Here is a 72,089-nt window from a genome sequence, read left to right as displayed (position 1 = left end):
CTTTGTTAGTTCAGAACAAATATCCATATAAAGTCTGAATAGGTATTTGAACTTTGTTAGCTGTATACTGAGAATAAATAATTTGAAACTGAAGATTAAACTACAGAAAATTTCCTTGGCACACTTGCACTTAAATGAGGCTTTATAAATTACACAAAGCATAACTACATTTTTAATAGGTAAAAGGCACATTAATCATTCAAGTTCTAGAGCATCCTTAGAAGAGTCACATTACTATGCGTCAATGTAAGGACTATTTATAGGCACACTGATTGTTTTAATTTCAGAGTGAACATAAATTCTACCAATTTAGCCAAGTATTTAATAATTTAGACAATCACACACCAATGAAAAGTAATATGTTTTTATTTCCTTGACAAACAGGCTGACCTTTAAAATGAGAAGCAATCTCTCTTTTATAGCCACTGGATGAGGAGATTTTAGTGTTTGATTCTGTCTCAAGCATTTTAATTTAATTCTTTTTCCTGCATTCTTGAAGAACCCTGCCGTGTTCCTGCTACCCTACATTTGACACAGGCAACACATTCTAATTCAACTCATACATTTCTTAAAAGGATGTAGATAACGATCCTAAACTAATTATAACATGTTTAAAGTAACATATCAGCTTATAACTGTTACCACAGATCTGAACTGGGCAGCGAAGGGGACAGTTTCATTAAAGAAAGCTACGGGTGTTCTGCTGTGCCATCAAGGAATACCGAAATGTGTGCGCTTAGAAGCACACTTTGGGATTGCTGCAGAAACTTTGTTTTGGTTTGTTGTCTGCATAGTGCAAATAACTCACAGTTTATGTTTCCCAGGGGGGAGTTTAGAGGCGAGCTATCCTCAAGAACTGAAGCACAGTAATCATTAGAAAAAAAATATCCAAAATTTGCTTCCTGAATAGGATGGGTATACTGGGTTGTGATTTCTGTTCTACAAAACACATGCATGTGTGGCATACACACACAAACACACACACACACAATCACACTCACTGTACAGAACAAACTCACGCAAGTCAAGGCTTCTGGTCCAGCTGTGACCAGTACTGTGGACTCAATAGAACAAGACACTGCCTGCAGCTGATCAAGATGCCTGCAACCTGTCTGGTGATCTGCCTGGCTTTATGCATAGTATTTCCACATTGGGCTCAGCTTTTGGTATGGTTTTGAATGTGTTCCGCCCAAGGGGGAGGGGAACAAAAGAGGCTATTGTTTTCACTCTTTCTTTTTAATTTGGATGGTTACAAAACTTGCCAGTAGCCTTACTATTCATATTACCCCCAGGCCAACTAGCTGCTACCTGGATTGTTACTAGTTTTGGCCTCCTGCTGTAAGCGTGTTATAAGTACGTAAAGTTGTTAAGAGTGACTCTTCGGTTCTTTCTTGTGAAAACCTAAAACACTACAGCAGAGCAGATGTACTCCAAAGCTTTTGACCAAGTTTCTCCATAACTATTTTCCGAGCTTTGTTTATTTTTTCCAGGAAACACCTGAACATATGAATGATTAAGGGCTGGGCAGGTAGAGCCAAGTCTCACCAATCTGAGCACTGATTTTGGGTAGTCTTCACCCAGTGATATGTGTTTTAAATTAAGAACTATCCAAAACATGAGACTGGCCAACAGGAACTGATTAAAAGATGTTCCCATGTTCTTTTAGGTTGTCTACTGTAACAAAAATTCAAAGATATTGTGCATTTCAAAGCTGAAAATGAACATGCAAAGGTACAATGTCATCAAGCTCTCTACTACATTCAGTAACTGGATGTGTCTTTGAACCAGCATCCTATGTTTGAAATATCTGTAGTGAAAGGCAGTGAAATTTCTCTCAGCTATGACATCGGTGCAATCAATCTTTGCACCCCAAATTCCACCTCTGTGTTTAAAAGCAGAAGACAGCTTCTTTTGCTCTAAGACTGAAGAAAATGTTGGTGGAGACCATAAAATAAAGCCTTCTTCCCTCAATTACCCACCACAATATTTACTCTTTTTTTTCTTGCTCTGGTTATCATAATTCTGTGTGGGGTGTTTGAGATTTACAGGTCTTTGAGGATGAGCTTTCTAGCTCTATTCATTTTAACTTAAATTTGAGCTTAGCTAAGTGTGAGACTTCTACGTGGACCAAAGCTGTCATGTGCTAGTCTAGAATTCAGTTTTCTTCTATGGTAGATTCATTTAAATATACTATTTTAATCATTATTTAAATGTCTTATTTTAATTATGATTAAGACCATTAATTTTAATTGTGAGTTTCATTTATTTTTTCCCAAAGATTGTTTCAGTCTCATTCATTTTCATAAACATTAAACCAAATACACCCTTTGCAGTACACTTAGAATTTATGTTTTAGTAACCTAAAAAATACAACACAACAATTTGCTTAAAAAGGAAGAAAAAAGGAAATATGCAGAAGGTACATGCGTTGGGTCAAATTCTTGCTATATACTTCAGAAATAACTTCACTGTAATAGTATGCAGTCTACCCCCTTTGAAAGTCATCTGGTTTCTTGCCTGAAACTGGGAAGGAACCAGGTGTTGCCTATTAACAGTTTAGACATTAGTAGGAAGGAAGTTGTGAAAAGAAGATGCAGTTTTGCAGTAGGAACAAACCCAGGTATGTTATGTTGTATACTCACTTTCTGCTATAGAGAGGTAAAGAGGAAACCTTCCAGAGCCCTAGCCAGCCGAGTGCTAGGAAAGGGTTGGTGTTGACTTTTGTGCTCCTGTTAATGAATCATACTCCAGGGAAAAGACCTAAAAAAGATTCCGTTAAAGTACTGAATTTTTTGAGAGCTTCTGTGAAAACTCCCAACATACAGTTAATATATGGAAAGTATTTGTTCTCTAGTAGGTAATAATTACATCTTTAGTCATTGTTTGTGTCAAGCCTCATTAGCATGAAAATTGGAATTCATTTAAGATACAAGAAAGCTGTGCTTTTAATTTTTTTTTATTAGTTGAATAAAACTACGAGTTTTGTGGTATTCTCAGTCATTGAAATTTCCACTTATGACTTCAGAAATGTATGCTTCAGAGCATCACTGTTACAGATGCTGTGTGATTGATGAGTAGATTGCAAAAGTACAACCAAAGTATCTCAGCTTAATGTAAATGGAAACATTAGCATTTTGAAAGAAATTAACTATTGACAGTAAAAATAAGTAAGAATTTTACTTTTAAATGAAAATTCATTTCTGCAAAATGAAGATAAAATATAAAAATTGAATTTTCTTTTCTCCTTTTTTTTTTTTTAATTTTAAACAGTTCAAACTCAGCATAAATACTGCTGAATAAAATGTCTAATTCTTTTCCTATCTGTGTTCTAGGAAAAATGGTGAAGGTCTTAATTTATTTTAAAGTCAAACTCTTGTTTAAAAAAATGAAGTGCACACATCTGATTTTTCTTTTCTGATATGAATTTGATAGGCTACTTGATATGTGGTCTAAGCACAGATTGAGATGTACTCAAATTTATTTTGAAATGTTTACTTTTAGACATTTCAATTAAAAAAAAAAAAAGAAAAAAATCCTTTAAATAGAAGAGAAACCATTTTCTGGACATACCCCATTGCCCTTCTCTACCATTTGCTGGAAGCATCTGTCTGGTAGTGCGAATATTTGGTTCCTCACTAACTACTGTTTTTCATTCGGCAGCGGCAATTGCAAAATTGTCTTTCTTCCTCTGGACAGCAAGCTCAGACAGACGTATCCAACCAACATATCCAGATCAGTCATGCATTCTTCCTAGCCACCACCTCCCTTATTAGTGGAAATAAATAACTCTTTTTTTGGAAGGGGTGGAAAGGTGTATAGAAAGAGAAAGGAGGGGATGGAAAACATAGTAATCCTAGTAATGCTACCAAGAAGCAAATCTGTTGCAGCCTTTTCTATTGATGTGTTGATTGTTAACAGGCCTGAGAATGGAATGATCCCATATACAATAGGATGAAAAAATTAAAATATTAAAAAATTTAAATATCTATTATAATACTTTGAAAGAAAATGCACAAGAATAAAAGAAATACTCTGTGACAGTGGGAAATACCTCTTCTGACCTACAAGACTCTTCCCAATGTAGTGGATATTTTTAAATCTTTTCTCAGTATGTGTTGAAAACTAATTTTTCCATAGGAGGGCTATGACTTTTGAGCTGGTTTCTAAGCAATCAATATTTTTCCATTAAGGTAAGTTCAAGCTTTGTCCTAAGATTAGTTTAAAGATGAAGAATTATTACCAGCTTTTGCCTTTTTTTAAAAATAAAAACTACAAAAATAATTCCACAGTTCAGATCCATAGTTTTAGTTTACAAACTGAGGAGAATCTACTGACCTGCAATATGTTTATTTCGTGATTATATGATACATTCTGATATGCTAATGCAGAGTGAAGGGAAAAAGATTTGTTATCATAACCATATCTTATTTCAACAGACATACAAAAAAGGATGAGTGAGGAAATAATTTCATATTCTTATTCTAACTTTGTGACTGTTAGGATAAGAAAATATTATTCTTTATACCCAATAAAATTGGGTGACTAGTTCTTAATTAAAAATGTGGCATCTTGGATGCTGTAAGCAACCAGATGTTCTCAACTTGGTATTTCAGATGATGCCATCAAATATAGTCATGAGTACATATATATAATACAAACAAACATAGAAATTATGCACAAAATAAAATGAATATTAATGTGTCTTTGAGTATATATGACAGCATAATAGGATGAATGAGTAGAAATGGAAAAGAAACAAATTCATTTGAGAAATACAGTGTATACTTGTAACAAAGAATATAATTAACCTTTGGGAAATGTACCTAGAGAGCTAGAGGACTTTTCATTATATGAAATTTTAAAACTGAAATTGGTTGAAGATTAGTTGTGTTCTTAAGTACCATAAGACCATAAATTAGGGTCATGGTGCAAGAATTAATGAATGTAACTATTTTGTCTGGTTTATGCAGTAGATCAGAATACAGAGCATACTTCTGCCTGATTCTGACTAAACATTTAGGTAGCTGGTGATTGTTTCATAAGTATCTCCAATTCCAGTTTTCTGAACTCTTTTTGCAAGTGTTTTCACTTGAACTCAACTCATTCAGGTAGACTGACATAGAAATATGTCAGTACCCTGTAGCATCAAACATACCATGGTTTGAGTTTGGCTTTTTTTTAATAACATTCTTTTAATTAAGTAGATATACATTTTGATGTAAACTCAGCCTAAAGAAATCTAGCAGTCTTTCAATGCATAGCATTCTTGTCAAGGAGTTGTATTTTGTTGGTCAGAGTGTCCTTGGTCCCAAACTGAGATTTTCCTCTGGTGCTTTTTTAGTCTTAAGAACTTTTCAGGGCTTTGACTACTACATGGAGAGCACTGCCATACACAAGACTGTAAGAAGAACAGTTAGAAGACTATCATCTTCTGCTCAGTATTTTGAAAACCAAACACTGGAGTAGCTAGTGTTTTACCATTGCCTAAGATCCTCTTCCACATCATCATCTTTGATTCATTAGTGTCATGGTTTAACGCCAGCTGGCAACTAAGCACCACACAGCCACTGACTCACTCCCCTCGCAGTGGAATGGGGTAGAGAATCAGAAGAGTAAAAGTGAGAAAATTCATGGGCTGAGATAAAGAGAGTTTAAAAGGCAAAGCAAAAGCTGCACACAAGCAGAGCAAAATAAGGAATTCATTCACTGCTTCCCATCGGCAGGCAAGTGTTCAGCCATCTCCAGGAAAGCAGGGCTCCATCACGCTTAACAGTTACTTGGGAAGACAAATGCCATCACGCTGAATGTCCCCCGCTTCCTTCTTCTTGCCCCAAGTTTTATGTGCTGAGCATGACGTCCTACGGTCTCAAATATCCCTTTGGTCAGTTGGGGTCAGCTGCCCCAGCTGTGTCCTCTCCCAGCTTCTTGTGCACCCCCAGCCTCCTTGCTGGTGGGGTGGGGTGAGAAGCAGAAAAGACCTTGGCTCTGGGTAAGCACTGCTCAGCAATAACCGAAATATCCCTGAATTATCAACACTGTTTTCAGCACAAATCCAAAACATAGCCCCATACTAGCTACTGTGAAGAAAATTAACTCTATCCCAGTCAAAACCAGCACAATTAGTTTTCTCTAATATAAAGAGAAATTCCAGATGCCAACTTTAATTTTACTTTTCAAATGGTGATCAAATCAAGAACTACCAAGATCCATTTGCCTATATCAAGTGAATGGTTTGGTTAATAGCTGGTTATATAAAACCAAACATCATTAAGTAGGAAGGCAAGAATTTCAAACAGAACTACTGGAGAATACTAATTGCAAGAATGATATATTGCAGGGATCAATAGTAGCAAGGTACAAGAAGAATGATAATGGAAAATATCAATCTAGAAACATTAGATCCTCTTTAATGTTGGTGAAGAGAGGCAATTGTAATTGATGTCAGACAAGTACTTTTGGCAGTGTTTCTTTTTTTGGGGGGGGGAGGGGGCGGGTAAGGGATGAAAACCAGCATGCCTTTAACATCGTCTGCATTGAAAAGAATGCACCCAGCTTTTGCTACTGTAATAATTTACTTGTTTGTCAAGTACTCCAAATCTGTTTTCCTAGTGCGCATAAAAAAGGCACCACATTTTAGATGCCTTATTAAGCAAATTATACACACCAGGAAACAGATAAAGAATTTGTTAGATTTGTTATAAGATTGTATGTGTGAAGTTATTAGCTGAAAATGACAAGGAAATACTTTATTTACCATTTATTTTTGTCTAGAATAGCAAACTATAAGTAATACTGGATTCTTAAGACTAGTTTAGTGACTTGTGCGTTGATGCTGCTAATATGCTTGTTAGGACTCTTACAGGTCAGTAATTGCAGTGTTATCAGATAAACTGGCCTTTTCTCAATGTAGTTGGAGCTGTACTAACCCATTGTAGTTGGAATCTTCCTAGGCTTAGACTTACATGAATAGCAATCTGTTGACAAAAATAAAAAGGAAAAGGTTTTATACAACAACACACAATGAACTTTTCCTAAATATTTCTGGAGAATGGAAGAAAATGCATTTAAAGTGCTGTGACAATATACAAATGGCAATTGCGTGAATTGCGAAAAGGAAGTAATATTGCTAATGTATTCCTTTCAAGATCAGCAGTGCCAACTTTTCAGCTACTCTCCTGAAGTATGCCTCAGGTTAATATGGGCAATACTCACACTTAACCAAAAAAAAATAAAAGTAGACATTATTATTTATTAGTAATTCCTAAGTATGACGTTAAAAAGCTTTGTTCTTTTCAATGGTAAAAACCAAAATTTTTCATCATTTTTGGTTTAGAATGTGGTTTGAATATATATTCAGGCTTGCTTTTATGTTCAAGTGTATCTTTCTTTTTTTATGGATAGAAATATGCTGGGATTTACATTTTTTGTATTTATTTGCCTCAGGACCAGGCTAAAGCTAGGAAATTAAAAAAGATGAACAGAATATTTTTGTTGTCATTGAATCCCATAAATTCTTTAGCATTTGGTGCACAACCTAGAAAAAACTTCGGTTTATTACCATTCTAGTTAGCACTTTTAAAAATCTTGATTTTGCAATATATTCTAAAAAAACCCCTTCATTTAACAAATTGCTTAATAGTTGCTATGGTGGTTTCAGGAAGACAAATATTATGAACTACTGGTTCCAGGTATAAACTTCTGGAATTTGTTTAGTGTTTTTATGAGTGTTACAATTCAAGAAGCTAAGTTATGAAGAGGTGTGGCCCGAAGACTGATCATCTTTCAAAGTGTACAGAATAATAGAAATCAAACAAAGCTCTATCTGCTGCTTAATGCTGTTCCACAATCATGTGAAAGGCCATAACACTAGTTTTGGCAACTTTCCAATTTCTAAATCACAAAGCATCGATTTGTTTTTGCTTTTTTGTGCTGTGTTTTGTTTTTTAATTTCCTTTAAGTATTCCCTGATAGCCCTATATATTCAGATGAGAACATTAATATTCTATATTGTTTACGAAGGGAGCTGGTAATCGTTACTTGTGTCTATGGTTGTTGAACACTTTCTATAACTATACCCTGAAATGTGACTGAATAGCTGACCAAATCTTAGCAGTTTTTCAAAACCAGTCCCTAGCTTTTACAGGAAACTATATCATAACTCAATAATCTCATATTTATCAAGATCCTCTCAAAACCAGTTAGATTTTATTTCCCACTCCATTACTTCTGATAGTATGTTTTAGAACCCAAGCCATTCATACAACTGCTTGTAGCTTTGCCAGTCTAACCATTTGGCTGGTGTTTTACATGGTAAATGTTTCCCTCAGGCTAACTATTTTTGGAGATGTTTCAGCTAAAATAGTTCAGCTGTTTCCAGGAAGGGCTAGTGAAAAATATATTGCTTTGCCTATACATATTCATAAGAGGTAATTCTGATTACTTCTTCCTAGTTCTGGATTGGAAGCATAAAACCGTTCAGATTATCATATCCAGATTAGTAAACACTATTTTACTCAGGAATTTTTGAAGTGAAATATCAAGGAAACACCTTGATGATGCTAAAAGCCTTTCTCTCTCCTCTCTCCTCTCCTCTCCTCTCCTCTCCTCTCTTCCCTTTCCCTTTCCCTTTTCTCTAGCCAAACAGACTGTGTTGACCCCTGCTTTTAATCAAGACACAGGCTGTTTCAGAAAAATATGTCAAGCATAAGCAGCTTGTATCTAGAGTAAGAAAAAAAAGTCAATCAACACATAGATGGTGGTGTAGGGAACCAAGAGCACTGAAGAATTTGGTTGCCTTCTTTCAAGAGGATGATAATGAAAATGCTGTAGAAATTATCTAGAGCTCTTTTATTTTTCTGTTATCTTTTCTTCTTGCCTCTACATTTAACTGAAAAAACCTGTGTAAACTGTGTGTTGAATAGGAATTCCATCACACTATGTTCAGTGGCTGGAATTTGAACCAGAACCAACTCAGTCATTCTTTTTAAAGGTTTTTTTAGTGGGTTTTTTTTTGGTGGTGGTGGTTGTTTGCTTGTTTGTTTTGTTTAATTTTGTTTTGTTTTGTTTGGTTTGGTTTTAAAATCATTTGGAAGTGATAGAGTTATTGAACAGTTTTGTCAGCACTTGTTCCAGGATAAAACACGTACCCGGATAGGATCTATTTTCCAGGTATCTTCACATGTAGTTAAACACACAAACCACAACTAATAGCCTTATTTGAGGAGCAATACACAGCTAGTTCTGATTATTTATTTCTCCTGGGTGGCACATCTGTGCAAAATATTTAGATTTACCGTATTCTCACAGAAGGGAGAGTCACAAGGGCTTACTGCCTACTCACATTCAACATGTTGTCTACCAGGACCCTCAGGCCTGCTTTATGCAAAACTCCTTCCTAACCAGTTGTTCCCCAGCAGGTACTGTCACATGAGATTGTTTTGTCCCAGATCTTAGCATTTGTCTTTGCATGAATTTATGAATCTTTTGCCAACAACTTTTCCAACCTGTTAAGATGACTGTAAGCAGCAGCCTTACCCTCCAGCATATCAAAAGTTACCCAGTTTGGTATCAGCTGTGAGCTTTCAAAAGGTGTCTTCTGTCCCATCACCTAGGTTGTTATTGAAAAGGTTTAACAGCATCAGCACCCTGAGCAATGTAATGATAATTGGACATCAGCTGATTTTCCTGCTGCTGATCACAACCTTTTCAGCTAAGATGTACGGTCATCTTTCCACACACCATTCTTAGTTTTCCTGTCGAAACCACACCTCTACATTTTGATTACAAGAATACTCCTAGACAATAGGTGGAAAGCTTTGCTAACATCGACATAAATAACATCCACAGTACTTCCCTCTTCCATTGAGGCAGTTGTCTCATCAGAGAAGGCAAAGCATTTGATCAGTCCTGGGGATGTAATTTACTAGAAGGGCAGCAAAATTGATGTACATTACATATGACAAATCTAATTATACATTATGGCTTCAAAGTTTCCCTTAAATAACCAGAAAAGGAAAATATTCATGTAATATTCCTTTGTGGTGCCTATTGTAGTCTGTCATCTGGTACAGGGACATTTATTTGACTCCAAAACGTGAGTTCAAGACAGTGTAAGGAACCTGCTCCAAAAAAAGATAAAGGAATCCATACAACTAAGTTTAAAAGCACTTTACCAAAAACATTCAGATGGAACTCCTCAGATTAATTAAAAAAGCTTGATTAATTAAAATTGCTTGAAAGGAATATATAAATAACGTATTTTTATAAATTTCACAGAAATAAAATATTGTTAATCCTCCTTTTTTGGGTAAATTTTAGAATGTTAAAAAAATATATTTTTTCTTAGATAATATTTCTAATCTAAATGTTGCCTGAACAAAGTGTGAAATTGTCAGGCAGTAAGTGTCTCCTTAAACTTGCAACTGGGAATCACAGCGTGTCTTCAGTGCCAGAAGAATTTCATGACAGAGGTGTTCTTTTATTTTCTAATCACTAACACATAGTTGAATTCTCACAAATATGGCAAACTGGTACTGAATTTATCACTCTGCCTCTGATGTGGCAAGAGATATGCAATTTAAGTCATAAGTGAGATATATAAGGATAAGATTCAAGTTTGTCCTATAATTATGGTGTCATTCAGTATGAGGGCATCATGGATATCAGACTGTGTGCACACACAGTGCATTTAAGTTATTGATTCCCTGGGTGGTCTAGGAACTCCTCACCTTGTCCCTGAATAGATGACACAATGAACTGATTTGGGACAAGGGACTCACTTGGCACAAGGTAATTACCTGAAGTCCCAGCTACCATCACAGCAAAGCCTTTGACTACTCTTACAGGTGAGTAACAGGCATTGTGTGTACATTTGATGTGTTAATTAACCTCCTGGGTGGAGAATTTATCAGTCCCAGGAATTTAGTGCTTCTGCAGAGTCTTGCCTATGATAGTTTCCTTTGATTCTTCTTCTTTTGAAATCTTTCTTTTTTGCCTTTGTCTAAAAGACTTGACCTATAATACCTCAAAAATTTTAAAGGCTTCTTAAAATACCTGTAAACTTCTGTCAGTATTATCACCAGTTTATAGTAATTATAACATTACTCTACATAAACACTATTGCATTGTGATCAAGAGAATGCATTTAATTTTGGACCCATGATGTTTGATTTTATATTCCATTCTCTAGTGTGGTTTTGACTAGTATTAATTAGCATTTTCAGTGATGGCGCCAAGGCAGTGTTTGGGGCATCTTCTCACAGACTATTTCCAGAAGGTTCTGGGGACAAGACTGGACTTAGTTTGGCTATTCAGTGTCCAGCGTTATCCTAACAAACCTTGTACCCTTCATAAATGCACTATTGTTTGACTCCGGATCATGCAACACCGTTACTTCCATTCTGTGAAAAATCCTTTACTTTACTTCAGACTTTTCAAACCAAGAGGTTTTTGTCTTTGATTTAGAGTGGTGTCACTCATGACACAGTGGTGGCCCAGGGAAAATACTGTTTTAGTGTGGATGCCACTCAGCCTCAGGGACAGACAGATGGCCCAACCCCTGTTTTATTTTGTAGCAGAGGCATAGACAGCACTTGCAGCCTCTTCGTTTCTGGATGGCAAGAGTTTTGGTTACTGATAGGAAGGCTCAGAAAACCCTTAAGTTTTTCAGTGGTTTGTAGTAAAAGCCACTGCCAAGAAACTGTTATCCTCCAAATCCTGTTATGCATTTACTGTGCTAATAGACCTTTGTTCCTTATACAACAAAATTATATATGTTGCTCTTATTTCTTCTTTCTCTATGAGTTGTTGCATTATGTTACTATGAGTCAGATGTTTTGAGCTTTCAACCCGCATTCAGTCGAGAATCTCAATTTTTAGTTATTCTTCAAAAACACTGGATAAAAGAATCAGGAATCTTTTGAATGAAATGTGCTATATAAAGGTGAGATAATTCTTACGCTTTTTTAAAAAAATGTTAGAAATGATAAGAAATCATAATTTCCTGTCTGCATGTCATCATTACTAATTCACTTAGGAGACTATACCTTTGTAAAAATTATTAAGTACCAAACGGTAATGTAAAACCAATATTAAAATCAGACGTGCTAGTAGTTTGCTTTGTTATATCATGTCCTTCTGATCTTCCCTGAGTCTGTTGTTGAATGTTGTGAAAATTCAGTGTTATTTTTCTAATGTAAAAAATAATGTTTTCCTATGAAACTACCACATGAAGTTTCTTATGTTTCATAAAAGGGCCTATGTGATTATATACCTTATTTACAGAGAGATCAGTCTGAAGTATTTTTGATGACAGCTTGAATTAACTGTAGTGAAACTATTCCTCACAACAATTGTCCTCAAGACTTCTCAGAGGGGGTTTCTCAGTTTCTGACTGCGTTGCTAAGTTGGTAGAAAATGGAGAAATTTCCCTATCAATTACTGCAAGATTCTAAATGGCTTCTGAAAGCCAGTGACTTGGACAAAATTATTTGCAAACTACAATTATAATATAGTACTGTGATCAAAAATTTTTGAACTGTTGTCTTCTCTAGGGCAGGTCCTCTGAAGACAAGCAATCAAAGTTGAAAGCAGTTGTTAATGCATCTGTCCCTTTACCTAAACTATAGCTGCAGCAAATTCAGAAATAGAGATATATAATTTCCCTGTGTTCATCAATTATTTAATGAACATACAATTTTTATATCTGTAGTCATTGCCTAGCAGCTAAACATTCATTCAAGAGAGGTTTTATACATTCTGAGAACAGACTTGCAACTGCTGGTGATTCTACTGATAGCCAAGGTATTTAGAATGGAAGATGTTTATCTTGCTTAGCATCTCTCACATAGTAGTAGACTCAGTCTTCTGTATAACTCAGATAAGACTCCCATATCAAGATTTTAAAAAATGAGTAATTATTTCAGATGCCTCCATTTTTAGGCGGGCACTGGCGGTAAATCCCCCCCCCCCCCCCTTTTTTTTTTTTTTTACTTGTTTTTCAGGAACTACTGAGCAATCTTTCTCTGAAGGTCAGGCAAGAGCTTCAGAGCTTCAGATCAGAGTCTGGAAATTTGCTAGTAAATTCTCAGGATGCTTGTTAAAAAGAGTTATAACTAATTTTAGTGTTAAAAGAACAAGTCAGAGAAAGAAATCTTAAGATCCTGTAGGGAATCAACAGTTTAAGACAGAGAATAAAAAGTAAAAGAAAGTTAAAATAAAAAGTACACCTAAAGGAGAAGAAAATATAATGCAAACTAGATGTTAAATACAGACCTACCGATAGCTTGAACAAGCATATAGGTAAACTAGTGCAGGCAGAGAGTGGGATCAAAATATATTGGGGAAAATCTTTAAGAAATGAGTGATTATGATTATCTTGAATGTCAGTATTCAGATGAGAATTTAGCATGGCATATATCAATGGTGAAGGAATGGCTGGATCCCGATATTGTTCTGACTACGAGTGAATCTCTAAATGAAGAAACCAGCACTGAGACTTTTTTAATCCAGGAAGAAAAGAGGAGACAGCTTTGTTATCAAGTACAAATATATATTAGTATTCCTCATATTTTGATTAATAATATAGCGAAAATGAAGGAAAGTCAATAATTCAAAAAGGTGAGGCTTTAGTGATTTTTTTTTTTTAAATGATGAAACTATACTTTTTTTAAGTATTGCTGGAAATTTCTGTAGTTCAGTTTTGCATGAGTAGCAATTTCTTACAAAGTTTCTTGTTTTCAGAAAGTTTCCCAAATATAGCTCAACCCCAGCGCTCAAAAAATTTTAAGAGATAAAATGTCCCATCTCCACCTGTATTCTCACTAGGTCATTTGTCCTCTTTGAGGTGGGGGGAAACTAAACAACCAAGGAAGAAAACCCTGTTTAAACAAACATTTTTAGTCACACTGCATAAAGAGTTTTACCACTGCCTTTTCTATTTAGTGATTTTTTAATGTATTGTAAAGTGTTTACATAGTCCAGTCCAGCCTCTCAGGGTCTGAACCTAAGTCATGGGACATGGAGGGAAACAGAGACCTTCAAGGAGAACATAACTTACAGAAATGCTTGATCCTGGTCCAATCTTTTCCTCCTAGGCACTTTAGGAAGATGTAGATGAAAAGGGAAAAAAAATATATTTTACTACATTTGATTTCCCATCTCATAAAAATTCAACAGGAAAAAAAATACATGCAAAACTATTTCAGCAGTTGCAAAATTTAGTAATTTTCTTCTAAAGCTGGGGTCAGGGTGTCCACAGAAACTATTTTCAGCCTAAAAGAGTTGAACTGCTACACAATACAGACAGAAAAAATCTGTTATTTAAAAGAGTGACTCAGAATGCAAAACTGATGTGGGAGCCTTGAGTTTTTCTCTGAGAGAATGTCTCTCTAAGGAGTATAAAAAGCCTTGGAAGACTTATCTCCCTAAACTAAATTTAGTTTTTGATTTCTTTCCACTGGGAATGTTCTTAATATCAACAAAAGTATGAATTATTGATTAAACTTGCATGATTATCAGAATGTTCCAATACCTGTCCTCCAACCTTCAACACTCTGAGAAATAATTTACTGGAGAACATTATCCTTTGAGGCACTAGGGGTTTAGTTTAGTGCAGCAAATCATATAAACACAAACCTTATTTTAAGTATTTAACTCAACACTACTCATATATAAGGATTAACTCAATATTGAGTTGTGCATCACAGACTTCCTTGAATTAAGGAGCAAAGCATTTAGGACCTCCTAGAAAGGAGTCCTAGAACATGATAACAAAGGAATATACATACTTAAATGTTTACTTGAGAAATATATTTTTGCTGCAGTATGGAACTTGATTTGGACTGACTTGATTATCATCTTATTCAATAAATATTTGAAATTTGTTATAAATGTAAGAAGAAAGTACAATTTCACATGCTATAGCACTTATTATCCAGATGACATAGAAAAAAAAAAAACCCAACAGATATGAGGCACAACTGTTTGAAATAACGTGGATGTTTGTGATCATCACTTCTAATGCAGCTTGATAAAGTCAAGTCTGGATATTATGTATTTTAGCTGGATAATAATTTTTAAATTGGGGAAAAGTATTATCTTACGGGTATGACTTTATGATTAAATCATTCACATTATCCTGTGTAAATATCTGAAGGCAGAGAGCAGTGACAGTAACTTTATATCTACAATAGCAATTTAATTACACACAGGCCGAGAACAACTTATTAAATACCTTATGATAGGTGAAAATTTACTGAATTGAATTTTGTTGTTCACATTGCACAAAATTCACATTCAGTGCAGCTACAGCTGATACCTCATAAAATGTATTTAAAAAGGTATCACTTAGAGCAATTGAAGGATTTTACATCTTTCCTGAGATTCTACTGAAAACAGCCAGAATAAGATTAATTGTTTGTCCAAAACTTTTTTTTTTTTTTTTTTTAATATATATATATGGTATTTCAGGTATGAAAGGGAATTGAATGTACAATTTTGAGTCTGGGCAGTAGAAAGAGCAGAACTTGCAGAAGGCATTGGAAAGCAGTATCAAAGAGATAAAACACACAACTAAAACATTAAAAAACCCCAACCACACAACTCACCTAATAAAGTACAGTGTTTCTGAACAGTTCAGACTTCAAATGTTTCAATACTCAAAACAATGTTCAGGAGTATTTCTTTTCCCCATAACTTATTGACTGGGGGGGAGGGGAGGGTGTAGTTAGAGCCTTGAGAGGAGGTTTACTCAGAATTTTATACTTCTTGCATTGTTCTGTGTTTTGATGTGTGATGAGAATCTTAAATCAATATTTTATTAGTATGTGGGAGACATTGCCATGATATGCTTCTAGAGATAAATATCAGAGCTAATATGTGTGATTGTTATTGTCATTCCTACATTTAGGATGTGTGATCTTGGGGGAATGTAAATTCAATTTATTTTTTTTTTCTGTTGCAAGTTTGATACTGTTCTCAGTGAGTTGAGTGAAATCAGTAAGATTTTTTTTCCATTGGCTTCAATTATAGAAGACTGAAGCTTGGTAGTTTATCTTTTGTAAAACTTCATCTAGAAGCTTTTCTTGCACAGAAAAGTTTCCATTTCATATGCAGAATTATTTGTTTACATATTGTGTATGTCTAAACAACCATCAGTGTTAGCAAGTGGAGAAAGGTAAATCTGAAAATAAAGCAGAAGAGCCTAGATATGTTGTTATGTAATGGAAAACCACATTGAGGTAAACCCATTTAGAGCACTAAAGATATCACAAAAAACATTTGTCATGTTGAAAGAAGTTAATGTGAGGTATCTTTCAAAGCCTCTAAAGATTTTGAACTCCTTCCTGGCCTTCACCCATATGAAGCTAAGACTTACCATTTTTGGGGGGTGGGGAAAGAAAATGAAATTAAAAAGAAGAAAATAAATTATAAATACTACTAAGAACAAAAAAGTACTAAGGCACCAAAATGAGGGAACATTCCCCAAATGACCCAGATTCATACCTAAATCCTTTCTAATTCTTTTTTATTTTTTCCCCTTTCTCAGAGAGAATTGTTGGCTTTCCAAAATGAGTGGCTGTTCTGCTGATATGAGGAGCTCCTTTACTCTCTCCTCTTAGATCTGTTGAACAACGCATAAGCAACTGGATACTCTTTGGAGCAGGGAGTTGTATTAATTCCCTGACCACTAGACCACCTAATAAATTTCCCTGAGTCTTTCTATCTTTACATATTTAATAACTGCAGCAGGACATTCATATTAGCATAAGGTGTGACCATGACTTTCATGAGCTCCATGGAAGCTAAATTCAACATACTCAAATGAATTAAAGAAGGAACTTTCTCACTCTCAAATTAACAGTCCAGTCTTACACTACAGCCTCATGTTAGTACTTTTTAGTCCCTACAAAGATCTGTCAAGCTAGCAACAAAGTAAGTACATTCAGTGTGGCAAAGAACATTAGCCTTTGAAGCTATCAGAATTTTACATTAATGTGCAGTCCTTTTCTGATTTTAGTAACATATATGGGTTTACTTAGACTGAAGAATTAGGATGACTTCTTGAGTTTCAGTGTCATTCAAGAAATCAGAAAAGGCTTCACTCTAACATAAGAAATAATCAAATATGTCTCTGCTGTTTCTGATGTTTGTTTAATGTGCTCTTAAAGACCTCCAGTAGGGAGGACTCTACAACCTCTCAGGCAATCTCTTTCTAAGTCTCATCAGCATTACCACTAGAAAGTTTTTTTCTAATGTTTAATTTATAGGGATTTTTTTCTGTAATTCAGAGCTATATTTTTTTGTCTGTTCCACTATAAATATGAAAAAAATAAACCATTTGCAGGAGCCTTTTACATGCTTCAGAAGAGTTATCATATCCCTCCTTGATCTTCTTTAGAATAACAATTCCAGATCATTCAGGCTTTTGTCAGACAGCATGTTTTCATCATTTTTATCAATCTCTTGTGCAATTTGCTTAGTAAGTCAACATCTTTCTATATTACTTTATCTGAGCCTTATCAATGTTGAACAAAGTAGAAAGATTATGTTATGTTCCTACATGCTGTACTGTTGTTTACACAGCCCAGCATGGTTTTTCAGCAACATCGTTTCATTTTTTGACTTGTTTACAGATTTGATCTGCTCTAACCACTGGATTCTACCTAGCTAATTTTTCACCATCTTGTGTTTGTTCAGAGTTTTCCATCCTTTCTCTCTATTGAATAACATAATCTATTACATAATTGTGTTTTAGTTTGTTTCTGTTCCCCCCCATGCACTCCTCCCCCAATCTAATGCTGTTTCTCTCTCATATAAAATAATTAGAATCTGTCCAGCCTTGTTCTTAATAAATGTCTTTTTTATTCCCTAGTTCCTTGTTACATTCAAAATATTTACAAGGTTTTTTTTGTCTAATTGAAAGAATACTATCTAGCATTTCTTTCAGAATTTAAATTAATATAGTGAGTCTGTTTAATTTCCAAAATACTCTTTTTTAAAGACTTTCATTATGCTTGCTCTTTTCCCATTCCTCTGGAAATTCATCTGTCCTTCATAAGTTTGCAAAGATAATCACTGGTAAACTGAGATTCATAGAATCAGAGAATTAGAGAATTAGAGAATTATTGAACAGACCAGGTTGGAAGGGACCTCAAAAGGTTATCTGGTTAAATCTTTCATGAGAAAGGAAGCCTAGATGAGATTATCTAGCACCCTGTCCAATCGCATCTTGAAAACCTCCAGTGATGGGGACTCTACCCCATCCCTAGGGAAGTTGTTCCACAGAATGATTATTCTTACCAGAAAAAAATTATTTCTTATGTAGAGATGAAACCTCTTCCAGTGCAACTTTTACCTTTTGCCCTTTCTCCTTGTGACTCCTGGGGAAGAGAGAGCCTCCATCCTCTTTGCAGCTGCTATTTAAGTACTAGAATACTGTGATGAGGTCCCCCCTGAGCCTTCTCTTCTGCAGGGAGAAAAGACCTAACACTTTCAGTTATTCCTCATAGGGCAGTTTCTCCAGATGTTTGATCATCTTTGTGGTCCTCCTTTGGTCATTCTCTAGTCTGGTCATGCCCTTCTCAAATTGCATCGTCCAGATGCTTAAATGTCCTACCATGAAATTGCTAGTCAACTTGAATTCATTAAATTTATCTAACTAGTCTCTCTAACGCTTTCTGTTTTTATCAGACTGAGGTCTTCTCCTCCTGCCACTGATAATAATTATCATAACTGTCTGAATTCAGTTATCATTTTAAATAAAAAATGATGTGAAAAAAGAGTTCATACCTTTGGCATCAACTATCAGTAGCTTTCCTGCTCCACTGAATGGCACACCATCCCAATTCTAGCTTTCCCTCCTGCTACTAATTGGCTTCTGGTTATTGTTACATCTTTGTGCCTTATTTGATCTTTGTTCTAAACATTTGCATTCATCTTTTTGGTCTTTGTGATTTATTTGCATACTAAGATCATTTTTGCCTGAATGCTCTTTTTATTATACTTTAAAAATTTCTTCTAGATTTATTTTCTTAGGCTGATCCATTATTACAATTTTCAGATAAATTAACTAAGTTTATTGAAGTATATAACCCAATTTTAAAAAAATTATTATTTTGATATAATTTTTCTTTCTGTATTAAGTTTCATTAAAGCTCTAATTTCATTGTCCCTATCATCCAAGTTACCATTCACTTTGAAATTCTTAACTATGTCCTCCCAATTGGTACATTTGCCTTGTAGAAGCAAAGATTCCACCTAGCTGTCCTAACCAGTGAAGATCAAAAAGTATTTCAGAAGTGCATTCCCAAAGCTTGCTGGATAGTCTGTTCTCTTCTCAGTATGTACTTAAGTAAAGTTTTTTCTTTCCCCATCACCCTCTGTCTTCAATGACTTCTGCCTTCAAGTTTAGAACTCATAAAGCTGGACATTGTACAGTAGTTTGGCTGACTGCCTTTTTTAGAGAGATTTGATATATGACATACTAGATGTTTGGAATAAGATGTATGTTATATTTCCATCAAAGTTGTCAGATCTCATCCCTGAGATGTATGCATATGTAATATACAGGGCATGCCAACTAAAGATTGAAATGCCTAGACAGTCAGGCTAGAAAATTGGAAAGTTTTATATTTCGGGATAGCTTATCCTTGGTCCAACTGGAATATAATCACTTCCATAGATGTTTAACAACACTGACATTTTTACAAATGTATTTAAAATGAAAGGTCTTTTGTGCTTTAAATTTTGGACATTTTTTCAGCTATGTCAGCTGATCTAACAAAGAGGGTTTTTTAATATATATATATATATATATATATATATATATATATATATAAAAAACCTGTTCAGTTTTTTTTTATTATTATTACTACTACTACTATTAGTATTAGTCCATTAATTATTAAGTGCCACGTGTAGGTGAAAAACATGTTGCATGTAAACATGTATTTTATGCTAACATCATTTTGGTTAGCTCAGACTTCTGTAGTGCACATTTTTCCTGAGCAGAAATGAACATAGACATAGTAACAGAAAACCCTAAGAAGTGGAAAAGGGAAAGAATATGAGAGTCTGATCTCTTAACTGTAGGGGTATCCTAAGAGAGTGTAAGACTTCAAGTTGATCTTCACTATAGCTGCTAGGAAACTGCAGATACTATCTGTCATCATATACCATGTTAAACAAAACCAGCAACAACAATAATATGTTCCTGATTAAGATCTGAATAAAATTGTGAATAGAAAGTTGGTGCCAAGGGGATAGAAAAAACTATCAGCAGAGCTGGGACAAATATATTTCCTATGGAGCGAAAAGCTGGTTTCTCAGGGCCAGCTAATCTACGTGCCAGACAAACTGTTCACAAAAATAGGTTTAGCTTTTCCTTGCTTCTGAATTTCCTGGCTTAGAGATGGGTACTGGGTTCCTGGTGTATTATCCCATGTCTAAGTGTTCGCAAACCAAATGGCTATTCTGGCAGTGGGGCATGACCTTATTTGACAGTGTATTTGCCACGCATATTTATCTGTTGTCATGCATCCTGTGCCTTGGCAGAAGGAATTGGTAAAGTAGCTAAGGCTAAAGCAGACCCAGTATTTCTTTTTATATCTGAAGGAGACAAATCATTTGTATTGGGAAACTGAACCTAGCACAGAGATTGTGGCTTGATTCCCCTTCTGTAGGGAGAGACATAGGTAACGTACGACAGGGCATTGCTTCAATTGCTCAATATTCCTTCTCACAAAAGGCCAGGAAAAAGCACTTCACTGAGAGGTAAGAGATCCAAAGTCAAATCTTTATCACAGTTTAATTCATACATCAAAATGAAGTTGTAGAAACAACTGGGCTTCTTGCTATACCAGTTTGAGATCTGCTGTGCTGGCATGTACTCTTTGCTCCTTAATTTTTCTTTCTTTTTCCCTGGTGAAAAAGGATATATGTCTCTGCTTTATTCCAAGTGACATAAAAACAAATTGCAATGCTTCAGTGTTGTTTATGAAATAGGATTCTTATCCTCTGATCAACTGGGTAGGTTTCTCTGGTTGATTGTTGTATTTGTTAGCCTCTTGGTTCTCTCATTATATTTTAGAAAAGGTTTATTTCTACATTATTTTCCTAGGATGAAAATAATAGGAAATTTAAACAAAGCAAATCAAGAAAATCAAGAAAAGGGCATAGACTGCTCCCTGGCAAATTGGTCTGGCGCTACATTTTTTCAAGAAGGCTTGACAAGAGGCATTCTTTACTACAGCAACCAGTGCCAAGTCCTATCTGTTCTCAGGTCCATGGCTGTGGTAAGAGGTAAGCTTTGGCAAGCTGACAAATAAAAATTAAAGTAGTAGCAGAACAAATTCCTTTCTTAGACCCTTATCACTTCCAGCTGGCAAGGACTTGTAGTCCTAATAAGAAAACAGGATTTAAAAGTAATGAAGCTTGGTTTCAGTTGTTTACTTTAAAAAGGTCTCATTCTGCAGAGTGCTTGTTTTCAGTTCCAAGTTTTAACAAGAACTGTATGTGTCACTGTAGGGCCAGTATCATTATTTAAAAAGATAAACTTTAAATGGTATTAGCTTTACAGAGGAAGATTATCTCAGTTCCTAAATTACCTCTGTTCATAAATCTTTATATTAAGACAGATAACAGTAAGAAGGGAAATGAGCATGCTTCAAACCCACCGTTTTCTATCTTTAAAAGAAAATAAGTATTTACTTCTGTGGAAATGTTAACATATTGGCACTAATAGAAGCTATCACATAATTAATATAACACACTAAAACAAGGAAAGGAATTTATTTAAACACTCAAAATGATCTGTTTTGATTTGAACAGCTATATTTAACGAATGTTGACATTTTGTCTTCCTTAATATGGAAATGAGCTAAAATTTCAAAATCAAAAAAAGTTTGGCTTTGTTTTTTTCTTATTTCCTCCTGTCTTTAACCAACTGATCTTTTACAAATCTTAAAGTTTCCGTGACAAAATACTGAAAAACAAACACAAAAACCCAACTGAGGATATGATTTTTAAAAACACTTCTCACTTTTATCACTTTATGTTAACTTAAATGGTTGTTGTTTATCTTACTGTTACCAAGGCTTTTGACACTGCCTCCCATAACATCCTCATAGACTTACCAATGAAATACAGATGAGATAAATGAACAGTACAGTGGAATGAGAACTGGCTGAACTGCTGGGCTCAAAGGGTTGTGATCAGCAGCATAAAGTCCAGCTGGAAGCCAGACTCTAGTGGGGTATACCAGACATCAGTACTGGGGCCAGTACTGTTTAACATCTTCACTGATAACCACCATGATGTGACCAAGTGGATCCTCAATAAGTCTGCAGATAAGACAAAACTGGGAGGAGTGGCTGATACATTGGAGGGTCATGCTGCCATTCAGAGGGACCTGGACAGGCTGGAACAATGGGCCAACAGGAACTTTGTGAAATTGGGAAGAATAACCCCATGCACTCATACACGTTGTGACTAATCATCTGGAAAGCAACTTAGTAGTGAACAACCTTGGGGTACCGGTGGACAAAAAGTTGACTATGAGCCAGCAAGATGCGCTTGCAGTAAAGGCAGCCAGCAGCCTCCTGGGCTGCATTAGGCAGAGTGTTGCCAGCAGGTTGACTGAGATGATCTTTCCCCTCTGCTCAGCCCTGCTGAGACAGATCTGGAGTGCTGTGTCCAGTGCTGGGCTCCCCAGTATGAGAGAGACGTGGACATATAGCAGCACATCCAGTGAAGGGCTACTAAAATGATTAAGGGACTGGAGCTTCTGCCCTATAAGTCTGAGAGCACTGGGACTGTTCAGCCTGGGGCAGAGAAGGTTCAGGGGGGATCTTATCCATGTGTATAAATACCTGATGATTTAGCAAGTAAGATGGAGCCAAACTCTTCTTCATGGTGCCCAATGACAGGATCAGAGGCAATGGGCATAAACTGAAACACTGGAACTTAAACACTTAAAAACTTAAACTTTAAAAAATGTTTACTGTGAAGGTGATTAAAGACTGGAACAGGTTGCCCAGAGACGCTGTGGAGTCTCCATCCTTGGAGAAATTAAAAACTCAATTGGATACAGTCCTGGGTAATGTCCTCTAACTGACCCTGCTTTAAGCAGGAGGGTTGGACTAGGCAATTTCTAGAGCTGCCTTTCAGCCTCAGTGATTCTGTGAGTCATAAGAATTAAAAGAGTTTGCTTTATCTATTTCGAATAAGTTTATGTATTTACAGATTTACAAGAATTCTACTAACAGGAAAAGAATTATGTTAAGTGTCTTTTTTTTCCCTTTTTTTTTCCTCATTAGCAGTATTTCTCTCTGTTAATTGAAGCTACATAATGTAATTTACTTATACGCATATAAGTAAAGGATAACATTTACACCAACTATTCCAATCACCAACTATTTGTAAAAAAGCAGACTTCTTTCACTGAATCTGCCATGAGCTAATATATACTAAGAAAGATATGCTTCAGAAAAAAAAAAGGTTCTTGTCTATCCAGCATATCTAACATTATGAATAAATATATAGAATATGTGATGGTAGAGCTGATCATGACATGATTGTAAATGTGATTTCAGAGTTCATATCAAAGAGCTGGATCAAATAACTGCATATCAGAATGGGCCCTTTCTGATATGCAAACTCCTGTGGAGCAATGCCTTCTGGCAGCTCAGTCATCTGTAGATGGGTTCAAAGAGGTTGAAGAGAGCTGTGCAGAAACTCTTGCTGTGTCTATGCATCTGAAACTGGGATTGCAAATGGGTGGGGATTTGTTGAGTGACAGCTGAGGAAAACAGTGACTATTTTTAAAAGGCTATGTTTAGATATTACTTAAGATTTCTTTTTATTGTGGAGCATGTGAATATATGTGAATGATTACCACATTCTTTGTGTTTGCTTTTCCCTCTTTCCCAAATATTTCTGCGTCTTTGTTTCCTAAAACCTCTCAAATGCAAATGAGACCAAAGCAAATTAAGTGCAAGCTGGGTTGTACTTTCATTTTATGAATAAAATAAAAGCAGCACAGTCCTGACTGACAGACTCTCACCTTTCTTTTGCTTATGCTCTAGAGTGCAACTCTTACTGCTACCATTTGCAGCTAGTTGCTGTATATGCAATAGGTAGAAGAAAACTTCTTATTTTTTGTATGTTTAGCACATAGAGGGAAGGAGAGAGGAAGGAAACATTAACAACAAAACTACTTTTATTTCCCAAATGTTACGCCTGTCATAGGGGTTTGTTTCATTCTTATCCCTTTGGGGTACATACATATGCAAGTGAAAGACAAAATGTTTTATTTTCATTTTTTTCATCTAAGTGTTACAGAAGCTTACTAATTGAAATGGTAATTGTCTGTCACTAAAATAAGTTAGTTACAGAAACTTGTTTGTGTAGACTGATGAGCAAGCTAAAAAAGTTACTTTTCAGAAACTAGCTGCTGCCAACATTATCTTGGTAGATTGGAAGTGACTAAGGATGGAAAGTTCACCAGAAAAGCTGGTCTCTGAATTTCTCTGATCAGAATCCAAAACACATCATGCTTAATTCCTAGGCCAAAGAACTAAAAAAAATACAATTTTTTAATGCTACTTTTTTAAAAATACTTACAGATATATCTTAAAGTATTTAATTATGCAGAATAATAGATTAATACCTCCTGGCATCTTTAAAAATACTCTACCTCCTACTAAAATAATTAGAATTAGGTATTATACTAATAGCCAAGAAACTATTCATGAGAAACAGGGAAAGAAACTTACATTTCTATCAGTCTTGCTATCTAAATATCTTGCCAATATACCATTAGGGTTTTTTTTCCTTATATTTTCAATAATTTCTTTCTTATACTAAATTAATATATGTGTTCTTCAGTTCTTAATCTGGACAACAATTCAATTGCATTAGAAACTCTTGGTAAGCATTATAAAGCTAATATATATTTCATGGCAGTTAAAGGATTTCTTAGTGGATGACATTATTAAATTTAAAGCAAAGTAATTCTGAAAAGCTTTGAGCATCTGACTGGACCATGGGCTGCAGGGGCGTCCCCTCCTCCGGCACTCCTCCTCCCCTCCTTCCTCACTGACCTCCGTATCTGCAGAGGGGTTCCTCTCACATTCCAATCCCCCACTCACTGCAGGTTCCCCTTCCTAAATCTGTTCTCCCAGAGGTGCTACCGCCATCGCTGATGGGCTCAGCCTGGGCCAGAGTCAGGTCCAACTTGAGCTGGGGAAGTTTCCAGCAGCTTCTCACAGGAGCCACCCCTGCGGCCCCCTCCCCAGCTACCAAAAAAACCCCACGCCACACAAACCCATAACAAGGCCTTTTGGGCTTTTTACGTAAGACATGCTCTGCTTGCTACTGCAAGGACATTGGGCTTTGTAAATGTGTACTGTGGACTCTCCTTGTAGCATTCTGCGTTTCTTGAGATTTTTGGTCTAGGCTCAAAATCTGTAACAGTTTTTTGGAATCAGTATCACAATGTAACCATAGAGAATAAAATTCATTGGATACTTCTGGATATATGTACTGGATGACTAGACTCATGATAAACTTGACTTGATAGCCTGAGTGATTTCTCCTTCTCTTACATTTAAAAAAAAAAAAAAAAAAAAAAAAAAATCAAAGCTTAAAATGTTTGGTCCTACAGGAAGTGAAGTTAATTCAGGTTTTTTTGGTGTTTTTTTTTTAATTTAAATGTGGAAATCCTTTTCTGGAAAAGGAAAGTGCTTATAACATTATGACTTTATTTTAAGTGTTACTGTTCTATGTGTGGATGTATGTGTGTATGCATGTAGATCAAAATGTATCTATCTGCTTTTAGAGCATTTGTACTAAATCTTTAATTCCTGTCTGTGTAAAAGATAAGAATTCCTTTGCAAGGTTCAGACACACTATGAAGATAGGGATTATATCAATGAGAGCGCCATAGTATATGGCAGATTTCAATCATCTAGTATATAAGTGAACACATGTTTTAATATTCTCGTACATACTAAATGCAAATAGTTCTTCCTACAACACTACAACAAAAATTACTAAGGTGGCAAACAAATGACTAACCTCTTTCTTACACAGCATAAAAATTGTAGGATGAAGTATGTATCCATCTGCATGTGTACATAAAATTGTGGTTGCTCCTGTATATTTCAGGGCTGGGTTTGCCTTCCTGCAGAAGGTGAAAAGGGTAAGCTCCACTTCAGCATGCAGAGACCTGCCCTGTAATTCTGTGTTTGTATATATGTTGTGCATAACACAATCCATTACAATTTCATATAAAGTTTAGTTCACTGTAAAGTAAATATTTTAAACATCTGTGTTCTCAGGTCTCTGGAATGAAATATATTGCAGAACTTAGGCATCGTAGGAGATAAATCTGTAAAAAATTGCAACAGTTGAATCTCTTTAATCATCATATTAATACCTGAATGAGGATCAGTGTGAAAGAGAATGATGGCAACAGTTATTTATGCATGTGTCCCAGACCAAGCTGTTAGAAATGTTCTGGGAAGGGTAAAAGATCATGGTGACACCTTACTCCTTCATATCCCAGAATTTTTGGACTCCCTTGTACTCCAGGTCTGCAAGCACCTCAATCCTACTATATAAAATCCCTCATAGTCTCAGAACCACAGGAGAAGACCAAGCCTCCAACTCTTTCAGGCCTTCAATCTCTAAGACTTCTGGACCCTAGAGATCTCAGTCCTTTCCACTGCTTACTACAGGTCTTGTTATCTTCTCTGCTCCTTCCACACTGTCAGCCTCCCACTATCTGCTTTCCACATTTCCCATATTTGTTTCCATACTTAAACCTTACATGTGTTCCTACAAACCACATCAGTCTTTTCTGTGACAGGGATAAAATAAAAAAATAAAATAAAAAACAACAACAACAAAAAACCCCAAACTGTTAACATAGATCATTATCATTGAAATAATAACTTCTAGCTGGGTAGGGGTCTGGGGCAGAAGAAAATGATTGAGTTTCTAAAGAGACAGGACATTAGGGACCCCCTTGATTTACTACATACTCTAAGAGGCAGCCTCATAGAGCATCCTCATAGTAACAGGAGAGCTCTTCTAAAGCAAGATTTTTCAGAAAGGCACTTCCTCCCACTCAGGAGACCCTTTGGAGTGATCAAGTAGATTAGTTGGCTATATTATTACTGAAAATTGGTACTTTAATAGTTTTACAGAACATTTTAAAGTATCTTAAAATCTGATCAAATTGCCTTTTTTCAACTCCCAATGCATCTTTTTGCAAGTATGTTTTCAGAGCAAAAGCACAATGTAAGTTAGTGCTTAGAAAATTTACCAAGTAATTTTAGCAATAAATGAAAAAAAACACATCATAAAAATTATAATGATCTGTGTCATCACACAATCACTATGAAGATTTTTAATCCAAAGTATTTCACTGATGAGGTTTTCAGAGGCACTTCACAAATTGAACCAGAATATCTGAAGGATAAGGAACTGCAGAATGAAACTATAAAGGTAAGCTAGGAGGCGTCCAGGAACTTACACATGAGTTTAGCCATCCAAGAAAATATACAAGAACTGTATCCGAAAGCTGTAAAAACCTGCTTTGTATCAAGAGATTAAGGGTGCTCTTAAAATCAGTTGCTGCAACAGAGCACATCTTAAGCCAATGTCTTGCTTTTCAAAGTGATCACATAAATTCACCTAAACACTGTAGAAACAAATACCATGCACAGTAGTGAGAGGTTTCAAAAGAACTTGTAAGCTGTAGAAATCCTTTTAAGAAATTCAGTTCTGGTAAAAATGAGACTGATGCTTCCATATAAGTCTTTCAAAACACTTAGATGCAGACATCTAGAGCAACCGCTAGCTATTTCTTGTATTTGCTGGCAGATATAGGTCATTGTGGAAATATTAAATAGGCAAACTGGTGACAAATCCACTGAAACCTGAAACTTTTTGACTGACAGCTTATTTCAGTAGTGGGTGGAGGACACTGGGAATGTGAAAGGGGACATCGTGGAGGACTTGCTGTCCTTCTGCTAACTTAGGACTGCTTGTTCATAAATTCATTAATTGCTCAGTCTCCTAAGAAATGTATTTTCCTTGTATTTACAATTTATGGATTAACCAGGATTTTTTCACTACAGTTGTCACCTATCAACTTATTTTAGAGTTTCCAAGGGAGACAGACTTGTTAATGAATAGGATGGGAGACAGCCAGATTTTCTTCTCTGCTGATTAAGAATCTGATCCAAAGCCTATTTTGCATGGGATTTTGGACCATTGACTTCAATGCCTTTTAGATCTGTATTTGAATTCTTTTTTTTGTTCCTCCACTCATCATCTACTCATTTTATATTTGACCCCTTTTTTAAAAAATCGTGTCTTATTTACTTAGCAATCAAGATGTTTAGAGGTATTGTTTTATCAGGGCATAGAGTCTTGTTATGTGTCTGTATAGTGCCTGAGACAACAAAACAAGAACTCTAACAACAGTTGCAACAGTCAGTTAAAAAAGCTATTTTATTTGGCTGAAGATTTCGGGTAATGCAGTGACATAAATCAGAGGTTCTTGCCACAGCATGTAATTCTATTGTACTACATTTACTTGATGGCCTGAGTCTGTGTAAATGCTTGTAAAATATCAGAGATTGTGACATTACTATTGTTTGCTAATTTTTATGACAGCATTATTTAGATGTTCCAACTATAGAAGCTCTATTGTACTAAGAGCAACACAAACAAGCAAAAATGCAGTCTTTGTTCAGAACAGTGTATAGTTCACCAAGATAAGATGAACAAAAGGTGGAAAATCACGTGTGCAGAGAAAAACCCAAGCAAGACACTTTACACATCAGGATAATGTAAAAGCCAGAAATAAAGCCCTACCTGCTGGAACACACTTCATCTCATTTGCTATTTTTGTTTTCACGCCAAATATTATTGATATTAAGTATGCTACTGTAAACTTTCATTTTGTTCCAGCTAGTGATAATAACAATGGATTTTCTTTTTGTAAAGTTTCAGCAAAACAGTAATTATTTTTAAGTTACTCAGATACAAAAAATGCTTTTCCTTTTACTGTAGAAGCTTGCATTCAGATAACTGAAAAATTATTGTAGCAAGAAACTTTAACTTGGCTTACTCTGTGAGTCTTGTTAAGAAAGTAGTCTTCAGATTCAAAAGATTAACCCAGACATTTTCAAGCCATCATGAGAAACATTTAATGTTGCCAATTTCCCACATGTGCAATAAGAACTTTAATTATGCTTTCTAGTTTGAGGTGCAGTTTTGGATTTCAAGCTTACAACTGTAAAACTTTGGATTCTACCAGCTTTCTTCTCACTTTTGGCTGGTTATTAAAAGAGTTCAGCTCAAGAGAGGAACTTGACTGAATCTCCCCAACACAAGTTTCAGAATTGGCATGTGTTGTGGTTTCAGACCAGCTGGTAACAAAGCACCACACAGTCGCTTGCTCACTCCTCCCCTGCCCTGGCCACCAGTGGGATGAGGAGAAAATACAAAGGCAGGCTCATGGGTCAAGATAAGGACTGGGAGGGATGTCTCCCCACTTATGGTCACAGGCAAAAACACAGACTCAACTGGGATGAAAAAACAAAATCAATTTAATTTACTACAAATCAAGTCAATACAAGGATAATGAGAAGTAAAACCAAACCTTAAAACACCTTCCCCCCACCCCTCCCTCCTTCCTGGCTCAACTCCACTCCTTGTTCTCTCTCCCTCCTCCCGCCAGCAGCGCAGGAGGATGAAGAATGGGGGTTGGGGGTCAGTTCTTCACACGTTGTCTGCTGCTCCTTCCTCCTCAGGGGGAGGACTGCTCACTCATCCCCTGTTTCAGCATGGGGTCCCTTCCACAGGAGGCAGTCCCTCATGAACTTCTCCAATGTGAGTCCTCTCTGCAGGCTGGAGTTCCTCACAAACTTCCCTGGCATGGCTCCTTTCTGTGGGCTGATCTTCAGTCACAGGCTGTTCCAGAGCAGATTTTCCCATGGAGTCATGGCCATCTTCGGGACCCTCCACTCCCCTCCATGGGCTGGGGGGGGGGACACCCTGCCGTCTCACCAGGGCTGCAGGGGCATCCCCTCCTCCCCTGCTCCTCCTCCCCCTCCTTTCTCACTGACCTCCTGCAGAGGTGTTCCTCTCACATTCCAATCCCCCTACTCACTACTGGTTCCCCTTCTTAAATACTTATCCCAGAGGCGCTACCATGGTTACTGATGGGCTCAGCCTGGGCCAGAGGCAGGTCCAACTTGGAGCCGGAGGAGCTTCTAGCAGCTTCTCACAGGAGCCACTCTTGAAAACCCTCCCCCGCTACCAAAAAATCCATGTCACACAAACCCATAACAGCATGCAACCCTAGTCAGGTTTTCTAAACATCTCAAAATCCCTCATGGATCCAACAGGACACATTTTTTGAAAATCTGTCTTTGAGTGTCTCAGATCAGATATGAATCATGTGGTACTCTTTTACGTATTGTCCACTTTCACTACAAAAGGCTATCAGTCTGTATTTGGTATGAGTATAAAAACTTCCCTGTCTATGCTTGGCATGATTACCAATATAGAATTTACCACAAAATTTTGTTTGGTACAGCACTGAGTAATGTCAGACACAATTGTTTGTGTGTCTGTTTAGTAAAATTTCTCAAACTATCTTTCAAGAGTCTGAAAGGTAAAGGAAATATTGTTGTACAAGAAACTGACCACTTTTGACAAACCCTTTTCTGAGTTTCATGGAGTCATAGAAAAACACAGGTTGAAAGGGTTCTCTGAAAGTCATCTAGTCCCAACCTCTGCTCAGAGCAGGGCCAAATCAGAGAAGGTTGCACATGGCCTTGGGCAGTCAAGTTTTGAGTATCTCCAAAGAGCGGAATTCCACAGCCACACTAGGCAGCCTACTACAGGCTTTGACCAACTTCACAGTGAAGAATTTTTCCTAACTAGATGTCCTCGTTTCAGCTGGGATAGAGTTAATTTTCTTCCTAGTAGCTGGTATAGTGTTATGTTTTGGGTTCAGCATCATAAGAAAGTTGATAACACACTGATGTTTTCAGTTGTTGCTAAGTGGTGTTTAGTCTAAAGTCAAGAATTTTTTAGCTTCTCATGCCCAGCCAGCAAGAAGGCTGGAGGGGCACAAGAAGCTGGGAGGGGACACAGCCAGGACACCTGATCCAAACTGGCCAAAGGGATATTCCATACTGTGTGATGTCATGCAGAGTATATGAACTAGGGGGAGTTGGCCTGGGGAGATTGCTGCTCAGGAACTAATTAATTCAGGCATCAGTTGGTGAGTGGTAAGCAATTGCATCGTGAAGCACTTGTTTTGTATATTCCAATTCTGTATTATTAGTATTGTCATTTTATTATTGTTACTATTTTCATTATTATTTTCTTCCTTTCTGTTCTATTAAACTGTTCGTATCTCAACCCACAAGTTTTACTTTTTCCCAATTCTTTCGCCCATCCCACTGGGTGGGAGGGAAGTAAGTGAGCAGCTGAGTGGTGCTTAGATGTTGGCTGGGGTTAAACCAGGACAGCAGAAAAACTGGTTTGACAACTTTTGCCACTGGGCTTTGTCCTTTCATGGTATAAGTCCAGGAACAGGCTGATTAGAGCCGGTCCAGAGGAGGGCCATTGAAAATGATCAGAGGGATGGAACACCTCTCCTATAAAAAAAGGCTGAGAAAGTTGGGGTTGTTAGGCCTGGAGAAGAGAAGGCTCAGGTGACAGCTCATTGTGGGCTTTCAATACCTAAAGGGGACTTACAAGAAAGATGGAGGAAGACTTTATACCAGGACCTGTAGTGACAGGACAAGGGGCAATGGTTTTAAACTAAAAAAGGGTGGATTTAAATTGGACATTAGGAAGAAATTTTTTATGATAAGGGTGGTGAGACACTGGAACAGGTTTCCCAGAGAAGTTATGGATGCACCTTCATCACTGGAAGTGTTTAAATTCAGGTTGGATGGGACTTTGAGCAACCTGATCTAGTAGAATTTGCACCTTCCCGAGGCATGGGGGGGTTGGACTAGATGATCTTTAAAGGTACTTTCTACTAAAACCATTCCACGATTCTGTAATATGTCCACTATACCCACCATCAGGTAGCTTTCTGCAGTAAGATCCCACCTTAGCTGCCTTCTTAAAGTTAAGAATAAAGCTTACTTTCTCAATTTCTTTTGAAGATTTTTAGTTTCCACTGTATTTCACACTGCCCTTTCTTGTGGCTTCCCTATTTCTATTATATCCTTTTAAAAATAAATGACCAGAACTTCTCAGGGCATGCTCTGAGTCACTTCCCCTTGCACATCATTTGAATGCTATAATATTTTCTGTAATGTGCATTCACTGTATGATCTATATTATTTTTATTTAATATTTGAAACATTTTAAGATTTTCCCACCTCAGGTTATTTTCTTCTGTTGGGTGTTTTAAAGCACCTGATTATTAAATTGTGCTTTTTCACTCTGTCAGTTCCTACAGTCTATTTTGTCTTCTGAACATTGAATCTCATGAACCATTTTTTATTTCATTGCTCAGTTAGTATTTCACTGTCCTTTATAATATTGGCTGTTCCCACTTCGAGGCATATTTACTTCATATTCCTTCCTTCAATTAATTTTTCTTGGCCAGTATCCTCCTTTCTGCCATTCTGATGAGAATATAAAGGCCTGCATTAGCAAAAATGCAATGAATCTAGATTTGCATAGCATAAGAAAGCAGAATCTGTCACCCTTTATCATAAAACTTCCTTATGGCTGTATTCTAATTATCATCTGATCTTAAAGCACAACAGTATGCTTTCAGAGTCTGGTTCATCTTGGCCCTTTCCTAATTACTAACATCTGATCCAATACTACAACCCATTACAAATTCAATTAATATAATCAGTCACATTTGAAAATGCCAATAATAGCTGAAAATGTTGCACACCACGAGACATCTTAAACTTTGTGACCTTCCTAGTGTTTGATTTATGTCGTTTTACAATCCTTGAATTTTAACTTGTGTGTTACATTTACTCAAACATAGACTTTCAGATTGAGCCCAGTGGAAAATTATACCCTTTACACTTTGAATAATGTATTATCTTTATATGCAAATTCAAAAGACACTAACTGTATTTCAAGGACTGTTTAGAGAGTGCTTATTTTAGTACCTCGAGGTGATTGTTCCTAAATCTATTTGTGTGAATAATGTGACAATAGTTAATGTTGTATATTTTATAAATCAACCCAATAACTATCCATGATAACATCAGATTTGATTTGGACTTTGAATGACTTGGCATCTGAGACAGATTTAAGCTGCTTATGTGCCTCTCCCTGATAATCTAGAAATTAAACTAATGTCTCTACAGTTGGTAAGTAATTTTAGTGTTTTTTTCAGGACTAACAATAAAAAAGTAAAAGTTTGTAATATAGGCATGAAGTCTGAGATAGGAAACGCTTCTGTCCAACAAGACATATGAAGAAAAAGCATGAACAGATCTGAATAGAATTTTCAAAGAAAATTCTTCTTTTCTTTTTCTGTTGCATTTTCTTGGCTGCATTTCAGTCTCAGCTCATTTTATTTGCATTCATCATCAGTACTGTGAATTTGCTTTTACCTGTAGACCTGTTTATTCCATTAGACCTCCATTACACCTGCTAATTTAAACAATCTTTTAGCAAAGAAAGAGGGCATATGCCAAGCTTAGTAAGTCTAGCCTTGTCTTACCATCAAGTACAAAATGAATTCATAAGAACAAGACAACACAAAATCAAAGTCTACCATACAATAAACATGCTCCCACCACCCAGACTGAATTTGAAAAAAACCATTACTTGGGAGACCTTTTCAATCAATCCAAACAATCAAAACCCTATTAACCTCTAGTGTTTGTCCTTCCTGTGGCTGGCTTCTGTTAATCAGAAATATTTCTGTTGAGCCATTGCTTATTATTCTTGCAGAGATTTAATCAGAAGAAATATGTACAGTTAAAACTGGGCAAATACTTAAAAGTAATGTGAATCACGATCAGTAATGAGTGACTCATGCATTTCCAATATTAATTACAGATTTTGGTAAGACAAAGTAGATGTGCTTGGTGGTACATAAGCAGAAACTAATAGTGGAAAGCGGTCATATAAAAAGAAAAAAAGAGTGAATTTTAATTTGGAATAAGAGTTATCTTTAAGTCTACTGCAAACACAGAGTGGTAAATGAAAATCCCCATCTCACATGCTTCTCACATTCTTGTGCACATCAAAAGCATTACTGAACAAATTGTCTAAGAGGATATCAACTACTTGGAAAGACAAGAAAGAAAAGAAGCGAAACAGGACTGAACACTTGTGGCAGATCTGAGGGCAATAACCTGTTAACATAGACAGGCAGCAACTGTTCACTCTGCATTGTTAGTGAAAAGGTGTGTTCAGGTTGGCCTAGATGCATATTTAAGATTTCAGAAGGATAAAGTCATGGGCAGCACAAAGGATCATTAGTTGCTGGTGTCATAGCTAGCAAAGGTAGCATGGCTAAAGGATCTCAGACAGAATGTGAGACCTCACCTCAGCAGCTTTTGGTAGTGGTGAAAGAAGGCGGTAGCTACAGCATTCTTTGATTTGTATTTGTGGGTTGAGATAGTATTATCAAGTTGATGCACATAAGTCTAACTTGAACTGAATGTTTCTCAACTGCACTTTGTAAACTTAATCATGATCAACATTGATGACATCACAGAAAAAAAATGCAGGCAACTTAAAAAATTAAACATGGCAAATCATATTATTTTCCAGCCTTTCTTCCAATAGAACATCATGTTGCAGCAATTGACTAGAAATCTTCTTGCACAGAGTTTTTGCAGTTGTTAAGGAAACCAAGAGAACCTGAACATACATGCACTTGCTCCTAGTGTACAAAGACTGATGTACTGCAAGTCTTTTATTATACCAAAATAGTAAGTCTCAGGAAAGGATAAATATCCACAGTGAGAAATCATTATCAGAAAAAAAAAAAGGTATTAAAATTCTGTATTATTATAAACCAGATTTAAAAAAAAAACCCGAAAACAAAAATCATTTTCACAGGACCATCTGTATAGGTTATTTCACTGTTGTGCCCTCCACATTCTAGTTCTATTCTACCACACAGGTTACATTCTTCAGAAAATCCTCTGCTAATTCACACAGCCCTTTCCAGGTGTCATATGACTTTCAATGCAGATTCAAAAATATAAAATACATGTTGCAAAAAGGCTGTTTCCTTCTGTCCCAGCTTTACTCCAGGGAGGGCCAAGAGATCAGCAAAGAGCTACTCTGTAGTTTCCACCTGAACTTGCAATTGTGTGATTTTTTCCTGGGAGGTGTGATGTGTCAGGGGGCTTTCTATGCTACAGAAAAAGAATTGAACATCAGCATGAGGAGGTGGAATGTATGCCTAACTTCAGCTGATTCTTGCTAGTGTTGCACACCACATGCATCGGGAAAATTTTTCATGTGAGAAGGTTATCGTTTCTAATTTGGACAAATTATTTAACAAAACTTTGTCTGAAATACTGATTATGTCCCATTCCTTACACACAGTAATTGCCATTTTATCTGAAAAATAACTCTTTTTTTCCCAAATTCTGTTACTCTCGCCAAATATACCAACATATAATGATTCTACTGTATCTTCTTAAGGCTTATAAAATGATACAATAGAGTAATGTGCAAAGACAATGAAAGATAGAAAGTACTCCTTCTGAACAATGGACATGAGAAAAAAAATGTAAGATACTATTTCATAACCTTATTTATAATTGAATTTTCACCTTTTTTTTGCTTTGGCATTAATACTATTGCCATTGTCATATAACAAAAGGATGCATATTGAGAGCAGCAAAAACCGCATAAGCCATATTATGCATTGTTTTCTATTCTTCATTCATTGGACAAATTGTTGTAAGGTTTGTATATTCCTGTCAGGTTGTAAAAACAAAGTCTTGAGTGTTGACAGGGATATGGATTTCTTTCAGCTTCGTTTTAGCTTGATGAGAGAAAAACTGTTTTGGGAATATTTCTCATTCAATATTCAGAAACTACCTTCTCAAAACAGCAATATTGTTCCTACCTGTGAAAAGCAAAGTGAAAATTGTAATCTGTGATGACTGTAATTGCTTACAGCAAATGCATCCACAGAAGTGGCAGGGCAACTTGAAACCTCCAGTGTAACTGCTGCCTTATCCAATTATTGACCTGCTTTGGAGCTGAAGACAAAAAGTCCTCCTTGGCTAAAGTGCTATATTGCAAGAACTCACCAGTCCCTGCAATGAAGTATAACCAGGTTTGGAGAACATTACATACATGAAATAAATAATCATCTTCGAGAAGACACCTTCCAAAGGAAATTTAATGTGGCATCCACCACCCAACTTTAACTTGGAAGTTATGTTATAGTACTATAGTTCTATTGGTTACCAGCAGTTGGATAAATACAGTATTTAAATACTAATTCAAGGTAATTTTTTTCAGGTAACTGTAATAAACTGGATATTTTGGACAAACCCACTGCAAAACTGATAATCCTCTGAGTACTATGCAGCCATGGGTCATCTTTTATTTCACTCTGTAGCTTATCTCTTTGCAATTTTGGGAAGAATCTATGCTTGTAGACGTGCCATTATTAAAGAATAACTTTCTTCTCTTTGGTAACAGACTCTAACAGAGTACAGTTAACTTCTATTCTGTAGCTGCTGGGAATATGCTGTCTTCTTTGATTTTTAAGAATATATTGAATAAAAACATGAATACTCTAGAATGAGGATGGCTTTGGATGATATTCCAGTATTGCTTTATATAGACTGGTCAACATTTATCTTAAAAGTAGTCAGGCTTTTTTTGGTCCTATTGTGTTGAAAGACTGTTTCAGAATGCCACTGATTAAAATTTCTTTTCCTTATTTTCTACCTGAAGGTACTTACTGCCAGTTTGCATGTATTTTTGGTTGTGGCAATACAGTCCTGTAGCTTATTACTTGCCGAGATATCAGTTAAATACTGGCCAGCTAAATAAATGAAACTGTGATGAAATTCACTCATTTATTAAATGATTTATTAAGTAGCAAAGAAACTATGCAGATGACCCAGCTGACCTTACTAGCATAGCACTAATAATTCAGTGCTTTTTACAGAAAGCAAGGAACATTATGAAATATAAGGCATAAATTCCAGTTTCTCACCAATCTTCTTGACTTTTCCTATGGTGTCACTGAACAGAGTTCAGCAGATCAGTCTCTTACCAAATGAATGTTTTAGATTTAATCTTATTTAGAGACTGCTTCTAGGCAAAAAACTCTGCATTTAATTTTTTTTTTTTTCCAGAGAATGAGACTACAGTTTTCCTTTTCTCCTTTTTTATTTGGAGTTACTTTGAACAAATATTTACTGGTCTAGACACCACTGAAGATAATAGATCCAGTCCTTTTATCGAGGCTAGCATTTGAAAGCCCTATGCAATTAACTTAATCAAAGTTCAATCAAATTTCATTAGACTTTGGCACTCTTGCAGATGTGCCTGCATCAAGGACAGAACAAAAGATATATTTGGAAAAAGTTTGACGAAGAGGTCTAGCTATAAATATATCAGTATACCACATATCATTTCATGAAATTCAACATACTAAAAAAAAGTCCCTTTTAGAAAACTGTATCATCACGGTCTTTTATCAGTAAGTTTGAATAGTTGTTTTCTTTCAGATGTACACCCATGATGTATTTTCTTAGCTCCGTACAGTTGTCAAACATGGAAAGAGAATTCACAGGAGCAAAATATGATACATGTAATTCAAATTTCTTTTTTTTTTTTTTTTTTGGTACCTAAATTAAGGAGATTAATTCTTTCAAAAACACTAAGTGAACTATTCCCAGCGAAATCTGTCCATCAGGCTTTCTCGCTCCTTGAGAATCTATTTCAGCTCCTGAAGATAGCTTGTTGGTCTGATCAGTTTTGCCATTGGTCTCCTAAAAATGCTTTCTGTATAAGAGTAGAATAGATGTAAGAAAAGATCTATCAGCCCTGGAGGTTTACTTCATGTTTGATTATGGAAGCTGGTTGAGGGAGACAGTTCTCAGTGATTCTGACCTACTTGGTCTGAGTTACCTCCTCCATACCAGGATAATGCATGAAAGCCATGTCAAGCACACTGGGAAAATTCATCAAGCTCTAAATCCAAAGTTCAGTCCTTCTCACAAATATCTGTGGATAACAGAAGTGAGGGCATATGCACACAAGTTTTTATAAAATATATTCCATGGATAGTATTGTACAGGATTGTTCACATGGTGATTTGGAAATAAAAATTTTGAACCTTAAAGATGAAATCACAGAGATGAGGAATGGAATTGTAGATATTGGCAATGTACTCAGATGTGCGTTCTCTGACTCCATAAATCATAGTTCTGATAGACTAATAGATATTATTACTAAAACATGGGATGTTAAAATACTGCATGCTCCCTGTGAATGATTCTATGTAAAACTGGGCTGCTTTTATCAGAAAAGCTGAATGCATCTCATAATTGCCATAGCACTATTCGGTGCAGAGAAACTGTTATGCTGTAACACAAATTGGGGAAAAGTATTAGTAAATGGTATAAGACTAAAGAAGACATGGAATTTCAGGTTTGATTCTGTTTTAGTGTATTCTTTCTGTTACATATTTCTTAATTCTGTTAACTGTGTTACTACCAGTAGCTACTGAGTCACTACCAGTTTATGCTGGTATAAGTGAAAACTGTGTCCACATATGAAAATGTGCTGCGCTTTGGTATACAAATCCTACATAATTTTCACCAAGTGTTTTAATTGCATTTTCTTGTTTCTATCTAGATGTTTATCATCCACAATTTTTTCATATGACATTACAATAATTTCAGCAAATGTTTTCATGTCAAGTTCATCAGGCAAAGATCTTTTTTTTTTTTTTTTCAGTAAAAATGTTCAGATTATATTTCCTTGATCTGTGACAAATGAAAATGAAGATGCTTGTGGCTTTATGAGAGTATCTGCACCGGTCATATGATTCTTGTGGCAGAGTATGTCTAAGTAACCTTACTGACCCTACAAACAGAAAGACTTATTTGATGTTGCTAAAAGATTTAACAAGATTTTTCTTTAATTTATTTTATTTTTTTTTCCAGATGAGACAGTGCAAGGAACTTTTAGGTGAAAATTCAGTAAAGCTATGTCAAGAAGTAATACTCACTCTTCAGTTAAGATATTATACCTAAAAGTTAGTCTATAATATGGCTAGAAATTACAGTTCTTTTTTTTTTTTTTGTAACCTCTTAATTATAATGAAGTTAAAAGTTTATGAAATAAAACTTTAAAAATTGAACTATAATAAAATATATATTTACAGTAGGTTATTTATAACATGTAAATAGTGAAGCCTTTTTTTATTTTCTGTATAATATTTCAAGAAAAAGAACCTGACCTCCATTTCTACTCTTTCTCTGATATAAAGTACTATGGAGTCACTTAGACAGGTAGGTGGCATGCTGTGGGAAAAAGGCAGGTCCAGTAAATATCACACTATGTAAGAAAATTTGCAGGTAGGTCCTGCTTTGGCACAGACTTCCACTGTAACTGAGCAAGAATTTTCACAAATGTCTGAATAGAAAAAGATTCAAATCCTTGTTCCCATCTGACCTTCCCATACTTCAAATACAAATCAGTATCTTGCCAAAAATTCAATGACTGAAGCAGAAATAGAGTTCTTGCCTGATGATTTTTCATTCTTTGCATTTATTAGCACTTCATACTGCCTCTCATTTTCCTGTATATTCAACATTTCCATTCAATTCAACACTGATAGAGTGGACCTATACATTATTATTCTAGACTACTCTGTTAAGAGTGCTTAAAGTCCACTCCGTTGTTATTGAGAGTTCTGGATTTAAAACAATGGCCAACCTTCCAAGGGATAACATTAATATCCCTGCTTCAAAACAGAAGAGCAATCTATAATACTTCTAGTTTCAAAGGATACCAGCTGGTTTATAAATAGGTGTTTCATGGGTTTTATGTCATCCTGCCCAATATGCTTCTCATCACTCCATCATCATAATTAGGTTTTCAATTAGCAATTTTGTGTTTGTACAAGATTAGCAGCAGCTGAATCAAATTCACTTTACTCATGACAGCAAGCTTTGCAATGACTATTGCTGTTAAATAATACAAATATAAACAACAGAGAAATAGGTTTTAGGAAACAAATTTTCTGCTTTCTACATTCTTGCTCAAGTTCAAGGTAATGCATTCTTTTTTTGTTCACATTAAATCTATTAATGTTGAACAGAAGTGACCCTGGAAAAAGCCTTGTACATTCCTACCAAATTAATTTTCTGTGTTAATTAATATTAGCACATAAATAGAAATTACTCAAGTTTAAAAAAGTAGAATTTAAAATAACCTGAAACAAAATCTATAAATCCTTTAGTCTATAGACTTGTAGTATTATTAAGAATATAGGTATCATATCCTAAATGAAAATCTTTGCCAAATAATACTGAAGAAATTATTAACAATATAAAATAGTAAACAAATTGATATAAGTAACTTTAATTAAACTTTATTCTTCTTCCTCCATGAATTTTACTTTTATTAGCTATTTACCAGCTAGAACCACACATAATATATCATTCTTAGATGTTGCTACCTAACAAATGTAAATGAGAAGTAGCTAATACAGACTTTTAGTAATGATGATCTTGCTGGGTCTACAGTTTTTCCTTGGTGAACTCAATGGGAGTTTTAAAAGAGTTCTAAGTGTGAGCTGAATCATGACCTTTTGTAGGATAAATCTAACAATAAGAGCTTAGCAAATAGTCCAGATCTCCACCTTCTGGGCCTCATCTTTCCCACCTGTCTTTGCATACATAAAAGTCAAAACAGTTCTTGAGTATCTGTTAATGTTTGTTCAAGACATTCTCAATTTTGAATGAAGGTTGATTTGTAACACTGTGTATGAACATGTCATAACTATGTATGTGAGTATAGTTCTGTGAATAAAAATAATTCAGAAAAAAAAAATTCAAGTAAGTATTAGCACCAGTTATCTTTGTGTGGCCACCTAGAAATGATTACTTAACATCATTATTTCACTGCAAATTTAAGTTCCTTGCTGGGATACTGAAAAAGAAGTCACACACCATCTTGTCTAAAATATGAATGTAGATTACTAATTTTACATAACCAGGACTGAAAATGTGTACTAACAGATTTATTTCAATAGTCAGACCCTGTCTGTGATTGATCTTGGACATCCTTGCCAGGAAACGAAGTCTGTGCCTCTGTGTCCAGGACCTCAGTGCTATATTCATATGGTAATCTGCAGTGTGCTATAGAGATGCTAGGGTTAAAGATAAATCAATTAACTTAGGTTTAAAAAAAAAAACCAAACCAAAAACTAAAAGAAGTAATTTTTGGTTGAGCTACAGTTTTCAGTTCACACCTACTGCACCGGTATATCCAGAATAATTCTTACATTGAGTTAACTTGTTTACAGTTATTTCAAGTTTGCATAACGTAAAGTGCATAGTGTTGCCTATACTTATCCCATTAACTTTAAGTTAAGATCCTTAATGAGAATTTTCACCTGAGGAGAATGACTAGAGAGTGTGCAGAGCTGGTGCTGGAGACTGAAATTGAGAGGGAAATTTAGGAACTTATCTGCCTGACAAGGTTAGGAAGAAGGAAAATAAGGGATATGGCTGACAAATAGCTTCATGTACAATTCATCTGCCACTTCAACATCCTATACTCTGTTTTGCTTTTTTCCTACTGCTCCTCTGTAGTCTGTTTTCTGCCTGATTCACTCTCCTTAAAATGTTCTTTTTAGCTGTTTGTGCTTCTCTTGGTAAAAATCTAGCATACGTTCAGATGTGGTAGAAGAGCAGTTCACTGTGGTTACAGAAGAAGAACTATCTTCCTTTTTTGAATACAGAACTTTGCACTGCAAATAGCTGCAAACTGTTGCTTGTGTCATGTTTTGCTTATCTATGTCTGAGGTAGAGAACTGTATTTCTTACATGAAAATATTGAATCAAGAGTATAAACATTTTCAGGTAAAAAAGTCAAATGCTCTCCTTGACTCATTTGCTTCCCTTCCCGCCCCCGCCCCATTCCTTTAGACTATTTCCTTTCCCTTTTTCCCTTCCACATTTCCATGAGTTTTTCAGAATATTTTCTCATTTGGTTATTTTTCTATCTTTGCAAGTGGAAGACTTTCCTAAGCATTGGATGGGATGGATTGATCCAAGTGGTTTAGCCTGATATTTTGAAAACATGTATATCAATTGAAATTCCAAGACCATTTTGATTCCAAAAGGGGTAAATTTAGAAAACATCAGATTGCAATTTTGTCAACTGCTGTTCTTTTATAATAATTCTTTTGTTTGAGAAAAGAGCATTTGCCAGCAAGGAGGTATTGTAATGGTTGATACATTATTTTTGGGCTCAAATCCAGGGTGATGTTTCAGTGACTTTGTTAATTTTGTACAACTCACCCTGACATTGTAATTCCAAAAGACATAGTGCAGTGAACAGAGTAAGAATGAATTTAAGTATTATCTATTATCTACCTGCATCTATCTTCTCATTTTGCACATAAAGGAGTCACTTAACCTCTCTGTACATATTCCTGCACTATTAACATGGGGATAATATTCACCTTTTTTGTACAGTAAAATGCTCATAGGAGTATATTCTGTATTGGTGGTGATCTTCGTTTTATCAAAATCAAAAGATTTTTTGAACATTAAACAAGATCAGGTCACATATTTTTAAGTCTCTTTGTTAACGAGCTTTAAACAGCTTTCAATATTGCCTACTCTGCATACTCTTATGTTGTTAAGTGAAAAATCTTTTTCACTGCAAATACTTATGAAGCACTTGTTTATCTTCAAAATCTCTGGGGTTGTTTCTGAATCCTATGCTTGTGACCTTGGAGACCATCTTTGGAGCTTTCCATTATTCCTCTTGCAAACTATTGCAAAGTATTATAGTCCCACATCACTGAGCTGACTTGTGACACTCATGTCGGGTGTGATTCAGTGAAAGTTTCAAACATGCTGACATAAATTTGCTTTCTCTAATAGGATAAAATAAAATCATGTTTCTGCCATTATAAAACATGGTTGGCTGCCAATTGTTACCATACTCACCTTCTTAATCCTGAACTGTTACAGTATTTCAAGGAATTTAGGGTTGAACACTCTTCAGATCGTTTCACATAACATCAATAAACTGACCACATTTTGTCAATTCCAGACCTAGTTAACAAAACTTAGTCTATGTGGGAGGGAACGCCCACACTGAAGATATACAGCAAGTTTAGAGGATACCTACACATCCTTCACATTATTCCACACATCATGAGGAAACAAATGGTGATGATGCTAAATGAACGCTTCAGTCACTCTTTTCACAACCTGGATCTTTGAAGCAAGAACTAGAGTTTTATCACCTACAGGTTTCTTAGTAACTGATTTTTCATCCTATGACTAAGACAATTCCTAATGGATTTACGTTAGAATAAAATATTTCCATTAGTCACAACTAATATCCTAAATACTCATTGACATTCAATGCACTGTGTATATGCAGCCTACAAGCAGTGGACAAAACAGAGGAAAAGGAATAAGCAATTCCTCATGCCTAAGGGTGTGTCTACAATTTGTTTAGATTAAGAGTGCAAAGCAAATCTATTTATTGTTCCAGTCATTGGATTTCAGATTGCATCACAGTGCAGGCTTGGAGCTCACAAACTAAATTCCTTTTAGATGAAAATAAACCAAATGATCCACCCCAGAAGCACACCTAACGCATTCTTGGCATTAATGAACATTCATCTCTTAGGATGAGAAAACAGCTAATCTGAAGAACCCCCCTGAAAAGCAGATGTTGAATATTGGATCTTCAGCACCATCTGTTTTGTCCTATAGATCATTTTCTCAAGGGCTGAACTAAATTCTAATATAGACATATCTTAAGATTTCTGTTTTCTTCTCCCTCTGTTCCTTTGGCCCAGTCCCTTAACATCTGTTTCCATCATTCCACATACTAGATAGAAGAACAGTCTCTGTGTTACATAACTTGTAAACTGTATCCATGCATAAAGTAATTTCTGGGCCCATTGATGGCTAAGAGACCATATGTGCTGTTCGGACTATTTAGCAGCTTGGACACAGCTCAGACGTCTAAGTTGGCTAGTCCATCAACCCATGTATTCCTGATGGTCATTCAACCAGAGTATATGTAAGTTTTTGTTGACCAACCAAACATAATCAATATTCTTCCCAGCTGGCTGGATAATCAACATACTGAAACTATTTTGAGGAGAGTTAGGAGCAATAGGAAGCTGCATCTGTACTCTTTTCCAGTAATGCTATTATTAAACTCATGTCACTGTTACTGTTTCCACAACTTTTCCTGTTTGTGGCAATGTAGGAAAAAGAAGGAGGTAAGATGTACTGCAGGAGTTATATGGGAAGCTGTCTCATATGGTAAGCAACACCAGTAGTAGCCCAGTCGCTCATGTGAGTGTGTATTAACTCCTCAGACTTTTTGTTATGTTGGAATTTTTTTTGCATTTCTCTTGTGTTTTGTTTTGTAGAATGTTTTTTGTTTGGTTGGTTTCAATTTGGGTTTTATTTGTTGTTGTTTGTTTATGGGCTTTTTTGTATGTGTTTCCTGATACAAAATGTAAATGCATTCAAAACCTTGAATTCTGGTGTGAAATAAATTTCTTACTTTTGAGTAAGTCTATTCACAGGTGTTACCGAAATACTGTTTATTATATAATAATACCTATGGTTATGTAATAATAACCAGTATTTAATAATAATAATGATGATGATTATGCCACCTGCCTAAGAAAGAATTGTCAAACAGTAAATGTCCATCAAATCTTGACAATTGTCTTATATTTTCATTGAAGATTATGAGAAAGACAATGAAATATATTTACTTTAAGAAGTGCTGATAACTCATTGCTATATTCACTGGTTTTAAAAGTACACAGTAAAAAGCTACAGTATTTGAATTCCTGTGCAGTGTAGGTGTAAGGATTTGTGACATCCCCAGACAGTTTGTCAGTTTGCAGTTCACTCCATATGATTAGATATAATAAAATGTTGCCCTTTTTTTGAAGATACTAGAGGGGATTGTTTAGCATATTAATGACTTCCTCTAATATGTCCATCAGCATGGAAAAAAAGAGTAAAGAAGTTTGAACTAAAGGAAGGAGAAGAAAAGCAGAAAACTTTTTTTTTTTTTTTTTTTGAAGCATCAGTCAGTAGTTGGAAGTGTATATACTGCAAACTACCATGCCATGCATTGTGAACTGTAGACAAACTTCAGCTCTATACCATGAACACAAAGACAGGGTCCCCGTTTGGTTCCTGTTGGCCATTTTAAACTATTCATAGTCTGGGGTAAGCTAGTGTCTCTGCGTTTTCGTTTATGCAAAGTATTAAGAGCATTCAATTGGCCTTTGTACCAATATACGTCTAGGGTTTTGTAGAAAAGCATTCCTGATATCATTGCTGATGTGCTCAGTGGATTGCCAGAGCTGTTGCAGAAGGTCTAAGGGCACTGGAAGCCTTGTTACACCTTTTCCAGATCTTTCTGCATGGCTCTATCAGTCTACCGTGAGTGCAAGGACAAGGGAAAGATACGAACATAATGACACCACAGTATTATTTGGTCTATAAAGACGGATGGATCTGCAGTTGTATCAGATGCATAAAAAAGGTAGGCACCAGGCAGAAGACCTTGGGAGAATTTCATGGTTAGGGAGGCTTTTGTCTGACACTTAATGACAGCTACTTTTTTGCCAGAGTCAGCATACTCCATGAAAGTCAGCATAGCTTTCTGTTATACTTTCATGGAAAAGTGTAGTGTAGCTGACTTCCTACTGTTCACCTTCTTCTGGGACCCTCTGTAGCAGACATTTGCCTCATAGTGTTCTAGCTTTCTGTGTTATCCCATCTAGCTGAACTGCAGTGGAAAACAACTGCAAATTTTCTATCTGAAACTAGGTATATAACATGCCATTTTGTGTGCTGAAACACAGATAAAAGCCTATTTTTCTCCATTTTCTCTATTTATCTTTGTATTCCCATTTCTCCTGCACCACAAAAGGTGGTTTTGAAAATGAATGAACCAACCAACCAACCAAAAGCTATTGTGTTGCTATTTTTTATTTTATCTTTAAAAATACTGATATTTCACAGAGTTGAATTTTGCAGCCAAACAATATATAGAGAGATTTACACTGATAACAGTTCAATTATTTCATTCATCCATTGATGAAATCCTGAAGCGTCAAGAAAATAACTATATATTTGGAAAACTACAGTTCCCATTGCAAAGGAAACTCCGAAATTCCATATAGGATTTTAAAACAAAAGATCTGTATGGATCCAGTTGCTGAAATGTCTACTGAACTGACTACATTGGCTTAGTTTAATTGACTGGTTGAATAAACAATAAAAAGGAAAAAATTGCTGAAGAAAAACTATCTCTGAGCAACTCTTTCAGTGCTGATAATAGTCAAGGGCAAGATAAGAAGATGTCTACACAAAAGACATCAAAGGGATTATTGCAAAGGAAGAAGGAAGAACAAGTCTCTGAGAAGATCTATTTTACTAGATTATAACCAAGAGGCAGAAAATAATTCTGAGGTGAATGAAAATTCTCCAATTTTAAAAGCTTTCCTCCTGAAATATTATTTCCTTTCTTTTTTTAGTTTAATTGCTTTACTACCTATCTTTCTTAAAACAGAATTACAAAGTGAATAACAGCACTATTAGAGCTCAGCTGGAGCATCTGGGAACTACTGAAGACTTGGTTCTAGCCTATAATGCCCTAGTGGTGGCAGAATTATGAAATTCCCCCCAGTACAGGTAAGTGTAATTTGTGAAGGCTGCACACAGAAGGAAAGGCAGCTTCAAACCTGTGGCTGAGTATCAAACAAGACCATCATTCCTGGAGAATAGGAGTTCTTGTGGCAATGTACTGGTGGGCAGGAATGAGAAGAGATTAATGTTTACAAACAGTGGTGATAGAAACAAGGTATAAAATGCATGGACCAGTTTTGAAATATCAATTAATCTTCTGGTACTATTAACTGGTAGTGTTATATATCATGTTGTGAGTGGATACTAATACTGTATTCAAGCTAAATTTTCCTCGTCTTATGTTTAGGAGACAGTGTCACTCTCCTATTATCAATTACCAAAGATTTTCTAAGGAGTTCCTCAGCACCCGAAAGTCCACATGATATAAATTATTTGACAACTTGACCCTAAAAATTTGGAGAGCCTCCAAAATATGATTTTCTGGTAACTTAGCTTCACATGGTTGAAGCAGCAGAAGAATACTGAGAATATTTTACTCCCCAGATGCATATTGGAGGACATTTCCAGCCCTTTAACTTTCATTTGCTCTTCTTCACACCATAGAGCAGAGTGAAGCATATTAGCTAGTGTTCATGATAAAAAGCCTAATTTAGAATTCACAGCATTTGCTTGCAATATGTTTGATGCTTTAGTTGGGATAGAGGTGTCTAGAGATTAAATCTACAGCTGTTGGAACATTTTGGAATACTGGGTGAAAACAAGTTATTAAGTACAGCTTGAAAGTAGAATTAAACCTCTGAAGTGTAAGGTTTTCTTGCTGTGGAAATCTAAATTTGCATATAAAACAAGTCAGGTAATAATTTAATTATTAAGGCCTTCACCCAGCTCTGCATACGTGTACCTTTGCAACTGCACAGGGTTCCATTGGCTTCATGGTTGCTTGAATTTAGCTGAGGGTAATTTTGGAGTCAAAGGGCAATTTTTTCAAGATTTATTTTGCATATCATTACTTAAATTTTCTATTGTGTTTGTGTCCACCAGGATGTAGGATGACTGTAGTGGTAGACACAGATGAAAATATAGGCTGGCCTAGAAGTTGTAGGAGCAGAATTTTTCCCTTAAAAAATTGACTGCTTTGAGTTTCAGAATTTTTGCTTGCTTCTCTTTTATATGGAGACTTCCTCTGTCAGGAAAAAAACCCAAACAACATCTTGGAACATCCTTTCAAAAACATGTTTTTCTTGCACTCTAATACTTAAACACACAAAGTAAAGGAAAGCCAAGCTTGATATTAGTCAAAATTGTTTCAGGCTTTCACTTTCAGATAAAATATGTATGAGGTGGTCACACATGCCGAAGAAGTAACTTACCTTTTCAAACAGTGAATAATTCTGTCAAAAATTCATGTTGCGAGATACTTGTCTTACATCATTCGGTATTGACATTCTTTATTTTGCCTTTAATATCTCCTATAGAAAGCTGAGAACAAGATTAAAAAATAACAAGTTAGTATATCTTCTTTATCGGGAGCATTCCTTACCATTACCTCTCAAATAATAATAAAAAAAAAATATAAAAGTGGTGCAAAATGTTGCTCTCAAATATAATATCTAAATAATTCTTTGATGTTCATTATAGACTATTGAAAGTATAATGAATATGAATATCTTTTCATTTGATGACACATTTGCTATTTTCTCTTTTACTATGCTTTGATTAAATATTTGAGCTGCAACAGCCTTACAAAGTAATTTTTCAACTTTACCCAGAGTGCCATCTAATGGTACTGTTGTCTCAAATGAGGAAAAAAAAAAAAAAAAGAGATGTGGGTCATATTGAAGATTTCACTTTAAGATACAAACGAATTACATCACTCTATGTTGGAATGCAGCCATTGATTTGTTCAGCTAGTAGAGCAGAGTAGAGCTGAAGTGATCCAATCTTTATATTGTTTTGTCACTGGATTAATTAATCATCAACATAAATTCTGCTATTTTAGTGAAACAATAAGACTACAATATTTAGGAAGGGATGAAAATGATATAAGAACAGTGGTAAGATAATCTCATTGTCTTTTCCTTCATCTTCTTTTCTCCTCTTTTAGGTTGCTATCATTTTCTGAAATTCTGAATGTTACTTGACTCTAATGCATCAAAGTGTTTAATATTAAGCACAAACTTAAATTTCAACTCCAAGGATCTATATAACTCAAGCCACAGAATAATGTTAGAATTTCAACTTTCCTGACTTAATTTGTTCTGTGAAACACCTTGCATATATATGGCACCTTTAAAACCTACTGTTAATGATGACACATGGCTCCAGCTGGTGCCTACAGTAGATATCTCATGAATTACTTCAATTTTGCACAGATTCTCTTTGTTTGACCTCCAGACTCTTGTTAGGGCTTGCATTGACTGTAAATCTTACATATACTAATGCTTGTGGTAAGTCAGGCTCACTTGACTGTGAGACAAAATTTAGCTTGAAAAGCCTTGCACTGTATAACACCTTGCCCCATTATACTCCATTTACTTTTATTGCAGTCAGGGAGACCTGAATTCATCTCACAGCTGATGCTGGCTTCAAAGAAAAAATGCACTGCTAATAATCCACTTTATGTTGGTCCCCAATAATGGCTTAAAAATTGAATTCTTTTTTTTTTTTTTTAATCACATTGTTGTGGTTTAACCCTAGCCAGCAACTAAGCTTCACACAGCTGCATGCTCAGTCCCCCTGCCCTAGTGGGCTGGGGGAGAGAATTGGGAAAAAAAAAAAAAGTAAAACTTGTGGGTCGAGATAAAGACAGTTTAATAGGACAGAAAAGGAAAGGAAAATACTACTACTACTACTACTAGAATATACAACACAAGTGATGCACAATACAATTGCTCAACACCCACTGACCAGTGCCCAGCCAATCCCCGAGCCATGGTGTCCCCCAGCCAATTTCCCCAGTTTATATACTGGGCATGATGTCATATGGGTATGGAATATCCCTTTGGCTCATTTGGATCAGCTGTCCTAACAGTGTGTTATCAACATTATTCTCATCCTAAATCCAAAACACAGCACTATACCAGCTACTAGGAAGAAGATCATCTTTATTCCAGCCAAAACCAGGACACACATGCAATTTTATTCTTCTCAATATAAGAAGTACCTTGTTGAGATTGAAAAGATGCAGCAGAGGGCAAACAAAATAATTCAGGTTCTGCAACTCTGAATTACAAAGAAAGATTTGCCTGTATAGTTTAGAAAATAGAATTCTAAGCAAAGACCTGTAGATAGGGGAATAAGATTTTGAAAGAAAGGAGCATGCTAACACTAACATACCTGAAGTGTTTAATAAAAAAAAAATTTAAAAAGAGAGTCACTGGCCTGAATGACAGAAGATGGCAAAGAAATTATGTAATCCAGAAATTGTACGAAATGCTTACATGCATTCAGTAAAATAAATCAATTCAGTAAAGTAATAGACATACAGAAAGAATAAAAAATTAAAAGATACCTTGTTGAAGGAGTAATACAGAAATACACCAAGTTGTTAAATACCAAGCTTTCATGAGGGTGATCACCTAGCTGCCAACAGGAGCTGGACAACAAATTGTGTATATGTGGTAACCATAAGCTCCTTTGACTAGCATATCATGACTTTTATAGGTACTTAGAAAGGAAAATAGAGGATGAATAGTTCATGTGTGAATTATCAACTTAACTCCAAATGTAACTGTAAGTTTCTATTTGTCATCTGTGTCTATGTTCAAGCGTATTTCATCCCTGAAGCATTCCCATTCATTTTATGATCAGGATATTGAACTGAAACACCCCCAGCTCCCAACGTCTCATTTTTTAAATCAGTAATTTAGTTTGAGTCTCAATAGCTTTCATTCTCTCTCTCTCTCTTTTTGATATAAAGATAAAACCATTACAAAACACAGAAGTTTTTGGTCCTCCTTGCCCACAGCTGCACCCACAAAATGGAGAGTGCTTTTCAAATTCAACACAGAAATTTTAAGATAAAAGGCTTGACAGCGGTAAGCTTTTTCCTTAGGATATACTGTACCAGGACCAAAAAAATCCAGCCATCCTGCAAGAGCAAAATACTCTAAACTTTATTTTGGACTGTTCTTCAGACTAAAAATTTCCTGCAGAAAAAGAGAAATTTTACAGCTCTTGGACTCCATATCTAAATCGGCAACCTATAGTAGATAAGGCCATGTTATGAACTTACTGTATCCATTCAAATCCATTAGTTTTATCGTGATATTCTTAGTGGAAGAAAATACAATCTAACATACAATATTAAATAAAAAATATGGAGTCTTAAATACTACTTTTAATTCATTGTTATATACCATTAAGATTTTACAAAGGAAAACCAGAAAGAATAAGAAATAGATGCAATGAATTTACCAGGGAATAATTTTGCAACATGGTGATTTTATCAGACTATTTCTTGAAGAAAGATATCCTGCTGCATAAGACCGCAGTGTGATTTTTCAACTTCACATTGAAGTGTGACTAGATCTTGAATAAAGATCATAACTTATTCCAGAAACTTATGGATAGTTTTCCTGGACTGCTGCTTGTTATTTTACTGATCTTTTGTTTGAAATAGCTCCTAGAGAAGACTCTGCCAATCACCTTACCTTGATATCTGCTGAATTTTTCATCTATATCATTTTTCTAAAGGAATCACCACAAAGATCTGTGATAGCGGTAGCTAACTATTTATGTATAGTTCCCTGCAACAAATCTGCTAATTCCAATGCACAGGTGGCCACTAATTTTCCCCTCATAAAAGTAAGGAATAAAAGAGAAGTACAGCTCTTTTTTTCTTAAGATGATGTTAAACCTTATACTTTAAGGATGGCTGAGCCTAATTTCATACTTTTTTTCATCTGATGTCTACTGTTTGCCTTTTACTTTAACACTAGTTAGGCCTTTGACCAGAGGTGAGAAGCCAAGTGGAAAATGTGCTGGTGTAAAAAAAGGTCATATAAGAATTTCCATGTCTATGCTGTTTGTGTGTATTGCATCTCTGTTATCTTTTTTGCATTTTCTGTACACATATATAATTGAATGCTGTTGCACTTACAGTCAGAATGTCTATTAAAAAACAAACAAACAAACAAAAAGCTAATTTATTGGGATCTTTTAAATAGTGTAATGCTTGCTTAGAGAATTGAATCTGTGTGACAGGATGGTTGGTCACAGTCCAGAGGGTGATAGGAGTCTTTGTTGCAAGAGTCCTTGCAACGACATCCAGCTGGATTGGAATGGGGTTCCTCGAACCACTGATCTGCTCAGCTTTTATATCCAGCTGGTCAGTGGTCCCACATAACCACCTCAGCATGTGCATGATTCATTTCTATTAATTGTATTAAACTATGTACAAAAACCCCTAAGCTATGTCATCTATTTGCAGAAAATTGTCTTACGTGAACATTTTTGCATCTGCAAGAACAGTTTCTACTGACTATTTACAAGATTCTTATTTATGTACAATTTTCATCAGTTTTACAGCAGGAACGGCCTGTGGCAGTCTGGCTACTTTCTCCACACAGAGGGTTAATCAACACATCAAATGCACAAATAGTGTCTGTCGGTCCAGGTACAGCAGAAACTATCTGGGGAGTCTCCCAGACCATCTAAATCTCACAGTGTTGCAAGTGAGTCCTTTGTCTCAGACCAGTTTTTTGGTTCTTCTATGCAGAAGAAGTGGGGAGCTCCTAGATCATCCAGGGAGTTAGTAACAAAGGGCACTGGGTGTACACACACAGGCACAACCCTGATACCCTGCTACACCACAGCTGTAGCTTACATTCTGTAGGTTTTGTCACAAGACTGTCCAGTGAGAGAAGGATGACTTCTTCAGTGTAAACAGTTTGAAATTTGAAACTTGCTGCAATGGCAAACTTTCCACAAAAAAAAAATATTCCCTTTCTGTATGACACAAAGGATTCTATTTATAATTTTATGCTGTAACAGAGAAGATTAACAGCGTTGAGATGCATCTCTAGAAAATCTCTTCCACTAGTAATACCTGCACAGGAGTAAAAGGAAGTATTTATATGTGTGTATTCTCCTTTGAACATAGAAAATTTGAGCATTCTCTTCTCTAACAGCAAGAAACAGAGATGCTTGGCTACAAATCCCATTAATAATAAGCTTCAGAGAGCTTCAAATAAGTTTCGAGGATACTAGTATGTACATGTATTTATTCATCTGAGGTTACAAAAATAGATGTGCACAGAAATACATAAATTAACTGAAAAAGGATTGAAAGGCTATAAATTCCAATACCTTTTTTGCTTGCAGGCTGACTTCCACTGATGCCATAAGCAGCTTTAGTTCATATTTTGTAGCTCCTCTAAATCATGGTATGCTGTAAATACATATTTAAGGGACTTGGAAACAAAATCTCAAAAGAACTCATCTTAAGTATGTTGAAATAAAAGCTGGAAACGTACCTGACACCCAAATTCCATTTGAGTTCAGAAAGATAGCCATATAAAATGCTCACAGCTTTGAGCTGTGGAGTCAGGGCCTGAGATGACTCCTCTGCAACTGTGAGCTCTGTTGTGGTGATTGCCTCAAAATAAGTGTATGAAGTTGCTTGTAAGCACCAGCATAATGCTTATTTCTACAAACTCTACTGGAAAGTTGGTAACATTTTTTGTCAATGATCTCCATTCTATGAATTCGCTATACTTTTACAATGTAAATTTAAGAATGTGTTCAATAAGAAATACATGAATATGCTGTTCTGGCTGAATGAGCAACAGAAAGTTCCATCCTGAATTATTTGGGTTATTGAATGCAGTGGGTCAAATTTATCCATGGAATACAAATTTTGGTGTGATACACTAACATTATACCAACCATATGCTTTGTCATATGTGTTTATCTAGTCAATCAGTACAATATTATTCCATTTGCATCTTATTATAGATCTTACATTGGACACAAACCCAAGTGTTCAGAGATTATCAAATTTATAGTGGACTGAAGAAAAAAATATGAACATCATTCTCCACTGTAAAGTGCTAAAGCTGCAAGGGACTGGGGGATCATATTTTCATCAAACCAATAAGAGCTTTACAAGGATCTAATATCCAGCTATTACTTTCATCCATTTCAGTCTTTAATTTTGAATGTATGATACTTCTCTCCAAACGTTGTTTATTTTTCCTGTCTCCTTCCTTTATTCTAATGTCTTTATTTCTAATGTAATTTTTTGATTTGTCATTTCTACAAAGATGTACAGTGATAAAAAAGAAGAGAAGCCCCCCTACATATTTTGACAAACTTATTTAATGTTGATCACTACACTTGGGTATCTCTCACACTATGATTACATCATATACGACAGCTGCTGAAGCACTAAATAAAAGCAAATTAAAAAATGTTATTGTGGGAAGTAAGGTAATGATTCTGTGAACATAATGTATTGATTCCCAGATGCACTCATACATCTGTTATATACTCAAGTTGGACATCTTTCTAGTTTGTGCATTTAGAATTATTAAGTAGGTAAGAGTGAGCATTTTTCTTGCAGATGCTCACAAAGATAAATTTGTTCACTGGATTTTGCTTTTTTCCCCTGCATATGAATATCCTGAAAATAGGGTAGAACACCAGTTAAGATCTTTGCTACATAGTTTGCCTGACTTTTGGTGCAAATACTTTCTTGTTGATGTTCTTTTTCCATGTTTTCCTCTCCATAGTGACCCTCCCATATTGATTCAATTCCCAAATCTTCTTGCATTGTTTTCACAATGTTCTTCGAACATTCTTATTTAATTGTCCCCCTTACACACCAGCCTGCATGATTCTTCCCATATCTTTAAAAACAAAAAAAACCCTTCACATGCTACTGCTATCAAAAGCTTTTTGTCTGCTCATCTGCCCAGTTAGATCAGTTCAGATTCAGTTCAGATTTCCTGTTCATGTTTGTTACCGCATTGCTTCTACCTACCTACCTGATATTTATCAAACATTTACAGGTTGAATCAAAAGGCAAGTATTGTTTATTCATTAGTTCAGACCAGGTTCTTATCCTTTGTAGGTGGATAATTTATTTTCCTTATTTTAACTATTTAGTTGTCATCTCCTACTAATTCACCACCCTCACTCGGAAAAATGTTCTGCATCTGAGATAACTAAAACAGTGTAAAATGTAAGTTACATGATTATTTAGCATCTCTCTGAAAATGTTTTCCCTTAAACCATGACCAAATGTCCAATTACATGAGCATTTGGAAACATGTTCTGGCATCGTTTCATTGAATACCATCTTACTCCTCAAGATATCCAGTTCAATGCAAGTAAAGTACACATGGAGAATATATCCAGTAACTGTGAATAAGGGAGCCAGAATATGGCCTCAGTAGAACATGCTGCCAGTCATTAAAGAAAATATTTGATAAATATTTGTTTGAGTAGCTAAAAACTGAAAATAATGAAAATGAGTGATAATATAATTTACATTTGCAGATGGATCTAAAAAAAAAAGTAAGATTTTTTTTTCTTGTAAAGTAGTTGGACATCTGTGTTTAATGTCAAGAACATTTATCTTGTTGCAGTTGCCTCTGTAAAGCTGATTTGCATTTTTTTATTATTAATTCATGAATGGGTGAAATCTTCTGCTGTTCTTTTGTATAACTATCCTATCAAAATTAGTGTTCTCCTACCTGTTCTACACTAACATAGCCCAAGTGATTTAATTGTTAAATTAGCCAGTTATGTCTAAGGAGACTGCTATCACCAGTAAAGTGAGACACATGTAATGCAATGCTTGCAATACTAACTAAAAAACTTTAAAAAGGTGGTGATTACTATGATGAGAGAGGTAAGTATAATTTCTGAGAAAATCCTGCAGGTTTTGAGTTGACATTTAAAAAAACCCCAATCATCACCTAAATCAGACATAAGCCTTCAAAACAGAATATATGACAGATTTTAGTTCTGCATAAACTTTGTGTTGGCCTCCTTCAGAGAGGTGTATGTCATGCTCTGTCTTCACACAGGCAAAATTACCATTGAGTTCATTGGGAATTTGTACTGATGAAGGGCTTTAGATTATGTTTATTATAGTAGTTTAAACTGCAAGATGATGGTAAAGGCTATTTTTATTCCTGTCGCAGTACTTCTAGGGCTGCTTTCTAAAGCTGTAATGAACTGGTCAATTCCTTTCCCCCATGAGCTTCTCTTTCTTGCCCCTCCTCCCAAACAAGGGAACTAAACCCCAAACCACCCAGCTCAGTCCTTCTTCCTCCCAGAAGAATCCAAACAAAAAGTTCATTATAGCTTCTGGATTCGACTGGCTTATATGCTCATTTGTAAAATATACTGCTGACAGTCTTAATTTTCAATTCATTATCAGTTCTACACAGCCCAGCATGTTGAAAAATACTAAGTATTTTGTAAAAAATCATCTTTCTTCTTAAGGAGGAATCATAATTATACATTATTACAATGTAAAGGGTTCTGTAACCATACTATCCCTGGTGTAACATTGACAGAGTACATTTAATAAATCAGGTTTATAGCTCATCCTGAAATGACAATATTGGGCTGTGTTATATTTTCAGCTGTATCTGCATGGTGCAGAGTTCTGTTCTGTACCTCAGTGTTTGCCAGTTATAAGATATAAATAAGGGTTAGATAACAATGGCACTTAAACCATGTGCTTTAAAAGGTGTTGACATCACAGCATTTAAATCACCAGTCTTTGGCAAGATGCCTCATAGCAGTATGTTGTTTTCTGCTGTCTTAAGTGTGTAAGACTAACAATTCTGCAATAAACTGTTCACAATTATGTTTAGCGCTACAAAGCATGTTGAGATAAAGGGCAAGTGTGTTCCTTAGCTTCAGTTACTCCAAAAACTACTCTGAAAACAAACATTTTGTGGTTGTGGCACAGTCCCAGAATTACACTGCTAGCACCCATGGCAGTGAAAACAAATTGAGGATTGATCTATCCTTACAGTTGTGACCTGTCATTGGTGACTAAGCATAAGACTAAGAGGAGCGTGAAATCTGTGAACATTTGCAAGGCACAATGTGAAAGAGACTGCCTACTGCCTTTCATTCATGGGCACCTTATGGTTGTCCTCTTTACTAAGCAGACTCATCATGGACTGGGAAATATACTGTAGCAGATAAAACACACAAAACCCCAGTTTTCTTGCTTTTTGTGACAAATTTAGGGGTTTTACCTTCTCTTGGAGCAGCACAACAGCATACTATGTAGTCATGTATTAACCACTAATTCAGTTACCTAATTTTAGGCACTTAACTCTAAATTTATTTATTTGCCTGAAGTCATATGTTTTTACAAAATCTGCAACAACAGCAGGCTACACTTCCTCCCAGAATAGGCGGTATTAATCCCATTGGCAAACACAGAAGCTGTCATTGTTCACGAGGCCAATCTGATAATGAATATGTTATCAAAGTTGAAATGGTGTCTGCTATAAAGGAGATATCAGCAGTACTGTGCTCTCCACACTGCTGTGCCAGTATGTCTCAATCCTGACATTGCTCAGTGATGGAGCACTGAAACTCCTCTCACTCAAAATGTTTAAATCCATTCTGATTAGAGAAACAGTGGGAACTTTAGCAAGATTTTACTTTGTTACAGACTTTACTGCTCATAGTTCATTGATTATACATAGGCTGCCAAGCACTAGCAGTGTTTAACGTTGCCCTGATACAGTTTTAAATAAAACATGTTTATTATCATAAGCAGAAAACAGGATGTACAGAAGGCAGAATCCAAGTGCCAGGTATTAAACAGTGCTTTGTCACCTCACAAGAAAATGTCAGCAACATTTTTTTTTCTTGAGATTAAAAACCTGTTCAACTAAAAAATCTTGGTGATGCCCACTAAGGACTTTGAGACTGTGCACATTATTTAGACACTTTGCTACCTGCAATTGTCTGTTTTGAAATGGTAGGTGGTTTAGCATGTTCTGATCCCTCCCTATTCCTTTTCAATTTATTTCCTCAGAGAGTATGGGTTAAGCACAGCAGCTGGCTGTCACTGTGACTTGCTTTTTACTCAGCTATGCAGCTGAGCTGAATAAGGAACAAGGAGAAAAAGTCAGCAAAGTTGTCCAAAGTCAGTCAGTGCCATGGTTGAAACTGGAACATGGAATCATACTGACTTCCAGCCTAAATGCTGCAGGAGTTGCCTGCTTTTAATTAAGTACTGTACATTTTGGAAACTTTCTTGCTATTCTGTTACATTTTACTTAAGCAATTCCTTGGAAAAAAGTGGTGGTAGTTGTGAGAAAAAAAAAAGACGACCCCATACTAGATATTTTGAGCTAGTGTATACAGCAATTTCTACATTTTTGTATACCTGACTCTGCTTATTGTTTCAATTCAATATTCAAGATTTGTGAATTGGAAAACAGTAGAATAGGTCTAAAATGGGAATGAAGGCATAGAATAGGGGACAGAATGGAGCATATCTTTAAATCTATACTGTCTACTGTGGCTTGGATGTTATTTGCATGATTTACACTCTCTTCTTAAGACTTTTTGTTTGTTTGTTTTAAATAAAACCTGTTTAGTTTTAGAAATGCAGGCAATACCTGTTCTAGGTAATATAGTGCTATTCAGAGACATTTAAATGAGTTATACATGAGCTAGTACCATAACTATATATGCTACAGGTGAGTCAGTGCAGTGCTTTACCTCAACTGAGTAATCAGTAATGTTGCTGAGAAACATGGCAACTGGCCTGGGGTAAGTGATAATCTGAACTACTACTTCCACAGCTGCTATGTTATTTCATGTAGGGATAACAATATTTGGGGCTAGCTTATGTCTTGTGGATATCTCCATGGAATCTCGTGTGATTAATGAGAAGTAGTGGTAGCACTCAGACTACCAGGATCCACAGAAAGGAAAAAAACTATGTTTAGAAGGTAGGGGGAAAAAGGAACACCTGATAATGGAGCAAAGAGATACAGCTGGGGAACTAAACCTAAAGGTATGATTATGGGAAATTATTGAAGTAGAATAGAGGCTCTAAAGACAGATTATGTGAAGGCTCCACAGAGAGTCATTCAACCTGTAAAGACAGCAGATTTGTTTAAGGAAAGACTCAAACAACTGTTACTACTGCAGCAGTATATGCAGGTTTAGGCAAAAGAAAACCTGAGAAAGGACAAAGAACGTGAGCTTTCTGGTCCAGTGTCTATGGTGTAAGAATATATACAACAGACTGAGAAAAAACAATAGTCCAATCACGAGGTAAGATGAAACTAAACTATCTCATGTCTTAGTGTTGCAACTACCCCATGAGTTTCATAAGATCATAGGAAAATTCAGGTGGGAGGGGACGTCAGAAGGCTAACTGTCTTCTTGATGACCTTCTCATTAACATGGGAAGGCTCCCCTGAAGCCAAGTCTTCCCCAGGTTGAACAAATCCCAGTCCCTCAGCCTTTCCTCACAGGGCAAGAGCTGTACCTGCTCACCATTTCACTGCCTCTCTGCTGAATTTGCTGCAGTCTTTCCCATGCAGTGGGTCCAGAACTGGATGAAGTATTGCAGACTTGGTCTAATGCTAAGTAGAGGGGCATAATCTACCAGGAATGCTCCTGTCAATACAGCCCAGGATGCACTGGCCGCCTTTGCTGTCAGGGCATACTGCTGACTTATGATCTTCCTGCTGCCAGCCAAGACCCCCAGGTCATTTCAGCAGAGCTGCTCTTCAGCCAGTTAGTGCCCAAACTTTGTTGCAAGGGCTTGTTTTTTCCCAGGTGCAGGACCTCGCGTTTGTTTCTGTTGAATTTCATGAGATTCCTGTTGGTCTGTTCCTTCAGGTTCCTCTGGAAGGCAGCCCTGCCTTGAGTGATATTAAACGTTCCCCCAAGTTTAGTGTCATCTGCAAAACTGATGAGAGTGCCTCCTCCTGTTCATTGATAATGATGAACAAGTCATTACTAATGTAAAGTAAACTAGGCTTTGAAGGGAAGTATAAGCATCTTGTTTACAACAGATGATATCCTTACTTGAAGAAATTAAAGAAGAGGCAATCCATAACAGTAGTATGGAGATGCAACTGTATTAAGCAGCTTTTCAGAAAGCATTTTAGGTCAAACTGAAGCTGAAAAGACCTACTGCCTTCTTCAGATATCTTTTGATTCTGAAAAACTCCCTTAAGGTACTGGGATGCAGAAAGCCATTACAAATATATCCAAGCCATAGGATATAGAAAGGAGTCCAGCAACTTCCTTTACAAAAATCAATCAAAAGTCTGAGAATATTCAAGTAACATGAAAAGAATGCAGCATGGGAATAAATGAAAATCAGGAACCAATATTTAATGAAGTAATGAAATACATATGTGAGCCACTGATCCTGAAGTACTATAATCCAGTGCAGTAGCCTACAATGTAATCATACTATACTGCTTTTTAAGGACTTTGAAGAGCAGCCTTTAGAAATATAGAGATGATAGCATTTTCTAGATATAAACAAGGACAGATAATGTTCAGGAAAGTAGCTCCTGGTTGCAATCTTCAAAATGGAATAATTCTACTTTCCTCACCTTTGGGCACAGGATATTTGTCCAGGCAGATCACAGGTCATTACAAAACTTCATGAAGAAACCACAGCTGAGTGCACCCAAGTGTGTACAGCAGATGTTACTGGGACTTGAGTGTTACGGTGTGAGAATAAGCTGCTACTCTGGAAAGCTACTCATGTTTTAGATATGCCGTGCAATGCATACTTTCCTGAATGTAACAGAAACGACATGGCTTTCTCAAAAAGGAGATAAAGTCTGTCAATATGTGAAAAAAAGATCAGCTAAGAAATATTAGGAATGGAAATGAAAACAAACCAGAAAATGTAATTATGCCAGTACATGAATCCATGGTGTTGCTTGAACATTGTTCATAGTTCAGATCAAACCGTCTCAAGAAGATGAAGCAATAATGGAAGCAAAAAATGTTCTTGGGTAGGCTGCAAGAGATCAGAGGCATAGAAGACCAAATAAGATTTTAAACTTGAAAAAACATGCTCAATATAAACTCATGAATGACATGCAGAGGCAAGTAGGGAATTACCCCTTTTCTTATAAAAAATAAGGGGGGGTGAGTTGAACTATGAAATGTAAGTTTGAAAGAAAATGAATAGGTTTTTTCACATGATGCAAGGTAACTTTTTAGAACTTACTCCTACATGTTTTGGATAACAAATAGATCAAGAATTTGAATAAGAGAATCAGCCTATTACTAAAAGTGAATTATCAGTTACTGCATTCTGGAAACTTTTATCCCAGGATGGATTCATTCTCATACTCTTATCTTACCATCTCTGATATTTTTCCATTCATTTTTTGCTACTAATCACTTTCAGCCACTTTGGATGCAACTGATTCTCCTTACCATATATACACTGACTGTAAGATCTAAGTACTCCAAAATAGCCTGAATTAAGATACAACTGAGAGCACATTTATTTATATTTTAGGGTTGATTAAACTGAAAGAAACAAATGCCATAGGAACTTATCCCTATTATCATAGGAAAAATAAACTGTGTATAGGAAGCATAGGTGGGACCTCAGCTGGTCAGAAGCATGACCTGAAACTACCCCTAAATAAGCATAACAAAAGATATCAATCTTCTAATCTTTAAGGCTTGTAACAGAATATAAAAATATAAACTACTATGATGGCACTATTAAAATATAGAGACAATTCCAATGTGCAGAGTGACATAATTTTTTTTTCAAAGTATGCTCTACCAGAAAGCACAGTATTGTGTAACTTTTTTTCTCATTTGCATCTTTATTGACACCAACTGACTCAAAAATTACTCTGACTGTACTATTTGCATGTTTCTAAACCAGGGATAGCTACATGAACAAGAAGAGGATGCAGAAACTCATTTTACATGGCTATTGTTGCTAGGGAGAATGCTCCACTGGGATCCCTCACTAAGCTTGTTTGTCTCACTCTGCCTGGGATTTTCAAAGTGACAGCTCAGTGACATAGTGAAACTCAGAGTGATTCAGGTTTTTCTGTTTGTTTTTCCATCATCTTTAATTCTGCAACTGTAGAATTTCTAAACAATAGGTCAAATCCTCAGAGGATAGTAAGTAGTTCTGAGTTTTTTAAAACATATGGAACTACAGCAATTTCATAGCCCAAGGTTGGTAGCCTGTTAGTGCTTACTGAAAACTAAGAAAATCCCAGTGAATTCAGAACCAGTCAATTACCTGATTTAGGGTCTGATCTGATTCCTGTTAAATTCATTCTCAGGTTTATGACTGACTTGAGGAAAATTAGAATCAGTCCCAAAACATAGTCATAATTTTTCTTCTTCCTGATTTTCTTACCTTTAATGTTTCAGATTGTGGTCTTGATCCTTTTCCCTCCTCTCTCTCTTTTTTTTTTTTTTTTTTTGAGTATTCCTTTCTGTCTCCCATCCAGTTATACAATTAAAAGTAGTTTAATGTTATCAAAACACAGTGTGGGAAACTGTATAAAACAATCTACATATTTTAAAACTGGATAGGTTAGCCTGACAGTTGTAAAGTGCTAGAGTGTGTGACTGCATACTATGATAACTCTTCCATTTGACAAGACCTCCAAGTCCAGCACAGTTTCTATGGAGGATAACAACCACACAGATCATCCAGCATGTTTCATGCTTTGTCTTGTTTGGTGTTTTACTTATTTTTTGATTTCTCTGTATAGTTGAGTTGTAACTTGTACTACAAAATGGTAAAGCAGAAGTGTCTGTGGAGAAAGAAAACCATTAAGTAGCACAGAAACAGAATACAGTTCCTTGAAAAAGCATGAAATAACTCATATCCCCAAACGGTTTTAATCCGAACAACCTTGTGTGATGCTGAGCTCCTTCATTCCAGCTAAAAGCCTGATTTCCTGAAGCATTTTCTGCATTTGTCAGAGTATCTCAAGAAGAGGCACTCCCTCACAGGTACAAATGGTTTAAAGTGTGCTCTGCTTGACCTGTTTCTAAATTCAGTTTCACTCCCTGATTTTCTTCAGATTTCTTCAGTTAAATGTAGCTTGGTTGGCCACCCTTCGTACTGGCATTAAATTTCAGTACTAATGGTATAAGCTGACACATCCTTGATAAGACACATAAAAGTCTAACTTTTATGGGTTTTCTTATTCTTAAATGAACCCATGAGACCTATAAACTTAAAATACTCAGAGATGAGATGAGATACATGATATAAATTTTCCAAAATACTGTAACTTGAGGAGCTGATCACTGTATGAAAGTATCCCAGAAACTTTTGGAATCTTTTTTTCTTTTTCAAATCAACTGTTGATTTGACAGTTGTTGATATCTATGCAGAATTTGCAAATAACAAGGTTTTTTTCAACCTACAAAGTGCCGTCCCATTTGACTCAGAACTTAAAAGGTTATCTGAACCCCTTAGAAGATTACAGCTAGACTACAGATTTTTTTCCAAATCTCTTTATATTTCCAGTAATAACTCTGACTTCAAAAAAAAAAAAAAAGTATATTCACTGTCTAATTCTATCTGTAGAACATCACAGAAAATAGATAATTTTGCTCTTGTCCTTAGACCATGGTCATAATCCCCTTTTTTTTGCAAAACAAAAGGTTTTGTTTGTGATATTGTTCTGGAGCCAGAATAGCATTAAAGAGACAAACCTGAGTTTTTTCAAGGATCAAAGAATGGATTCAAATGGCTTCATTGGGTAAAGGGCCTTCAGCTAATGGACAGGTCTTTGTGTCAGTGAAGAGTGCAGATGTTCTGACATAAAGATGTATGATGACTCCATTCATACCACTACACCTCCATTATAAAAGATTTGTCAAGTTCTTTTATTGCATTCTACAGCAGTGTGATCTTTCAGGCATTTCCCTCTGGAAACTGGTAAAAAAGATGGTTTCTTGCTTTCAGTATTGAAATACGTAGATAGCACAGAAGAAATATAGTGAACTTTTAAATAAATGTAACTATACCAGTTGTAAGTAAAAGCCAACAAGTATATTTAACTGGTAACCTAATAAGCATCTCCTGTGTAATTGTAACAGAGGCCAAGATGAGAAGATAGTCTAAACTATTTAATTACTGAACAACAGATAAATGTAAGGTGTTATCTAACAGCTATCAGACACCTCATATAACATGGCATTTCTCATGCTTCAGTCTCAAACACCTTATCCCTTATTAATGGAGAAAAAAGGAGATTTCCTCCCCGGATTTTCTGACTCTAAGCCCATAGCAGTGATAGCAGTGAAAAGAAGGTATCAGACAAAGGAAGAAAAGAAAGGGGGAAAAGACAAAGGAAGAACAGAAACATCTCCTATGCATTTAATAAGGGTCATCATATTTTAAATGGAAATAAGAAAAATCCTAAATGCCAAATTCTGGGACAGGTTTGTTAATCTGTCTTCTGTTAAACAAGTTGAGAGCTGCTACTGACTGTTTCCTTTCCTAGTCCTTAAAGTCTCCTCTGGTTGGATACTTTTAATTTAGGAAATGGCAAGTCCTTATTATCCAGATTGTTAATTCCTGATTAAATTACTATATGCTTTCATATTTTCTATCATTTAGCTCACTTTGAGAGGCTACGGAGCCTTTGGGCATAGACGCACCATCGTGTTACTGTTGTACTCTGTGGCTTCACTAACACAGAAGTTGCAGGAGCTATGAGTAAGAGCTACTATGGGACATGCAGAAAATTATGGGGTTGAAGAAGTTAGAAGCATCAAAGGTGAGGAGATTCTTTATGTGGTCTTTCCATACTAAGTATAAAAAGCAAACTTAATGCAGCAGGGTAAAGCAAAAGAAAAAATGCTCACAATCAGATGCACACAGCTACAGTTTCTAAATTGGTTAATTATGCCTTTGCATGTTTTTTTCCTGCTGTGTCATTCCACTGATTACTTGTAATTTTTGTTTTACATGTAGTAAAAGAAACACAGTTAAGCATTGTGGTCTTTTGTCCAACTCCCATTAAGTACAATTTAACAATATTTTATAAATCCAGTAGGTGAAGTAGATCTCCCTTGTATGAGGAATATAACTGCTATGATGGTGGTATTACTCAAAAGAAGGTTTTTGTAGATTCTTTAGCAATTCTCAATATTTCAGAAATATTTGTGATTTCTATTTTGTATGTTGGAGAGAACAAGAAAGTGTTTACTAGCTGATTGAAATGATGAAATGAATTTAAGCAAATCAGGATTAAGTCAGTCTCATTATAATGTTAATTTCAAAGTCAGATTAATTATAGAATTTTATATTTTTGAGCTATTTTTGTTTAGAAACAGCCTCTTCCCCAGACTACCACCAAGGCAAATTTTCTTTGAAGATATGTCTGAAAGATTTTTTTTTTCTAGCTTATAGCAGACGGATTTGCAGGGTGGAGGGAAAGAAAGGGAATATATAACAAGTTACTGCAGCAGCAAGAAATTCTTATCGATGGAGAAAGCAGCATTTTAAAGAAAGTATACAGCTTCTTATTTGTACAACACATATTTAAAATCATTTTGGAGAAGCACATAGCATACTATTACTTTTTTTTAATAACCTAAACAAACTTGTTGTGGGTTTTTGTTTTGTTTGGGGTTTGTTTTTTTTTTTTCTTGAACAGGTAGCCAATATTTTGGGGCTTACAGGTTGTTTGCATTGCTAAGAAAAATTACCGATGGAGCTTAAGTTTAGTTTGGGTTCAGTCCTGTTTTTCATGAGCAAGTCAAATGGTCTTATCAAGCCAGAGGAAACAATTTGTGCCTTCTCAGTTTTCTAACCAGCCTTTTCAGTCAGTACAAGCGCTAGTCCACAGTTGTTTTGGGCCCCATGAATCTTTCATTTCTTCTGACTCACTGTTGCCTTTTGCATCCTTTCACATACGAGCACATGCCATTGTACAGGTAGAATACAAGTAATACAGCTCCCACATATTTTATACAGCTCCAGGGAACTGATTCTGAATTTGTTCTCGGATGTTTTGTTGAAGTCCTCTTTGGGAGAGTGACTTCAGATTTTTCAGCCACTTTCCACCTCTATGTTGTTTTAAATGCTTCCTCCGTTTAACCAGGCTGACAAGTGGATCCACTGATATCAGTGAGATAAGTCATTGCCCATTTAACAAAGGCAAGAGGACAGGCAGCTTTCAGCTTTCTCTAGCATTACCATTGTCAGATTCTACTACTATAAAAAGTAACATGTAGGCATTGGGGCTATGTTCATTAATACTGCTCAAGTAGGTACAGCATAGATGCTTGTCAGGACAGAAGGATAGAGCCTTGGGCTCCTTCCTTGTTATTGACGTTTGGAGTGGGTGTCTTGCAGTTGTATACAGGGAACTATCCTTCTTCAGTGAAACATGGTGCAAACATACTTGAAACGTGGGAAGAAGAGAAGGAGAAAGGGAATATTTACTGTCTTCTAACATTTCATCATGAGCAAAGCAAATCTGCCCTCCAGCTTTTTGTATCTAAGAAGTCTGGAAGCATCTTTGTCTTTACTGTAGGTACAACTAGTTGCATAAAAGATTAATGTGATTCTTCCACAGCTGAAAAGGACAATTAATATTGATAAACAACATTAAAATCATATATGCTAGTGGAGCTATATATATTTGAAAAGCAATATTTTAAGTCAATAATGTATCATAGTATGTCCACAGTCCAAAGTTATCCTGCAGAAGAGTTGATGACCTACATCTTATGCTTTAAAACACAGATATGGATACAAATTCTGAGTGTCCAGAGCTCAGGGCCATTTCTTTCTGCAGTCTGATGTGGTGTATCTATGCTGGTTTGTATTAGGTATCTATGCTAATATTTTGGCAGTGGGGACACTCCAAGGGTGACGTCTGTGAGAAGGGACCAGGGGCTGACCATGCTGGATGCAGCCAGTTCCAGCCATGTCTGCAACAGATCCACCACAGCACAAAGCTGAGACCAACAATGAAAAAACATAGGGCAAAACACTGCACAGCAGTGTGAAAGAGAGGAATGAGGGGGAGAAAAGTATGAGAAACAGTCCTGAAGACACCAAGGTCAGAGTAGTTCCTGACAGGACCTGCGGCTGGTGGAGAGCCCACTCTGGATCAGGTTTATCCTGAAGCACTGCAGCATGTGGAGAGGACCCAGACAGGAGCAGTTCTTGAAGGGTGGCAGCCCATGGGAAAGACCTATGTTGGAGCAGTGGAAAAGTGTGAGGAGGAAGGAATGGCAGAGGGGGATTGCCATGGACTGACTGCAATCCCCTACTCCCCATCGCACTGCTCAGGGTGTGGGAAGATGAAGGAGTCAGGGACAAAGGAGTGAAGTTGAGAGTGGGAAAAAGAGTGGAGTGGGAGGAAAGCATTTCAGTTTTTGTCTTTATTTCTCAATATCCAAATCTGTTTTAACTGACGATGAATTAAATTAATTTCCCCCAAGTCGAGTCTGTTTTGCCAATGATGGTAATTGGTAAACGATATCCTTGTATTTATCTTGACCCACGAGCTTTTTCATCTTATTTTTCCCTCCTGTCCTGTTGAGGAAGGGGGTGAGAGAGAAGCTGGGTGGGCATCTGGCAGCCAGACAAGGTCAACCCACCTTGCTGAAACCTAAATATCTAAGCCTTTTCTGGTCACTCTGGGATTCATTTTGTAATCAGTGGATAGAAATTGGCACCTTTAGAAGGAAATGCATTTGACCTGTCTAAGGATGAGCTGAAGTGAGTGTCACCTTGTTTAGAAAAAGGCACGGGAGTGACTAGCTCAAGCTTAGATGTCAAGCTTTTAAACATCTAGATTTCTATCCATATTTCATTCTTTTAAGTTCTGGATATCAACTTTGATGTGCTGTCAAAGAACATAAAGTCTTTAGACTTTAGATTTTACTAGCTTTGTTTCCTGTAATAATCATTAGCAAGAGAATAGTTACTTTTCTTCCTTTTGCAATTCATTTTCACACAACCTTTTTTTTTTTTTCTTACTTTCCTTTTATGCCAGAAAAAAAGGAGGGATCAAAATGGCAGTCAAAAGGGTTTGGAAAAGTATTTATAAAATGTTAAGGACTATATTTTGCTATATATCCCTTTTGTCCATATGGGCATTACTACACTCTCTTTATTGATCCTAGTAACACCATCTTTTTCATTGGTATCCAAAGGAAAAATACATTTTTGACCCCCTTTTTAGAAAAGTGAATTGTTTTATTCTTTTGGCTGTTATCAACACTGTTATCATACAATAATTGACTGGTGACAAGAATTTCATTTCTCAGTGGTGTCTAATGTAATCTGTAAATTATATTAGTAAACCTTACTCATTGCATCTGACATACTTTACATTTTGACTGGCTGGCCATACAGCCTCTCTTTTGAGATTTAGATTGCCAGAAATGTAACAGAGAACAAGAATGGCTTCCTGCCAATCAAATTATAGAACACTGGAAAGGTCAGAGTTACACAGTATATTACTGTCTTTCAGAGATTGTACTGGGCATTAAAATTCTCTGATGTCTCATTTCACTGACAAAGATTGTAATGAGAACAGGAAACAGCACAGAATGGATCAGGCTTTGTGACAACAATTTTTATGAGGATGAGGAATGGAAAGAAGGAAAAAAAAACCACCAAAAAATCAACCCCTTCTCATTACATCTAGACTTCTAATATATGGAGTTCTTCAGATAGGAAAATCCAAAGAAAAATTCCTTAGATCAGAACTGTCCAGGCAGCTCTGGATTACAGACAGCATATAGTAATTCTGTCTCAGGAGTAGAATGTGAAATGAATCGTGAGAGAAAATGAACAGATCTAAATGGTAGGTAAATTGCACTAGACAGTTTCCTGCCGTAATTTACCGTGTGCTCTGCAAAATTCAAAGTAGATGTTATAGCTACCACTTCAGCATACAGTGAAATCAAAGCTCAAAACCCCTAATACACTAGCTGAATTTTTTGCATAAATAGCAAAGTAGTGTCTGTCAGGAAAGTTGGCATTCCTGGACCCAGGAACCCTTGGTGAAATCAGTCTTTAAGCTCGTTATTATTTTACCATTTGGGGCTTGGTCCAAATGTCCTGTAGCTTGTGTCTCAATTATCACACACAAATAGTACCACAGCTTGACATTCTAACTCCAGAGCAGAGTGTTTTATTACCTCTTTCCCCTACTGAAAAAGGCTACATAAAGGAATGGATAAATTGCTTTTAATTTCTTTTAGATCGTATGTTTGTGTCTATGTTATGGAACAGTCTGTCTCCACCATCTCTTTCTCATCTCAGATAAGTGGGAGTAATTGGGAAAAAGTAATAGAGGTTTAGGCTGTCTTTCCTCACAGCCGTCTTTTTCTATAGTAAAAAATTGTTTAGCTAGAGCAGATAGTCTAGGGTTAAGATATGGCCATAATAGTAAAAAAAAGGAAAAGATGGAGAGAAAAAAAATAAAGAGCAGTAACATAAAAGATTAGGATAAATGTTTACCAGAACGGCCAAGCAGAGAGTATAAACCCTGAGGAGTTAAATAACACAACTTACTTTCCTTGCAGAAAGTAGTTCTTCAGACTAGATGCCCTGTATCTGAAAATATGTTTTTAAAAGGTAGCAGCAGTTATATTGAGGTTTTATGAAACTTATTTATTTTTTTACTTTCATTGTTGTAATATAAGTCCAGCAGAAATACAATTCTACAATATCATCTTTCATCTTGTCTCACTGTATTGTGAATACATTTTAGTAGTGTCTTCATGTAAGCAAAAATGTACCAAATATAGCAACCAGCATAGAATTGTCCCTAGATCCAGAAAAGTGCAATGAATGCCATAATGCAGCATAGGCAAACACACATATATCTAAGCTCTATGGCAGAGATTAGGAGACCTAGGTCCAATTTCTTCTTTCTTTTTTCCTCGAAATTTCACGTATTTGTGTGAAATTCAGTTTCTAAGTGTAGAATGCATTGGTTTTCATAGCTTTTACTGGTACTGCGGTGTTAGTCCCACAGGTGTTACTGTGATGGCAGTCATGGATTTGCCTATATTTGAAGCTGTTGATAACTGCCATGAAAGTCTGTACTACTTCCTGTAGTATGCATGTTAATGATAGAGTCTGGGCTTTCTGTACTGTCCCTAATAATTTGATAGGAAATACCACATCTTACAGTATTAATAAAAAATACATTTCTCCCTCCTGACCCTCCCCAAATTTATGCCCTTCAAACCATTGGTAACATTGAACTAGAACTGATACTTTCTAAAAAAAAAAAACCACAAACATTTTGGAGGGAGAAAAACACAGTATTTGGCCTAATTTTTCTTTTGGAACCAATTTCATTAAATGAATATAGAGTTTTGCACAATAGATTTGAGAATTCAGACCAGATCCTTTAAGTTCATTACTTCAATAAATAAATAATGTGATTACATTTTAAACTAAACTGACAAGTTCTAACAAGTTGCAAATTTTATAATCTATTTACACTATGCTAACATTCATTGCCATTAAAACTGACGTTACTCACTTCCCTGTCTTAAAGTATTTTTAAAATTAATTTTATTCCATTACAGCTAAACTTTTCAATGTTCAGTACAGAAAGATTAATGGCAATACATAGGCAAAGCATTGGCTGCCCAGAGTAGTTTCTACTGCAAAATAATATTTCTTAAACTTTTCTGTTTCATTAATTCCCTCCCTCCTTCTCTGTTCTGGAAAAATTATTGCAACATACCCAAATTACAGAAGCTTGCAGTAGGATTTGATGGTAGTGAAAACCATAGTCTGGTGTATGCATGTGAGCCAAACTATTAATGCCTTTTATAATGCTCTATGTTTGGATTCTTTTAGTCGTTAGCCAGGGAACCAGACTTTTGGATGTTAGATTTGGTAGTTATCCACTGTCCATAGCTGACTTGATGGCTCCTAGTGAGCTTTTTGTATGAATTGTCTCTGTAGATCACTGTAGAGTGTGAAGGCACATGCTAGTGCATGACAGGGGATCAGTATTTGACAGATTAAAAGGAAAGGGTGGGAGAACAAGGTTTCAGTGGTATCATCACATGCTGAGCTTAATTGATCACTTCCCCCAAATAATTTGCGTTTCCTCACTTGGCTGTAGCTAGTGGGTATGAACACTTTATGATCCTCTCTCTTAGCACCTTTGAAGCTGTAGGTGGAAGATGTTGAAAGATTGGAACCTGTTCAGTGGGGGACCATCAAAATGATTAGGCAGCTGGAGCACATGCCATGAAGAAAAGTCTGAGAGAATTGGGTTTATTCATTTTCAAGAAGGGAAGGCTGGTGGAGATTTATTGTTGTCTCCAAATATGTTAGCAAGAGGTTGTAGAGAAGAGACAGACTTCTTTTGAAGGTATAAAGTAAAATGATAGAAAGCAACAGCAACAAATTCCAACAAGAAAAGTTCTGATTAGGTATTGGGGGGAAAAAAACCACAATAAAGATGGTAAAACACTGGAACATGTCATCCAGAGAGTCTTTCAAGATATTCAAAACCAAACTGTACAAGGCTCTGAGCAACCTGATGTAAGCTGATCCTGCTCTACCTAGGGGCTTGAAGCAGATGAGACCCAGCAGCCCTTTCCATTCTGCATTATTCTATGATTCTATAGTTTCTTACCTAATTTGAAGGTAATGTTGCAACATTTATTTGTCATTGGAAAAACACAAATTATTTCTCAGCACAGTATCAGAGTCAAGAACATGACCATTCCTATTTCTCAAACTCAGAGAAGCCAGTGATCTGTAATGATCATTTTGTGCATAAGAATACAGAAAAAGAGGTTGCTGTGGAAAGTGAAAAAGCATGAACTCATACAAAACCTGGAAAAAAATCTATACTTATTGGATGGGATTAATGAAAAATGTTACACAGGTATGTGTTTTACCTTCCTTACCATAGGCTGTGCTATTTAGGTTGTGCTATTTCTTTTTCTTGACACAATCATTAGGATTAGTTATAATGTTCCATATAATTTGGAAGTGATTGGTACAAACTATGCAACTCTGACCTTTCTAATGCTCTGACAGTCAGTTTGATAGCATTTCTCAATTCTCCTTTTTCAGAGCATCAATCACCTCTCAAAAGCAAAAGGAAAAAAAAAAGAAAAGAGGCTACTACCCAAGTGAACAAAAAAATGCAGGGACAGAGTTGGTTTTGATGGCTTGGATTTACTATATGA

Source organism: Haliaeetus leucocephalus, unplaced genomic scaffold (assembly GCF_000737465.1).
Source record: "Haliaeetus leucocephalus isolate CR32 unplaced genomic scaffold, Haliaeetus_leucocephalus-4.0 Scaffold555, whole genome shotgun sequence".
Classification (NCBI taxonomy): domain Eukaryota; kingdom Metazoa; phylum Chordata; class Aves; order Accipitriformes; family Accipitridae; genus Haliaeetus; species Haliaeetus leucocephalus.
Note: the sequence above shows the minus strand (reverse complement) of the source record.